General features: G+C 50.7%; 1 protein-coding gene across 3 annotated transcripts; it reads left to right on the forward strand.

The window, feature by feature from the left end:
* The first annotated feature begins 10606 nt into the window (after window positions 1-10606).
* JDP2 (Jun dimerization protein 2) lies at window positions 10607-52115 on the forward strand. 3 transcript variants are annotated; one of them, XM_043556659.1, is made up of 4 exons: window positions 11668-11782; window positions 20678-20901; window positions 41455-41559; window positions 47916-52115. In XM_043556659.1, the coding sequence occupies exons 2-4, from the start codon at window positions 20701-20703 to the stop codon at window positions 48099-48101; spliced, it is 492 nt and encodes a 163-aa protein (XP_043412594.1). In that variant the 5' UTR covers window positions 11668-11782; window positions 20678-20700; the 3' UTR covers window positions 48102-52115. The 3 variants fall into 3 exon arrangements, with proteins under 3 accessions (XP_043412595.1, XP_043412594.1, XP_043412596.1); XM_043556661.1 differs by lacking the exon at window positions 11668-11782 and adding an exon at window positions 12012-12128; XM_043556660.1 differs by lacking the exons at window positions 11668-11782; window positions 41455-41559 and adding an exon at window positions 10607-10684.
* The last annotated feature ends 18393 nt before the right edge of the window (window positions 52116-70508 follow it).

Below are 70508 nucleotides of genomic sequence, written 5' to 3' on the forward strand. Positions count from 1 at the left end.
TCGAGCCCCGCGTCAGGCTCTGGGCTGATGGCTCGGAGCCTGGAGCCTGTTTCTGATTCTGTGTCTCCCTCTCTCTCTGCCCCTCCCCCGTTCATGCTCTGTCTCTCTCTGTCCCAAAAATAAATAAAAAAACGTTGAAAAAAAAAATTAAAAAAAAAAAAAAAGTTCCAGCCTCTCCTCCCAGGCAAGCAGCAGCCTGAGACTCTGATCCAGGCTGGGTTCCAGGAGTCAAGACTGGATACCTTGTCAGGGGAGATCCAAACTCTAGCATTCAAGTGCTCTCTTCCTGAGTCCTTCCTTGTTTTAAGCACTGTTCCAAGAGCTTTCCCGGCAGTAACTCTTTGTATATTTATATATTTAAACCTTTATAATACCTTTATGAACTAGTCATTATTACATCCACCCTATTTTATTTATTTTATTTTATTTTTTATGTTTAATTTATTCTTGAGAGAGAGAGAGAGAGAGCATGAGCGAAGGAGGGGCAGAGAGAGAGAGGGGGACACAGAATCCGAAGCAGGCTCCAGGCTCTGAGCTGTCAGCACAGAGCCCGACGTGGGGCTCAAACCCACAAACAGCGAGAAACTGACCGGAGCCAAAGTCAGACACTCAAAAGACTGAGCCACCCAGGCGCCCCACATCCACCCTATTTTAATGATGATGAAATTGAACACAGAGAGGTTAAGTAACTTGCCCAAGGCTCCACAGCTAGTATGCTTCAAAGACAGGATGCAAACAGGGAGAGTCCGGTTCTGGACTCCACACTCTTTACCACTATGCTTTATTGCCTCGCATGATGCATTCAACTTTTTTTTTTAAGTTTATTTTACTTATTTTGAGACAGAGAGAGAGAGAGAATGAGAGTGCACAGGAGGGGCAGAGAGAGTGGGAAAGAGAAAGAATCCCAAGCAGGCTCCAAGTTGTCGGCACAGAGCCTGACGTGGGGCTTGAACTCAGGAACCATGAGACCATGACCTGAGCCAAAATCAAGAGTAGAACGCTTAACCAACTAAGGCACCCAGGCACCCCGCATGATTCGTTAACCTTCAAAGACAAGGTAAGTAGCTGAAAACCACACCTATGGCCGTGGATGACAAACTGAGACAGTAAGACAGTGAACGCGTCTGAGAGAGTTGGGGCTGGGCAGTGGAGTCTGAGGACATCCCCTGGAGCACTGAATCTTTGGCCTACGGGAAGAAGGAACAAGTCTCCAGGAAGGCTTTTTAAAGGACACTTGCCCCTGTGCCAGTGAGTGGGGCAGGCTGGGGCCACCAACCTGATTGGGATGAATTGTTGACAAGTTGAGGAAAGTTGGTTCTGATGTTTCTCTGTCTGTCTCCTAACGCCCCTTAATTCCCCCTTGCATACTTGCAATCATTTAGTTAATTATCTAATTATTCATTCACCAAAGAACTGGGCCAGTCTTGTGCATAATTGTATTGCTACGGCCCTGTAGGTATCGATAACCCAGTATTTGTTGAATGAATGAATGAACGAATGAATGAATGGGTGAGTAAAAGTCGGGCCGTATGGTCTGAGGTGTACTTTCAGCCAGAGCTCTTGGGGAAGGCTCTTGAAGGGGAGGGCACGAAACCAGCAAGCTGGCATTTTGAGGAAGTATTTGAAAGGAAAGGCAGGCTTTAAAAAAGAGGAAGGAGAAGATTAGGGAGGTGTATTTAAGAGATAGAGAAACACTGGTGGAGGCGAGGGGAGGGAAATGTGGGCATAAAACGTGAAAGGGAGCCTGTGAGCCTGGTCAGGGCTACCAAAGAAGCCCTTGTCCAGAGGCTTCCCTCTGCGGGGACACAGCTTGGCCTCCCTCAGAGCCTTGTCCTGAGGGCAGCCCAGAGATTTCTCCCGGTGCAGAAGTAAGTTCTCATTGGAAGCGTTTTATCCTGGATGGCCCAAGGCTGGCAGATTCCCCCCCTAGGTTCTCGGTGTGGGAAGCTTTTCTGGTCCCTGGTGAGCTTCTGTGATTCTGGCCTGGGGACTCCCCCAGCTCAGTACCTGGGCTGGGGGCTTGCTGCTCTCTGGAAAGCACTTTTGGGCTAACTCAGGGCCCTGTGCTTCGAAAGCAGGCGTCAAAACGTGGCCCGGATTACCTGGAGCTGGAAGAGCTTTCCTAGAAGTGAAAATCCCACCCCTCCCCCACTCGCTGGGCCCACACAACAGCCCAGTCATTGGGCCCCCTTGGCTCCTTCCCACACCTCTCTCCACCACACCACCAAATTGTTGAGTGTAAGAGGAAACACCACCTCCCACAGAAAACCTAGGGGACTTTTTTTTTTTTTTGCCTTTAATAAACATTTGCTAAAATAACTTTTTCTCGGTGGTTGTTTTAAAACACGTAGCATAAAAAGCGTCCTGAGAATTATTCCCACCATAACTTTTGTTCAGCTAAATCTGTGTCTTCAATGTGGGCCTCAGTTTCCTCACCCATAAAATATGGCTCCTCTGTCACTTTACTATTCTACCAGTGTGGGATGCACCAGGAGGGACTGGTCATTGAATTCTGCTCGGCAGGCACCTGTTCAATGACTTTTCTTTAAGGGCCAAGAGCCCTGACAACTTTTGACATTATTGGAGACACAAAAGAAATGATTTCCCAGCCCCTGCCCATCACTGAATGGAGTGCCAACCCATAAGCTCGGTATATGGTAGGTGCTACTGAAGTTTTAAAAACGTAAGGGACACCTGGGTGACTCAGTTGAGAGTCCGACTTTGGCTCGGGTCATGATCTCACTGTTCATGAGTTTGAGCCCCGCTTCGAGCCCCACATCGAGCCCCACATCGGGTTCCGTGCTGATGGTGCAGAGCCTGCTTGAAATTCTCTCTCTCCCTCTCTCTCTGCCCCTCCCCTGTTCATGTTCTCTCTCTCTCAAAAATAAATAAACTTTGGGGCGCCTGGGTGGCGCAGTCGGTTAAGCATCCGACTTCAGCCAGGTCACGATCTCGCGGTCCGTGAGTTCGAGCCCCGCGTCGGGCTCTGGGCTAATGGCTCAGAGCCTGGAGCCTGTTTCCGATTCTGTGTCTCCCTCTCTCTCTGCCCCTCCCCTGTTCATGCTCTGTCTCTCTCTGTCCCAAAAATAAATAAAACGTTGGAAAAAAAAATTAAAAAAAAAATAAATAAATAAACTTTAAAAAATGTTAGGTGTTGTCGCTAGCTGTAAGGTGACTTCGAGCCCATTGGAATGACAATACATGTATGAAATAGAATAACTTAAAATAGCATATGATTAACATTAGATGGGCAGGGAAGTGCTACTTAAGTTTCAAAGGCAGGGCTTGGGTTGGCTAAAACGTGATGGTGATGGTGATAATGGTGATGATGATGAATATAGGCACATTTATTAAACTCTTAGCATGTGGCCGGTATTGATATGGTGTTTTATAAGTATCACATTAAAAAAATTTTTTTAAATGTTTGTTTACTTTTGAGACAGAGAGTGAACAGGGGAGGGGCAGAGAGAGAGAGGGAGGCACAGAATCCGAAACAGGCTCCAGGATCTGAGCTGTCAGCACAGAGCCCGAGGCGGGGCTCGAACTCATAGACCGTGAGATCATGACCTGAGCCGAAGTCGGCAGCTTAACCGACTGAGCCACCCAGGCGCCCCTGTAAGTATCACATTTAATCTCACACCAACCCTCTGATGTAGGCGCCATTATGATCCCCACTTAACAGAGGAGGGAACTGAGGTCCAAATATTTTACTGAGGGTCTGACCAATCCATAGTAACACCTTCTGGGAGCAAAGGGGGCAGGGATTAAGAAGGAAGGAAGGAAAGAATGGAGAAGGGTCTTCAATCCTTTTCAAAGCAATATTATGTAGGTGCTAGGTGGAAACATCTTTGTAGCATGTTTCCATTTTCAGGTTAAACTCCCTCTTCTATTTTTTTAAATTTATTTATTTATTTTGAGAGAGATAGAGAGGCAGAGAGAGAACCCCAAGCAGTCTCCTCACTGTCCGTGCAGAGCCTGACGCGGGGCTCAAACCCACAAACCGTAAGATCATGATGTGAGCTGAAATCAAGAGTCAGATGCTTAGCCACCGAGTCACTGAGGTGCCCCGAAACTCCCCCTTTTATCTTATTTTTTAAAAAAAATTTTTAACGTTTACTTATTATTGAGAGACAGAGAGAGACACAGAGCATGAGCAGGGAAGGGGCCGAGAGATGGAGAGACACAGAATCCGAAGCAGGTTCCAGGCTCCGAGCTGTCAGCACAGAGTCCAACGTGGGGCTCGAACTCACAAACTGCGAGATCATCACCTGAGCTGAAGCCGAATTCTTAACCGACTGAGCCACCCAGGCACCCTGAAACTCCCCCTTTTAAAAATGGCTTGAAGCTTCTTGAATATAGATCTCTAAGGTTATAACGTACCTTTCAGATCTGAACAAATGCAACAGACTCATCTCAGATCTGATTTTTCTTTAAAAAAAAAGAATTAAAAAAAAAATTTTTTTTAAATTTGACCATACTGACAACCCATTTTGGCTTCCCTGGCAGTGGGAAGCCCACCCCTGTTGTTAATGGAGAGGGAATTTGAGGAACCTTGAGGTTTTGTGACTCTATGTCTGTGCCTTCCTTTCTTCTATCTTCCGCAGCACTGTTTGCTAACTTTTTTGCTTCCTCTTATTTCTCTAGTGTGTTCATTATTAGCATCTCCTAAGATGGAGTCATCGGCCAGCTTGTGTTTACTCATTCATTGACTCAAAATTTGTTAATCACCTGCCATTTGAAATTTAGTATTTTTAACAGTCATCTTTGATCTAAAGAAGTTTGGTGATTCCACCTACAGACGTGGTGTTAATTTCAGGGAGCACCTAGGTATGAATGACTTTCGCGTGACATCCCCCAGTTTGATCTTCCTGGGCCTCTAGCCTGTCATCCCTCTAGGCAGGGATGATACCTTCTTTTTGCTTTGCCTCCTCAAACAGAATGGCAAATGGTGTGTGGCTCATAGCAAACATTCAAACAAGGTTGTCTGACTAAATTATTTAAATGACTAACGGAACCCTGAGCTGTCAGAAGGCAGCTCAGTGCAGTTCTGTATTTAGTCTCAGACAGTTGAGTGGCATTTGATGGATGAGGCAGGAATAGTAAGCAGATAAAATTCCACAGTGTCAGTTCAGCTGTCCTTTACAAGCTTGACTTTGGCCTATTTTATTCACGTATTTTTCAGGTTTTTTTTTTTTTTTTTTTTTTTTTTTTTTTTTTTTTTTTAGTGGCAAGTGTCAGAAAGTCCAACTTAAACTATCTTAGCAAGCAAGAGAAAGGAGATGTATTGATTCCATCACTGCGCGGTCCAAAGACTAATTCAGCATGTTCTCATGGCATGTTAGGTTCAGGGACTCAAATGCTGATCTCATAGCTGTTTCTCTCTTTATATGTATTGGCTGTCTTTTCTTCTGTGTTGATTCTATTCTCAGTCAGGTTCTTCACCCATGACAGGAAAAATGGCCACCAATAGCCACAAACTACCTTCTCACACTGGTGTTTTAAAGGAAGGGAGTGCCCCCTTTTCCTTAACATTTGATATCAAATCTCAGGGAAGACTCTGATTGGCCCTGTTTGGATCATGTGCCCATCTCTGAACCAATCACCGTAGCTTTGAAAATGGACTACTCTAATTGGCCAACTCTGGTCACATACCCACACTTGGTGGGAGGGATGATAGGGCACCAGGATTGAGACCTTTCAAAGGGCCACAGGGAGAAGGACAGTAGTGGGTCTCATAAAAAAGGAATGCTGAAGAGAACAGCATACATCCACTACACTTTTCTCCCTAATTCTACCTGGCCCAGCATTTTAACCAGCATTTACTATCTCTTCATCTTCCAAAGACCTATTGTGTTAGATTCAAGAGAAAGTTTCCCCGGAGATGGCTGCATTTCTGTGGGTGCCAATTTATTATTAAACCTTTAGACGTATCTTTTGTTTCATAAAATTCTCATTGGTAGTTATTGGAAGGAAAGCCTTCTCATTCTCAACTCAAGTTTTCTTCTCAAGTATTTCAGCCTTAAAAAAAAAAAGGCAGGGGCACCTGGTTTAGTTGATTAAGCCTCCAGCTCTTGACTTTGGCGCAGGCCATGATCTCACAGGTTCATGATTTTGAGCCCCACATCAGGCTCTGCGCTGACAGCATGGAGCCTGCTTGGGATTCTCTCTCTCTCCCTCTCTCTCTGCCCCTTCCCTGCTCATGTGCTCTCTCTCTCTCTCTCTCTCTCAAAATAAGTAAATAAATTAAAAAAAATTTTTAAATACCTGAAAAAATATATATCACATTAAAAATGTCATATAGGGGCACCTGGGTGGCGCAGTCGGTTAAGCGTCCGACTTCAGCCAGGTCACGATCTCGCGGTCTGTGAGTTCGAGCCCCGCATTAGGCTCTGGGCTGATGGCTCGGAGCCTGGAGCCTGTTTCCGATTCTGTGTCTCCCTCTCTCTCTGCCCCTCCCCCGTTCATGCTCTGTCTCTCTCTGTCCCAAAAATAAATAAATGTTGAAAAAAAAAAGTTTTAAAAATGTCATATATATGATAATATATATTTTAATAATATATAGAAAATGTATATTTTCTATTTTATCATATGTCATATATTTTAATATATCATATGTATCTTTTAAAACTTTACTATTTTCTTAAGTTTATTTATTTATTTTGAGAGAGACAGAGACAGTGCAAGTAGGGGAGGGGCAGAGAGACAGGAAGACAGAGAGTCCTAAGCAGGCCCCATACTGTCAGCACAGAGCCTGATGCGGGGCTCGAACTCACAAAACCGTAGGATCAAAACCTGAGGTGAAATCAAGTCGCTTGACCAGGCTGAGCCACCCAGGTGCCCTTCTTTTAAAACTTTAAACCAAATCACTCCCCCAAATCACTACCATGTAATTTCTTCTCCAACCCTAGGAAGGGGAGTAAGAGGCTCATTCTTCCTGGTTTCTCCTGGTAGGTGTTTGATTAGACAAGGCAAGAGCAGTAGGAAAGAACCATCATAAATAGGTCTCTGTAATTTTCAGAATATACGAATTGTTTGATTTTATAATACCATCCTGCCCTTCACCTAAGAATTTTTGGTGGCATTTCTTTAAGATTAGCAAATTAAAAAAAAAAAAAAAAACTTTTTGAAAAAATTGTGATAATTCCATGGCTCACCAGGGACAAAGGAAGATTAATATTGAAATTGGCTTTGTCTATATCAGGAACTGCAAAATCAAATGCCCCTAGGAGCCCAGCAGGTCTTGTAAATGATCTGGCAGGCTGATTGGAGACTATGTCAAAGGAGGGTGTTTAAGTCCCATCTCAAAGGGGCAGCTTCCAGTGGGCTGCAACCCACGGTTGCCATTAAGGAGTGCACGTTGTGGCAGATGACAGATATTCACCAATTCATGGTTCCCTTCTCCATGGTACCTGGGAGGACTGAGCTTACTTACCTCTTTGAAATTAAAAATGGTCATGTGACTTGCTTTGACCAATGTAAGCTAAAGTGACCTATTTCACTCCAGGAGGAAAGGTTTAACCGCTGGTACATGGCCGGCCCTCTCTACCTCTCTCTCTCTTTCCCTGCCACTGTGGCCATGGATACACTTATTGATATGGCGGTGTAATACTGAGCCATTACCTATGGGACTTCTGCCCTGGACAGTCACCTTGATCCACAGGTGTCTTGGGTGGGTAAAAAAGAAGCCTTTCTTGTGTGAAGCCACTGAGTTTTGGGGGATGTTTGTTACTGCCGCCTAACCTATTTCATCTTTACTATTAAATGATACGTCACTGGGGCACCTGGGTGGCTCAGTCGGTTAAGCCTCCGACTTCGGCTCAGGTCACGATCTCGCGGTTCATGAGTTCGAGCCCCGCGTCGGGCTCTGTGCTGACAGCTCAGAGCCTGGATCCTGCTTCGGACTCTGTGTCTCCTTCTCTCTCTGCCCCTCCCCCACTTGTGCTCTGTCTCTGTCTATCAACAATAAGAAAATGTAAAAATAAATAAATGATGCCTAATTTTTTTTTCAAGAGAAGTTAAAAATCTAGATTTTTGTGTGAAATCTTTGATAGGTTTAAAAAAAAAAAAAGAATGTGTGGTTGAGGCAGCGAAACCAAATTCAGCCTGCCAGGTACTAGTTTGCAATTTTTGGCATGCACAGTTTGAATGGAACAATTAGCGGATGATTTTTCTGCGGAGCAGCGATCCTGTCGGAACTCCTACAGCGCTTACGGCCCTTGTCACATACTGGTCCTTTGTTACTCTCAGTCTTGCTGTTTGTTAGTGTTGAAGACCTTTCTCCTAACTAGGTAGGAGGTGGGGACAAATGAGGAATCACGTCTTAAACTCACTAGTATAAGGAGGCTAGTTGCTCGGTTGATTATTCAGAACTATCACATCCTTCTTTAATATTGGAGAAACCGGTCTGGGGAAATTCATGATTTTACCTTGCCAATTCACTTTTTCACGTTGGCAAAGAGCTTGGGAGTCATCCATGTCCATTAAGCTTTCAAATGTGGTTAACTAAGTAAGTCAGCGATGCAAAACTCAGGGTGTTAATCAGGATTTTTCTAGTTGCAACTACAGACCTTCGTTGACTTACAGTGGGCTTGCATCCCGAGAACGCCACCATAATTTGACAATATCAAAAGTTGAAAATGCATTTGACACCCCTAACTCACTGAACAGCATGGCTTAGCCTAGCCTAGCTTAAACGTGTTCAGATCACCTACAGTTGGGCAAAGTTATCTAACACAAAGCCTACCTAATAATGAAGTATTGGATAGCTCAGGTAATCTGTTGAACCCTGTACTGAGAGTGAAAACCAGAATGGTCGTGTGGGTACGACAATGGTTGTCGGTGTATTGGCTGCTTACCCTCGTGATCGCACGGCTGACTTGGAGCTGTTGTCACCTATCACTGCCCACCATCACGAAAGGGTATCGCATGCATATCCCTAGCCCCAGAAAAGATCAAAATTCAAACTGCGGATTCTACTGAATACATATATTTGCGCCATTGTTAACGCTGAAAAATCCTAAGTTGAACCACTGAAAGTTAAGGACCGTCGTAACAGGAAATGTAAATTCAAACTGCTTTAGGTAGGATGTAATTCACTGATTGCTACAGCTAAAAACTCCAGAGGGAGGGATGGCATCAGGCATGGCTGGGAATGCCGTCTGAGCTTGATAGGTCTCTCCCTCTCTTGCTTGGCTATACTCTACTCTTCTTTGCATTAGCTTCACTCTCAGTAGACCCCCCCCCCCCCCCACTCCGGCAGTTTCAAGTCAAGCTTCTGGAAGCTTTTCTTCCCAGAAGGTCCTCAAAATTCCTAGCCTCATCAGACTCACTTAAGATATGTGGCAATCTCAGTCAGCCTGTGTGCCAGGGCTGGGTGTATCAATCAGGCCTTTCTTAGTTGCAAGGGATAGGAAAGCTAAATTCAAACTCAAAATTCTGAGGCTGGGTCTCTTATCTGTCCCTAAGAGCCAATGGCAGGGCAGGGAGAAGCAGGCCAATGTCTCCATAAATGAGCCAGTCTGTGGCCTCTGCCTCTAGCTCCTTCCAGAGGCAATGACTATGTAGACAGACCGGGGAGGGGGCAATGTGCTGGAAAGGAGGGCTTGAAGCTGTGCTTACATGGCATTCTATATACAGTTGAAAAACTCCAGATAATAATGGAGAGAACCTAATGGATGCTAACGGGAGTTGGAGAGGGGCGAAAGACCCCCCTCAGTGCCACCCCTGTAGTATATTTAATTTGTGGGGGGAAGCAAAAGCCCAGCAGGACTGCCGGTGGCCTAGCCATGTCCAAAGCAGGCCCTGGAGAGGACTTGCTCTTACCACACACACTAATTATTAGTCCCCACTCATAGATCAGTTTAGGATTTTCCAAGTCCCAGGCGAAGACGCGTAAAGAAACATTGCCCCTGTTCAATGTTTTCTTCCATATAAACGTCCAGACCTCAGTCTCATGGGGGAAACATCATAAGGCAGTTTCATAGTACCCAGCTTTGATCTTTATGCCCTAGTAAAGGTGTAGTTGGCCTTACTGGGGCTCAGAGTCATGTTCTTCCACAAGACTATCAGATTACTGCTCGTTTTCCGTTGTGTGTTCTTTTAGGACCTTACTTTGTTTTTACTTGTTAACTTCAACGTTTTGAGGGAGGGAGCCGATGGTGGAGGTGAAAACTGAAAACGGTCAGCCAATGTCCTGGGCGCTTGATCCGCTTGATCCGTCTTTCCCTCTCACCCAGAAAGATTTCGCTGCACTGGGAAGTAAGGAGAATAAAATCTGACTGTACTCCTACTGAAGAGACTCGCTCATTGGGTTTTGCTCCTCTGCTCCCATCTGTCTCGAGTCTTGTTGTTTCTTTCACTCTGAGCATCTCCGCTCCAAGAAGGCATGAACTTTTTCTTTCACTTCCTTTCTTCTCTGGGTGATGGCCTGACATCACTCTGGGAAGGAGGCTGAAGGTTACTGAATATAAACACTGTCACTCCTATCTGGCTTAGGCAGAAAGGTAGGCTGGGCACCCAGGGGGTCTGGAGGTAGGAGATGCCAACCATGGTGCCAAGGCCTCAGGAGCCACACGTGCGCACGAGGGCTCTGTGTCTCTGTGCCTTTACATACTGGAGGGCACCGTGGAGGACGCATTTCCTCTGGAGTCGCCATTAACCATCTACCACTCTAGGAGGATGAAAGGTGGGAGTAAGTTGGTAGTGGAAGTCGTTATGGGGGAGAGGCCATCTGGGGTCGGCCGAGGGCTGGGTCTGCTCACGGGAGTGGCCCTGAGCCGAAAGAAGCCCGCTGGAGTGGGCCGGAAAGCCCAGGGGTCAGCCGGTGCAGCCACAGAGAAAGCGGTGGGCTTTCAGCCCCAGAGGAGGGCAGCCTCCCGCAGCGAGCCACCGGGGGGGGGGGGGGGGGGGGGGGGGGGGGGGAGGGCGCCTGCGGTGGTGGCCCGGTGGGCTAGTAGGTGGGGACGATCCTCTGCCCATCCTTCACCGCAAAATAAAAGCGGCTCGCGAGATCCTTCCCTCACGCCCCCCAGTCGTGCAGTGTCCAAGGATGAAAACGTGCTGAGACCCCCCCCGTGGGTCTGGGGAAAAGCGCTGAGGACCGAGGAAGATGGTTCCACGCAGGCTGCGGGTGCCTCCAGGAGCTTGGGGGCCGGTCCCGCCGCGGCGCCTTCTCGCTTCCCTCTCCCGAGCGGCGGCGTGGGTCGCGGGGTGGAAGCGGCTGTGCACGGGGATGCTCTTACATAACCGCCCGCCGCGTCCTGCTTCCCCGCGGGGTGGGCGCCGGGGGACGCGCGGGAGCCCGGGCCGCCGCTGCCCCCGCGGGGAGAGGAGCGCGAGGAGCGGCGGGAGGAGGGCGCCCGGGGCGGCGGGGGAGGTGAAGGTCAGTGGGTGTGAGGCGCCGGATCCACACCCCCTCCTCCCTGTCCCCTCCTTCCCTTCCTCTCCGTCCCCCTCTGACGTCTGGAGCTGGCAGCTCGGCGGGTTCCGCATTCCCGACCCCTCCCCGCCGCCCAGGGGCCGCTATATAGCCGGGGCTGATGCAACCCGTCCCGCCGCCCGCCACAGCCTGCGGGAGGGACGCTCGGCGGCCGCGACGGGGGGCGCTGGCGGCGGCGGACGCTGCAGCGGCGGCGGGGCTGGCGCCGCGGCGGCTCCCGGGCCGGGACGGGCCTGGGCACCGGGCGGAGCTCGGCGGCCGGGCGGCAGCGGCGCTGCGTGGGCACGGCGCCTGCAGCCGGGCCCCGGCCCCGGGGGCGCCGCCTCCGCCCGCGGCTAGTGCACGGTGGGTGCGAGGGCGCGCGCCGGGGGCGCCGGGCCGGGCGGGGCGGGGCGGGGCGGGAGGGGCGCGCCGGCCGCGGGCACCTGGGACGGCCGCCCCCACGCGCGGGCCGGGGAGGGGAGGCTCCCGCGGCCCCGGGCCCGCCAGCGGTCCCGGCGGGGGGCGCTGCAGCACGGGCCCCTCCCGCCCGGCGCCGGGGAGCCGGCGGCCGCCTTGTTGGTTCCCGCCCTGGGACGGGAGGCTCCGTCCGCTCCCGGGACAGCCTGGGCGCTGCCTCCGCCTCCCTCCCGCGCGCTCCTTCCCGGTGCGTTTGCCGGGAGGTGCTCCCCTCGGGCGGCGGGGAACGCGGGTGAGTGGGGAGAGAAGTGCCCGGGGGAGACGGGAGGTGGGGGTGCAGATGGAGGCCGAAAGGCCAGGGAGGTGCAGGGTGCTGGTGGTGGAGGGATGACAGGGACCTGCTGGCAAGTCGTGCCGGCCCCCACCCCGCTCCCTGGGGGGAAGCGCGGCTCTCTGAGGGCCTGGACAGGGGCTGGGGCTCTCGATCCAATGAAGAGGGTTCTTTCGGGGCCACTGCTCCCGGGTTCTGGGTGGGGAGCGAGACTGGGGGAGGCCCGGGGCCCCTTTGGGCTGCCCCTGGCTCCCAAGCCAGGTTACATAAGGAGGCAAGTCTGCTAGGTAACCTGCCCCTCCTCTCCTGCCCAGCCCAGAAGACTCTCTTCTGCCCCGCCCCTCAAAGGAGGTTGAGGGATTGGGCCACAGGGCCTGGATCCCCGGACCCCGGGGTGGAGAGACCCGGGCTTAGTGGGAGGGGCTGGGAAGGTGGGAGTCCTTGGCTTTTCTGCAGGGATGGATGGGCCATCCTAGCGACTGGAGATAGAGGTTGGTGGAAGAGGAACTCAACTGACCCCTTGGGTCAGCTCCCGTTACAAAGTTGCCTGACCCTTGCTCAGTGTAAGGCTCTCCCGACTGGCGTCCGGGGCTTGGTTCTATGACCTGAGCACATGTGCTCAGGGCAGATGTGCTCAGGTCTCTCCAAAAAGGGCTTGCAGACCGTGTGGGTGTGTGTACTCATGTCTAAATCTTGGTGGTCTGTCCTCAGGGTCTTAGGTTGAGGAGCATCCGACCTGGAGCGTTAAAGCATGATTGGATGCCTGCTTGTCCTTTAAGCCCTTGCTCTGAACTGTGTTCCCAAATCATCTCCCTCCCTGCCCCCCCCACCTCCCTCCCCTGAGGGTTTTTTAAAACACCTCCCATTGCTTTCATCTTTCCAGCAAATCTGGCTGCAGCTTGGATGGATGCCTTATCTTCCTTTGCAGGTTTCTAGGGGAGAGTTTAACCAGGTATCAGGTGTGAGTGAGCATGGCTCTGCCTTTTTATAAACCTGAGGACCGGGGAAGAGAAGCAAGATCTATTCTCGTGCCTCTGGCTGGTGAAGGTTTTGCCTTGTTTAAAACAGGGAGGACAGATTTCTGAAAGACTCTTCTGTTCCTCTTCTTCTTTGGCCTTGGTTCAGAGCTACCAGCAGCTCCAGAATCTTCCTGAAGAGCTGGGTGCTGTGAGATTTGAAGGGCTGTTGGAAGGCACGGGCGTTGGGGCCTCTGACTTTCCTCCTAGGTTGGTGGCAGCCACCTCCAAGGAGATGTGTTGATAAGTGCTAACAGGGTCCCCTAAGGCAGGATTTGGACAAGGATCTCTCTACTCACTCAATGCCTCGCAGCCCAGGGTCTGTTGTCTGCCCCACCTGTTTGCAAGACCTGTGGGCATCTTTTCCAACCTGCAGAATCCTTGCCAGGGTTCGAAGGGCTGGGCTCTCTGGGGCTCGTTTGTTTGTCGTGGGGCTGCTGGTGTTGCAGTGGGCTGCCTCTCTCCCCCGTGTCTCTGTTTCCAGCTCGGCCCTGGAAGAGAGGGGCCGGTGCCATTCCAGGTTGGCCTGCTCAGTATTCATTCTGCCCCAGCTCAACTTGAGCAGCCAGAGCCAGGGCTGAGGGCAAGCTACATTCTTTTCTGCTTTTCTGCTGCAGGATGCAGTTTGCTTTTTTCCATGTGAATGAATTATGTTTGAAACCGAAATGAGAGGAAGAGAAAAATAGAGTGAGTGTGTACGGGTATGTGTGTGTGCATACCTATATAGGCAGGGGGAGAGCAGCAGGCACATTATTTTTCCATTTTCCTTTAATTAAGGCTCTGTGGAGGTGTGTTTGAAAACAGAGGGTCTCCTATGCCTTTGAGGAGGGTGAGAACACTGTTTTGGCTGCGTCCCGGGCCATATGCAGCGTATGGTGGCCAATGAAACTGGGCCTGGCTCGTTCTGTTGCTTGTCTTGGCAGTCGGTTCCGTGGCTTGTGTTACCAGCTCTGGAACTTACGGGCTGCCAAGCTCTGTGTGCCTGTGTGTGTGTGTGTGTGTGTGTGTGTGTGTGTGCGTGTGTGCACCCTTGTGTGTGTGTGTGTGTGTGTGGTTTGGCCTCTCGAAGCTCCGCGGAGACAAATGCCTTAGCGACCCAAGGTTGGAATTTTCAGTCTGTGTTTCTTTACACTCATTTGCCGGCTGTGGGAGGCCCAGCGAGAGCCCCCCATTCTGGGTTTTTGTTGTTGTTGGTTTTTTTTGTTTTTGTCTGTTTTCTTGCTGCAGCCCATAGGATTCCATTTGTGGAGCTCCATTTCCAAAACTTTAGTTGGCCAGTGGCATTTTTTTTAAGGGCCAAGAATTTGTCACCCGCCATGTGCGTGTCTGTGTTACGTATCATACTATGAACTACCGACACCAATGAACGCACATGGGGTGAGGCGGGAAGAGAGGATAGAAGGCTTGTCCAGTGGTAGTACCTTCCCAGCTCTTTGCTGTTTGGGATAAGGATCTTGGCAGAAATGCCTTACCGTGTATTTATTGAGCACCTACATTAGGCAGGGGAGAAAGCTGTGTTAACAGGCGGGGCCTCGTCGGAAGCATTTCTCTGGTCTCCAGGGAAGAACCTTTCCTGCGGGGAGAGGTTCCGGTTTCCTCTATGGGCCCGGATGGCCTTGCGAGGATCGCTCATGCTAGTGTGTGCCTTGCCGCTGGCTTCCTCTGATCACTGCCTCCCCTCATTCTCTTCTTGTGAGGATCTAAGGTCTGTCCCTTTCTAAGCAGCGTAGGGATACCACAGCTTGAAGGACACAGAAGATGCTGGCCCTCTGCTTCTGGGGGGAGCACACTGGTGGTGCCTTGCCAGCGAGCTAGGCAGCTGTGTTCTGGCCTCCGGAGGAAACTTTAGGAGAAGCCAAGGCAGAGAGACATGTATTCTGCCTCATCTCTACCCCTCTGTACCCAGCATTGATCTGCCCTCCTCTGTTTCTCTGTTGCAGTAACGGCCTGGATGCAGGATGGTCTTGCCCCTTGGAGTTTACAGCTGGAAAGTGGGACAGCAGAGAATCCTCTGGGGAAGAATCTTTTTCACAGCCCTAGGAAAGGGAGATCAGTGCTAGGTGGGAAATGTGCGGAAGGGATGTCGACGGGTCACCCAACACTAGGGTTCCTCCAGGAAGGAAGGCCTTCATGGCTACGCTGACTTCACGCTCACTAGGTGCAGGCGTTGTTCCAGGTACTTTCCAAGTATTAACTAATTTAATCCTCTCCTCCGCCTTACAGGCCAAATAGCGTTACTTGTTATTCCCACTTTACAGCTGAGGAAAGCGAGATGTGGGTTAGGGAACTCTCCCAGGGTCACACAGCTAGTAAGGGGCAGACCTGGGATTCGCTCTCACATGTGCTCCCAAGTTCCTCTTCCGAACGTGCCTCGCTCTCCTGCCTGCAGAGCTGAGACAGTTGTGCGGAGACACTTGTGCGGCCGCCCCATTCTTAGTCTTAGAGATTTCTCCATCCTTTCGTTCCTTGCCTTCTGGATCGGCTTATCTTTTGGAAGCTGATTTACCCACCTCGTTTCAGATTCCAGGAGACAGATCATTCCAGATGATTCCTTAGCTCCCAGCACAGGTCTGGTATTTAACTCTCCGAGATTCACGATAGTTAGTACTACGTTTTGTGACCACTGGCCTGGAACCTTTCCGTCTGCAACCCCCCTCCCCTTCCTGGCCGTGGACTTCTGACCTCCACATTTTCCTCCTGGGAATCTTCCCAGGCTCTGGCTCCCGAGACCTCTCACCCCCTCTTGCTGATTCTCAGGTGCTGGCTACCTGCTGTTGACTTCTAACCCCACTGGGGTTCCTGGGACCTGACCCCTGAGCTCCCTTGCTCCTTGGCCTGCCACCACTCATCTCTACTTTCTCTCGGTGCTGAGCCTTGCAGCCTCGGGTCCTCTGCACTCATTGTGTGCCCATCCTGGGCTCCCGATGCCAGCCCAGGCCAGCTGTTTGCCTGGAGGGGGGCTGCCCTTCTCAAAGAGGCCCAGGGACTTTAGAGCCTCCCTTAAACTTTTATTTCTGTGGACAGAGAGTCCACGGTGCAGATCCTAACTTTCTCTTAACTTACCCCCTACCGCCTTTCATCTGTCTTTGCCATTCTGGACGAAGATGATGACAATTGGACACTTTTCAACAAGAATAGCCCATTATGAGCATGACCCTTCAAAGCAAGACTATTATTTACTTGTAGATGGTTCCATTAAATCAATGATATCTTACACATTTACATATAGGAAACAAGAGAAGAAGACAAGAGAGGAAAACTTAGGTTACCTCTGCTTTTCGTTCTTTTGGCCAAAATGACCCTCCATGTTAGCATCTTCCAACAGGGCCCATTTTCTGGAATTGAAGTGTGTTGTGGCTTTTCTTGGGTTTGTACAAGGCAGCGCCCCACCCTGTGCTCCTACAAGACCCTGAGTAAGTCAGAACAGGGGGGTACAGCCGTCAGATCTTTGCTTTAGGTTCTTGCCTCTTGGACCCATCGGGTCCCTATTTCTTCCAAGCCCGCTTTTAAGGGAGCTGCCTCACACCTCCCCAGATCTTAGGCTCCGTAGCAGCTTAGGGTCTACTGTGACTTCCTGGACACGTTCTGTCTTATTCATGCCGCCCTTGCCAGTCTCATCCCCGATCTGTGCATTACCCAGCTTTTCTTTATTGGCTAGTTTCCAAGTTGTTCCTGGTCAATGTCCCAAATTGCCAAAATCATTTGGGATTCTAGGCCCTGTCTTTTGAGGTCAAGCCCCATTTTCCCGTTTTGGTCTTCTGCAGACAAGTAGAGCCTGCTCTTTATTTATGCATCCCAGTTACTAACAGAGACTTGGAGGGTGTTTATCTTCCTTTCCGACCTCTGGGGCCCTGAAGGGAAAAAAACTCTGGGTTCTTCCCCCAAAGCTTTGAGTGCATAGTTCTCTTTTTCCTCCTAAATTGTTTCCGTATGGAACAAGCAGTTTGGGAGATGATTTCACCTCTTGTCATCTTTCCTATGTCTTCCTTGAAGTGGGTAAATTCCTCCTGGCTGTTGCTGGTTCCTTGCCACTGCCCCCCCCCCCATTTTTATAGATCCCTAAATCACATCGAATTGTTTTATTTTTCAAATCGCCAAAGCTGCCTTTCAACCTTGGATCGTCAGCCGGCTCTTTCCAGTTAGTGAAGACTCGATTCTGAAAGGGAGCCCCTCCTGCTCCTGCGCCCCCCCACCCCCACCCCCAGAGCCCTGTAGGATGATTTCGTGCTGGTGAATGTCAGCTGTTGTGATTGTCTCCTAGGAATGGCATGTGTTAAGGACTTTGTGGTTTGTATCTGAGCATTTAGGGGCGCCCTTGTGGAGGGGGAGGTGAAAGACGGGGGATGTTTGCTTCTGCAGAGGAAAGCCTGGTGTCTGAGCCTCAGAGTGAGGCTTGTCACTGGGATGGGTTCACAGGGGAGCAGGAATGGCAAGAATTTATGGGGCTGCTGCTCCCAGGGGGTGGTTGCCCCTCCGAGGGGGTTCCACAGTAGCAAAGAATCCATTATATTTTGGGATCATTTGTTAGTGTCTCATTTATACCATCTGTATGAAAATAAACAGAAGCTGCAAGCAGAGACTATCATTCCCGGAATAGAGTGGGGTCTGGCTTGCGTCTCTTCCCGAGATGGCTTAGGCAGGGAAACATACAGAAACCTCTGGAGTATTTTTCTTGGGGTCTACTGTGGGAACAAATAATCTGGAGGTGGATAACGAACATCTCAACTCCCAGAGACAGATCCTTACCCCACTCACGGAAGTTTGCCCCACCGTGAATTTTTTTTTTAATCATTTGTTCATTCATTCATTTTCATTTATTTATTAATTCAGTAAGTATTTGTTGATTAGCCTTTCTGTAATCAAGCATCCTTTTAGGAGCCACTGACTCCTTGTGGCATCAGTTCAGGTCTGCCAGAGGGGATTTTGTAAGGTCTGCTCCTCTCCTGAAAAGGAGATGTGAGTTTCTTTTGTCAGGCCGGCTCCGGTGGCCTGAAATCACTCCCCTCTGCCTGTGAGGTGTCCACATGGCTGGGCCCAGGCATCATTTTTGCCGCATAGGAATGAGTCCTTACGTTGGCCCCTTTCGTATTTTCCCTGGAGGAGGCCCCGGGAGACAGGCAAGCTGATCCACTCCACCCCAGAGCTGCCTCCTGGGGTAGGAAGCTGCCACCTTCTCTGCATTGCAGACCTGCCTCCGGGGGCGGGGGCGAGGGTGACTTCAGTCCGGCTCAGGTTTAGGGAAGGTCACAGTACACTGACACACCACAAGCAAGATGTCTGAGGGGCCATGTCCATGTCTGGGCTCTCACCCAGGAGGGTGTTCAGGGAGCTTCCTAAACCTGGATCTGCACTGAAAAAGGCAGAATAGAGGGTCTTCTGTGCAAGAGAGCAATCCTCCACTAGGGGCTAGTGTCTCAAAACCCACCATTAAAATGTCATTCCTTCTGCATTAATCTCTCTTGAATGCCAGGAGGGGAAACAGAAAGGACGGGGTGAGAAAGCTTTGGTTCTAAAACCCAGGGACCAGGAGTCCAGCCCTGGCTTTTCCCCTGTGTGACCTTGGGCAAGTTGTTTAACTTCTCTGAGCCTTAATTTCCTCATCTGCAAAATGAGGATGTGGTTTAGATAAGCACAGGGCCTCTTCCAGCTCTAAGACTATAACTTGATGCGAATGAGTCTCAGATCCTTTTCTGAGACGGCCTGGGGGACCCTAGGTGCTAAGGAGGGCAGAAAGGTGTGGGATGGGAAGGCAGGGCTGAGGGCCCCCCGGTGTGGGAGGGTGTGGGAGGCAGAGCGGGTGGAACACAGATGTAGGGCCTGGGGCACCAAATGTGAACTTGGGTGCTAGGCAGAGAACTCCGTACAATCGGCCTTATAGGCAGATGTGGCTGGTGTGCCGAGGCCAAAATGGTAGGTCCCCTGTCCACTTTAAAGAAAGTGATGTCCAGTGAAAGCCTTTGTGGTTAGAGGGTACAAATCCCTCACATGCTTTTCCCCTTCAGAGTGCAGAACCTATTGAGAAAGAGACACGGGGTTGGGTAGGGAACCAAATTTCACCTTGAAAGCGAAACGGAGATGGAGAACGTGTGGCCGAAAGGGGCTCCCTGGTGAGCCCCTCTCCCACAGTTTAGACCTGGCAACCTGAACGGGAACAAGGGATCATGGATTACCCCAAGGGCCACTCTTGCGGGAGGCAGAGAGCCCAAGGCAGCGTGGCCACGTGAGAATTGTGGCCAACAGAGAAGTGCGTGCAGTGGATCTCACATCTCCCCTGTCTCGAGAAATACCTCCTTCTTCATGGGAAGAGACTGATGGAGATGGAAAGATAGGTCAAAGCTCCCCCAGGATTTCCAGGACAGTCGAGGTTTTGATTTTACAGCCCTATGCAGAGGTTGGGAAGGGGGAGAGGTTCTTCCTGGAGTCTAGGAGCAGATTTGTGATTTATAAGGCTGTGCACATTTGATCTGCATATTCTCAGTGCCTCCTGGCTCCTAGGTGGTCAACAATTGGATGGATGGGTGGATGGATGGATGGATGGATGGATGGATGGATACGAGCCCTATGGGGGACCAGATGAGTCTGACTTTCTTGGCAGACATGCTTTCTTCACTGCCATCCACACCCTGAAGTGACCGTTTCTTACTCACAAACTTCTCCCAGCAGAGAGAAGGAAGAAATAAGAATTCCCTTGGTATTGACCTAAGTTATGTCTTTCTTTCATGCCTGAATCTTTCTTCCCTTGCACACCTTCTGGGCCTGGCAGAGCCACAGTATGTGTTTGCTTTGAGAACGAAGAGACCAGGGAGGACTTTTCTGGTCCCGGGTGCCACTGGGAAAGCACACGCTAATGAATTTCATCTCTTTGCCTCAGTATCTTCCTCATAGATGCCACATGCACACACTCACACACACACTTACCTCTAGCTCTGATTTGCTTCATTTCATATTCAGGGTGTCTTAACAAGTATGCAGAATGGGATGTGTGATTTGAGGGGAGGCACCGTGCCAGACCAAAAATAGCTCCCTCTCAAACAGGTGCGAAGGTGCTTGAAATCTCACCGTTATAATCCATTTTCCTTGGAGGCAGCATGCTGCAGTTTAAATCCCAGCTACCCCAGTTTTAACTGTGTACGGTCTTGAGCAAGTTATCTTTCTCAGCCTTGGCTTCTGCCTCTGCGTAATGGGTCTGACTGTGTCTCATGGGATTACCGCAGTGCCGAGCACATAGCACATACTGAATCAGTGTGACCTATGTCTGGGTTAAGCATTGCCTTCAGTGCCAAAAATAATGTTGCTGGGAGTTAACTGATCAGCGTTTCCCTCTGTGACAGAATGAACTTAAGGGCAGGAGGAATGACTGGGTGGGGAAGGGGTTTAGAGGAACATTAGTGAAAGAAAGGAAGAGGGCCTGGCAAGGCATGGGGGCTTAAGCCCCTCATGGGACCTCTCACCTGGCTGACAGCACGTGTCCTGATCTTCTCGAACCCACTCCAGGCTGGGCTGCCACTCCTCCTGCTATGATGCCTGGGCAGATTCCAGACCCTTCCGTGACTGCAGGCTCTCTGCCAGGGCTCGGCCCCCTGACCGGACTCCCCAGCTCGGCCCTGACAGCGGAGGAGCTGAAGTACGCCGACATCCGCAACATTGGGGCCATGATCGCCCCTTTGCACTTTCTGGAGGTGAAACTGGGCAAGAGGCCCCAACCCGTGAAAAGTGAGGTGAGCGAGCCTTGTAATCCCCCAGGCAGAATCCAAGGGTAGGGTGCCTGGGCCAGAGCCCCAGGTCTAGCCCCAACATTCGCTGAGTGACCGAAGCATTGCTGTTCGGTGTGGGCTCTGAGGACCAGTATGTCCTATGTCCCCCTGCAGCTTGTTAGAGATGCAGCATCTCAGGCCCCACTCCAGAACTGCTACATCAGAATCTGTGTTTTAACAAGCTTCCTGCCCCCGCCCCGGAGGATTCACGGACATGTTAAAATTTGGGAAGCTCTGGGCCAAGGCAGGATGCCGAACCTGCGTCTGTTTGTTGCAGGGGCAAAGGAAGGGCGATTAATAACAATAATAAATAATAATATATTGGCAATCTCTCTGGGATGTTGGGAGGGTCAGGGGAGATCGTGGAAACATGCACATGCTTTGAAAAGGATACACGAGAATGCCAATCGTGGATTAGCTTGAAAAATTATTGTTGTCGGTCACATCATTGTCTCTACTCCTCTTGGCCCTAGGCTGGAGTTGAACATAGGCACTTGGGGAAGGGTGGTGTGGCGGCCCTTCCCAAAGCAGCTGCCAGAGATGGGCATGGCCTCGGTCACTCAGCATCATGCGCCTTAAATGGTGTTTGCGGAGGACCCGCGTGTGAAGCACTCCCTCCCCAGGTCCCTTGAGGCTGCAGCTCCCATGAGCCTTTCCTTGCAGAAGAGCAGCGTTTCCCTGGGGACTGGTGAGAAGCAGAAGTCCCCAGCGTGGGTGAGCATCAGTGCTGTGCACGGCCCCAGCCACTTCCCCAGGGCTGGCAGTTTGTCCGAAGACCTGCCCCAGTGAGGTCCCCAGCCTGTGCCATTTCTGCAGAGAAATTGGACAGAATGGCTGCCAAGCTGGAAGCGAGAAAGAGCGGGTGGCAGGAGGTGGAGAGGGGGTAGGGGCAGGGTGGGGCGGGCACGGAAGCTGCTAAGCATAGGTGCTCATTCCTAAGCAGAGGGGCGCCTGGATGTGGTTCCATCCTGTAGCCTGGAGCTGAGGGCTGGCCTTTCCGGAGAGGGGGATTCTTGAGTGGGGAAAGGTGTCCGGGTACTGCCTTGGGTTTCTTATACAGCTACTGCTCTGCTTCCCCCGCCATCCCCACGAGTACCATAAAAATTGCAAAGAGGGGCTGCTGGGGGCTTGGTCAGCGGGGGCAAACTGGCCATTTGCGGGCTGTATCTGGCTCTCGGAGGTGTTTTATTTGGCCCGTGCAGTGTTTTAAAAGAAACTTGAACCAACATTTCACTTGAAAATTTGGATTTTAATCTTTGATTAAAAAATGGGGAGATCTGGTCACACTGTACCCCGTTCTGGCATGGCAACAGCTACATGGAATGGAAAGCCCCACCTCACCCCTCCCGTCCCCTCCCCTCCCCTCTCCTCCCCTCCGTTTGCCACAGACCCCCACACCTCCCTATTGTTCTTGATTTTGTTTACACTGTTGGTTTTGCTTTTGTTACCACCAGCTGCCTTCATTTACCTTAACTGCTTGGCCCCCCGCTGTAGACATTTGCACCGGAGACACCTGCATTCGGTGCATTGTAGGTGCCCATTAAAGACTGTTAAGTACCAGATGAAAGTTGACGGTAATTATATTCTTCTGAGTCGATTTTGTAAATCAGCAGTGCTGTTAATAGCACTTCCTGGCTTATTTAGGTTCTGTTTTCTTTATGGGGGGCCCTTGTCTTTGGTCTTTTGCTATTCACTTTCCCAGGCTCATAACTTGAAAGCATCCGTTTCTGGGTCGTTCCACAGTATAAGTGCCATTTAAAACCAGCAGCTGAGCCGTTTCACTGGGGCGCTGAGGCCGGGGGACCAATGAAGAGCCAGGTGGCTTGGTTCAGGGGCTGGCCCAGCGGGGATTTGCCCCAAGGCCGAGTTACCGCCCCTTCCCTTTCTGCAAAGGGCTCTGGAGGAACTTTTTCCTTTTCCTTTGGAAAAGGGCTTTATTTGGGTTGGGTATTTTTACATTTCACAGCCTCCCCCAGATTGGTGGCATATGCCCCGTACCTGACAGTGACGTGCGGTCTTCACAGGCATCACAGGCATCCACAAACGCGCACCACCCCGGCCGTGAAAATAACAAGCCGTTTTTAGGGCGTATTTGCATGTCCCCTCCCCCGCTGTCAGACTGCAGCATCGTGGGGGCGAAGAGGCAGATGGAACAGAGCAGACTGAGCTGGCGCGGAGCGAGGTCAGCCCTGCACTGGGAACTGACCTCCAAACGCTTCCTAGGTCAGACCGAAGGTTGGGGGAGGGCCATTCTTAGAGCAACTAGAGAACAAAGCAGGTGGGGAGAGAAAGTCGCAGCTGGAGAACCTTTGGTCCCGCAGATTTATTTGCATATGGCAAACTGTCTTTGGTGGATTCTCACATTGGCATTTTAGACTGGTAGAAGTTTCTTGGCTAATAATAAGATACTAGCTCACCATTATTAAGCATTTAAGATGCACCAGGCCCTGTGCTAAGTGCTGAACATACACGATCTTGTTTATTCCTCCTTACCCGATCCCGACCACGGGGTTAAAGAAGGAGAATTTGAGGTGCGGGAGGTGGGGGTGGGGGGGAGGTCAAGTCATTCAGGGTCACATGGTTATGTGGTAGTGACACTGCTGCTGACAGGGCACCGTCCTGGTTGCACTGAGATGTGCACCAGGCACAGTTCTGGGCGCTTTTTGCGAAGTATCTCGTCGAACCTGCACAAGAACCCTTTGAAGTAATTACTGTTAATTTCGTGGTTTATGCCCGAAATATGGATGAGGTTGGCGAGACTCAGTGAGGTCCAAGGTCATGCATGCAGCTGGGAAATCAGCCCCAGCAGTCTGATGTTAGAGCCAGAGCTGTGTTGCCCCCCACCAGCTCTCTTCCTTACACACTTCTAATCAGCACTCTGTCGGGCTGGGGAGGCCGGATGAACCTGGCCCCGGAACACTCGATCATTTTGATGACATGGCCCAGTTATTGCTGAGCCCCGCACTTCTGCAGCCGCATCGTCTCCCAGGCCCCGGGGGGGAGAGGGCTGGCCTACCTGCTCTGTGCAGGTGATTCTGTCCGAGCTGGCTCTCAGGCAATCCACCTTGCAGAGGCCGCGTTCTCTTGGCCATGGCCAAACACACGAAGCAGTTTGGTAAAAGAAAATTGGAGGAATTAAGTTAAAGGACAGGTTTTGTAAATGATAAAGTGCTTTGTGCCGAGGTTGTTATTATTATGTGGTTGAGACTTAAAAGTTAAACTGTTTCGGTGCCAAGGGCTTGGCTGCAGTCCATTTGTTGAGCAGATATTTGCTAAGCAACTACTATGTGCCAGGCACTAGGAACTGAACCATAAACAAAGCCCCTTCTCTTGGAGCTGTATAGCATAGTGGGGGGCATCCGGAAATGCACATAAGCAAAGTCATATATAATACAAAAGGTCAGGTAGTGGTGAGTATTGTGAAGAGAAACTCAGCGAAGCAAGCAGATGGAGAGTGGCCAGAGGGCTCATTCTGATGTCTGGCTGGGGGATCTGGGGACGTCGCCTTCTGGGTTATGGGATGTTTAGAACCGATGCTTCTTCCTCGCCTTTCCTTTCCTATGTTCCTTTTCAAGACAGTGTGCTCTCTAGCTTTCTCCAGAGTTTTCCTTCTTTTACTTTCCGTTCTGTAGCCCCTCCCAGCCAAACTCTTCAACCCACCAGACCCTACTGGCCTGAAGATCTTGGCCCGTCCCAGGGCATCTCTGAGTGCGCTGCTGTGGCCACACCCTGCCTCTGCACCTGGAATGCATTTTTAGTAGGGAAGGCAGGGAGGCCAGAAACCCCACCCTTGTGCACGCGTGGGGTGCACACACACACACACACACACACACACACACACACACCAAGCACTCACTTAACCACCTGCTAGATGGGATCCCTTACCCTCTTTGCCACTCTGCAGGGCTCTAGAGAGGACTCAAGTTCAAGGGAGGTTGGATTGGATAACCTTTTAGGAAAGAGTCTGCAAAGTGTCATTCCATGGGCAGGAGTCAGCCTACCGATGAATCTCGTTTGGCCCCTAACAGTGCGGTTTTCTTTCTGGCTTTTTTTTTTTTTTTTTTGAATTGAATGAGTTGCTATATTTAAAAGCCAGGAAATGTGGACTTTCTGGCTCCTTTAAAAAAACCAGAATATCTGGCCACTCTAGGCCCACACCCTTATATGCACCGAGAAGCTGGAGCTGAGTAGCAAGTGCTCACTGTATTTGCACATAGCCTTTAGCTTGCTGCAGTCCCCACCACTCCCTGTTGCCTCACACACAGCCTGCTTTTGCGTGCGTGTCCTGTGTTTAGGTCCCAAAGACAGAGATGACATCTTATGTTTCCTTTTATTTCCACCAGACTGTGCAGTATGCCTTGCACAGATTGTATGGTTTTTTTAAATTTTTTTTAATGTTTATTCACTATTTTTGAGAGAGAGAGAGAGAGAGAGAGAGAGAGAGCGCAAGTGGGGGAGGGGCACAGAGAGAGGGAGACCCAGAATCCAAAGCAGGCTCCAGGCTCTGAGCTGTCAGCACAGAGCCCGACGCGGGGCTCAAACTCCCAAACCGTGAGGTCATGACCTGAGCCGAAGTCAGACGTTTAACCGACGGAGCCACCCAGGTGCCCCCAGACTGTATGTTTGATACATGCTTGTTGGTTTAAACACTAATCAGCTATGCCAACTTTGCAAGTCACTTAAACTTTCTGTCCCTGGATTTCTGCATCTCCTAATTCTTATCTCTGAGTGTCGTCCATTTGTTTTTCTATTTCTGAACTCAAGCAACTTGAGGCAGAAAAGAAAAAAACACAATGAACATCAAACCAACTATTCCCCAAACTTGGCTAATCATCAAAACCACTTGGAAAACTTTTTATAAATACAGATTTCTAGACCCCACCCCCGGGGCCCATGCACTCAGAAACTGTGAGGGCGGAGTCCAGGAAATCTGTGTATTTCATAGGCTCTGAGATTCCTGGGCTGCATTTGGGAACCTGATTTTCACTGTTTAATACCTCTCCTCAAGCTCTGCCAATCCTTTTCAGGGAGCATTCCGAGGGCTTCACCTGGAGGAAGTAGTGTGCATATCCCGTCACGGACTGCCTTTCCAGCACAGATTCCATGCTGACTGGGTCTGTGTCCTTGTCATCTTCAGAGCAGGAGAGGCTTAGGCATTTGTGACTTTCACACTGGTCATTTTCCAGCTTCTCCGGGGGCCCTAAAGAACATTTAGGGTTTTTCACCTTTGATGAACTGTGTTAAAAAAAATGTTTTTTTACATTTATTTATTGTTGAGAGACAGAGTGAGACAAAGTGAGAGCAGGGGAGGGGCAGAGAGAGAGAGAGAGACACAGGATCGAAGCAGTCTCCAGGCTCTGAGCTGTCAGCACCTCACCTGACGCGGGGCTCGAACCCACAGACCTTGAGATCATGACCTGAGCTGAAGTCGGACACTCAACCGACTGAGCCACCCAGGAGCCCCTTCCTTTGATGAACTGTGAATTGGAGTCCGTGGACTGTAGGGTGGTCGTGGAAGGTGTGCTCATTCTCAGCCACGGGTGGTCGCCCCAGAGTTTGTTCACCAAAACGTTCGCCCATGTTTAGCCTGAGCATACAAAGTTGCCCCAAATCATCTGATGTGCTGGGTAAATGTTGGCGTAAGCATGCTTGTGTTTTTAGTGATTTAAAACATAAAGGCAGCCCACTGACATTTTTTAGCAAGCTTTGCATAATTGGTTTTTAATTTGTGACTCTTTGAAATAGCATTGGCCTTCTTCCCCCTGACTCAGACACTTTTTCTGTCTCATACTTGTTTGGCAGAGAGATCCAATCTGTCCCTTCTTGGAACAGAATCTCCCAGCTCATCTTTGAAACACTGAGTTTCCACTTTAGTTCCGTCACTTTCTTAGCATTTTCAAAAGCTGTTAGCTTTTTTAAATTTCCTTTAATAGTTTAATTTGAGGGAGAGGGAGTGATCACTAAAGGCAGCTCTAGGTGTATTTAACCTTGGCCCCCGTGTTACTGAGTCTTACTTGATGTGGTACCCCCAAGCCTTCACAAGCCTTGTGACACTCTTATTTAACATCATAGGCTGGTCACATCCACTGTTGTTCGAGGACAGGGCCCCTTAGAGACATGGTGGTGGGGACGTGGCTGGATCTGTGTGTTCTTGGAAATCAGACGCCTCTACAAAGTTCAGGGAGTCCTGTGCTGCTTTCTTAGATTCTCTGTCTTAAGATGGGGATAATATTCGTACCTCTTAGGGCTGATGGGATGGTTAAATGAACTAATGCAGGTAAAAGGTCTGGCATAATGCCTGGCACTCAATGAGATACACAACAAATGTGAGACATGAATGTGGTTCACTTTTCCAACGTGACAGTTATTGAAGTTAGTTTTTACAGTTGATTCCAACACCGCTCCTTGGGCTTTCATTCCCTTGAGGGTATTTTGCCCGTGGAGGCAGTGAGTGGCCTGAATGTCTAGAGACCCCAGGTGTCAGGGGTGCAGGGCATCAACCTAGCTTCCTAACCAGAGGGGGTATGTCTGGGGCCTGGGAAGAGCTCTGGACTGGGGTTCAAGCTTCTGGGTTCAAAATCTGGGTTCTTCTTCGCTCACTCCCACCATGACCTTGGACAAGTAAGTCAGCTATCTTTCTGAGCGTCAGTTTCCTCATCTATCAAAGGAGGAAACTGACACTCATCGAGTTGCATCATGAAGATTAAGTGAGGCACTGTGTAAAAAGATGACCTTGACTCCAGCATGATATGATGGTAAATTGCCTTTTCTAGGGGCTGAGTTTGTGTGTTGTGAATCACACTGCAAATTCTGACAGCATTGGCCTTTCCAGTGTGTTGTGCCTTTGATCCGGGTTTCAGGGAAGCCAGCAGACCTGTTTCTGGTTGTGCGTGCAGCCAAATTTTAGTTACCATTGCCCTTCAACCCTCTGTTGTCCCCTAAGCTGCTTTGTGTGACCCCTTATCTTGTTTCCTGTGGTGTTAAGGTCATTGCTAGATTCCTGTGAACCATCAGTTTTTTAGCAGCCATACAAAGTGGCCTCTTCTGTCAATGCTGGCCATCTCCCTTTGGTGTCCCCAGGTCCCCGGCATGGACTCAGAGTTGGGAAACTGGGTCATCTCACTGGTGAGCTCCGCTGGCTGAGCCCCTCTGGCACCAGCCAAGCCTCTCTCCTTTCTGTGCCCCAAGGCAGAAGACAACTTGACCTGATGTTGGAGCTCTGAGACCTGGGGCTTACAGGCAGATTCTGGCCAGCTGTAGAGGTGCTGGGAGTCAAGTTGCGGGCCTCGTCTGGGTTTAGCGACCCCTTGAGGCTGGGGCCCGTTGTGCTTTGCTCCATGGCTGTGGCTGCGGGGTTCCCCTTTGCTAAGCACAGTGCCTGTGCATGTTCTGGGTGGGAAGCTCCCGCAGAGTTTACTTCCATGGCCTCCTTCCTGTCCCTCCCCCAGCCAATAAAATACGTGGGCTCTTTGGAAGCATGTGGCAAAGCAGGAGTGCTGCATTGGAACACTTTGGCTCTGAAGAGTTTACTAGACATTTAAGCTTCTGTCTCCTCCCTTGTGAAAATGAGGGAGACAGACCCCCTATCTCACACCATATACAAAAATTAACTCAAAATGGATCCAAAACTTGATATAAGAGCCAATATTAGAAAACTCTTAGAAGAAAGCAGCTGATAATCTTCACGAGCAATGATTTCTTAGATAGGACACTAAAACCACAAGCCACAAAATAAAAAGTAGATAAATTTGACATCATCAAAATTAAAAACTTCTGTGCTTCAAAGGACACAAAGTCAAACAAAACACAGCCCACAGAACGACAGCAAATTTTTGCACATTATAGATCTGATAAGGGACTCATAGAATATATAAAGAGCTATTACAAGTCAATAATAAAAATGGGCAATGCACATTTCTCCAGAGAAGATCTATGAATGGCTAAAAAGCATATGGAAAGATGCTCAACATCAGTAGCCATCAAAGAAACGCAAATCAAAACCACTGAGATACCCACTAGGATGACTGTTATAGAAAAGAAAAATAAGTATTGGTGACAATGTGGAGAAGTTGTAATCCTCATACACTCCTGGTGGAAATCTAAAATGGTGCAACCAGTTTAGAAAACAGTCCTCCAAAGGCTAATTCCACTCCCAGACATATACCCAATAGAAAGGAGCACATGTCCATGCAAAAACTTGTACACGAATGCTCACAGCAGTATTATTCATAATATCTCAAAAGTGGAAACAACCCAAATGTCTATCGATTGATGAATGGGTAAGTGAAATATGATATATGTATACAGTGGAATATTATTTGGCCACAAAAAGGAATGAAATGCTGATACTTGGCTACAACATGGATGAACCTCGAAAACATGTTTCATGAAAGAAGCCATTTACAAAGGAGGACATACTGCAGGATTCCATTGATGTGAAATATCTAGAAAAGGCAAATTCATAGAGACGGGAAGGAGAACCACTTCCCTGGTGACTGGGGCTAGGGCAGATGGGAGAGGTGGAGGGGTCCACTAAGGGGCGTGGGCTTTCTTTTGGAGGTAGTGAAAATGCTCTAAAATTTATTGTGGTGATAGTCGCACAACTTTGTGAATATACTAAAAGCCACTGAGTTGTGTACTTTAAGAGGGAGCATTGCCTGGTATGTGTGAATTTTATCTCAATAAAGCTGTTTTTAAAATGGGGAAGAATAATATCTACATCACATAAGTGTGGGGAGGATTCAAAGGCATAATCATGTAAATCACCCGGCATGTATCAGGGCTCCAGAATTAGTAGCTATAGTGATTAAAACCCCCTTTTAAGCCAGCGGTAATGAAAAAGTCGGGATCTGGTTAGGGACATTTTCTCCTCTTTCCTTTTTATTGCTAGTGGCCATCCAGAAGCAATGAGAGCAATCTGGCAGGATTTTGTATGGAACTCAGGAGGAAATATGGAGTAATCCTGGCTACTCATTAGAGTCCTCTGGAGAGTGTTTAAAAAAATATTGATGTGGAGCCCAGAGATTCTGATTCAGCTGGTCTGGGTGGGGCCAGCAGGTGTTTCTAGCTTTCAGCCATTGGTTGAAACCTTTGGTACCGTCTAAACTGGCCCAGGTCTTTGAAGGACTGAGGGCATCTGGGTTCAGGATAGAAGACTCATGCGAGCAATGCACTTCATAGTTTGCAAACTGTGTTTGTAGACATTATCTCTTGATCTGTTTAATAACCATACAGGAAGGTGTTATGAATGCTACTAGTTGTGAGACAACTGAGGCTCAGAGAGGCTAAGTCATGTTTCAAGTATAATTTTATTCTGTGTTTTTTTTTAAAGCAAGATCTACACACATGCTCCTACCTATTAGTTATCAAATCTAACACCTTGGGGAGCACTTCCAGGGTGATGCCTATGGCCAGGTCAATCTATTTTGGGTAGACTTCAGAACAAAGCCTTTTCTGCTACTTTTCTTTAAGTGATAGACATCCTGAGAGTGCAGGGCAAGCTGATAAAATGTTATAGACATATGTACACACACACACACACACACACACACACACACACACACACCATTTGTAACTACTGTGTATGAGGAAAACACGAGATGGGAATAATTTGGATCCTGAGGCTGTCAGAAACTGTTCTCTATAACCTCTGAGTTAAAGGTTTAAACCAATCACAGCACGCCTATGGCTCTAATAAGGCTGTGATACCATGGGAGCCCCTTAATAACGTACCACCTTTATCTGTTTAGTATATTGTGGTATCATTTGAACAATAGACTCCTGCTGCTGAAACCGATCTGAAATCCACTGGTTTACTTTGGTGTATACCAAAGCGGGGTCTGCAGAGCAGTGGCAGCAGCATGTGAGAGCACCTTAGAAGTGCAAGGTCTTGGGTGTCACCCTGAGACTACTGAAGCGGATGCTCTAGAGGGCGGAGTCCAGAAATCTGGGATGTAACAAGCCCTCCAGGGTATTCCGATGCTCTCTGCAAGTCTGGATGATCTGCAAAGTCCCTTCCAGCCCTGACTGGCAATGATTCTCTCTGAGAATACCTATGAGGGGTCTAAAACCACGTTTTTTCCCAAACCTATCTCAAACTTTCTGGAGGGAGCTGCATGCCATCAGCTATTAAGTAATGTGTGTGGTACTTGACTCTGTGTAAGGCAAGGTTGCAATCTGAGTCAGCAAACATTTCCAAACCAGTTATTTCCAGGTATTGAGATCCTCCTGGCTGCCAGCATTCACACCCTAAGGGACTTCCCAATTAATTAAGCTGCGGAGCTTGTCAATAGGCCGGTTCCTTTATAGTTTTTGAAGGGAGAATCAGATAAGCTATTCATCACAGTAGCTGGCTGGAGTTCTCAGCCGCCCTGGTCTGAGAACTTGGGTGGGGGGGAGCTCTCCACCTCCACCCCACCCCCACCCCCACCTCCACCTGCCTGGGAGTTGCGAAGCCTTCCCTTCCCCATCTCTCAAATTTTATTGCTTCCATTTCATTACATAAATCACTCATGGTGAAAACCTTCCGTCCTCCAGGCCAGGTATCCCTGGCTGTGAATTCATCTGGCCGTGTCACCTGGGTGGGATTTTTATTAGTGGGAGTTCAGTACCCACGAAATAGAGGTCGGCGTTCTGCTCAGCGATTTGTCTGTTATCTGTGCCTCATGCCTGAAAGAAATTGGCTGAAATCTGTGTTTTAGCTGCACACCCGGCATACAGATTAAACTGAACTGCACTGGTGGAGAATAATTAAGCCAAAGACCTTGTTTTTCACCTTCGTGATGAAAGACAAATGACTTTCAAGGCTTTAATAGGATGATGGCACTTGAAATGTTCTTCTACTTTGGCCAACTCGGGACTTAGAACAGCCCTGTACATGAATATTCTTTGCAACAACTGCATTTTCATTTAATTGTAGATAGTCATTTTGCAGGATCTCTTGTTTCTGTCTTTTGGTGTTTTGTTTTGATTTTTTTTTTTCTTTTGCCCCAGTGTAATCAAGGCATATTACACTGCTATTGTTAAAGAATTATTAACTCTTTTTGAGAAAATTGATTTCCCTTCCCAGATATCTTCTGCTTCTTACCAGTCTTTTAGAGGTGGGGAGAGCCTTGTGGGGGCCACTATTCCTCTCCCTTTCTCATCTTTTGAATCAAATGTCAATTGGGCAAGAAAATTGACTGATTGCCTAGTGGGAAACTAAACCTCACCAAACCATAAATATGAAACAGGCCTGAAATAGACATATTTCAACAAAAGCCATCATTCTTCAAATAGCTCTTCTCCAGCAAAAGGATTTCCCGGCAATCATCAGCCCTTTTCTCTTCAACGTTAGACTTTCCGTCCTGGCCAAGGTGCTTTTTCCTACGTCTCCTGGCCTCGCTTTCGCAGTAACAGTGTTCACTCCTTCCTTAGCAGGACCATACAGAAATGGGTGTCACCCTGCCCAGCCGGCTTTTTCAGGCTTTGTTCCAAACACAATGCTGTCTTTTCTTAGCAGTGGAAACGGCTGTTCTCCACTGCTTTCTGAGAGAATGGCCCTTCCCTATTCTGCTCATATAAACCAGCCCTATGCCTCAGCAGCCTATTGTTTTATGGGTTCTCTTAACGCAGGAAAAGGTTCTTACTGAGGACAGGGGGGCTGGGAGGGCCAAGGTCACAGGAATGCTTTGTCTTGCTGAGATGTGTGGAGACAGAGAAGTTGGTTCAGATAGATTCCCGCCCTCCCCACCCCCCCCTCCACCCCCCCTCCCCACCACCCTCCACCCACCCCGGGAGGTTCTGATGCCCGGCAATGGCAACTGCATCAAGCTTTCAGTTCATAAAGAACATGTCCCCTGCTTCTAGAAGGTGTTCCAGGAAGCAGTGGTATTCGGATTGGTCCTGCCACCATCTGACCAGGGACCAAGGCCGACTTACTCCTCTTCTCTGAACTTGAGCTTCCTGGCCTGTGGATGCCGCAAGGTGCTGGGATCTCTACGTCTTCTCAGTTCCGGAACCTCAGGATGGGGCTTGGCTTACCGCCCTACCACTCCCCACCATTTCCTGTAGATGCTGAGTGCACTGAGCAATTGCCCACCCACCTGTGCCCCCAGTCACCAGAGCTGAGTGAATCATCTTGGCAGGTGAAGCCATTGCCTCTGGCAGCTGTTGTTCAGAGCCTTCACCCGGTGGTTGGCTGGGCTGGTGTGATGCTTTGAGTGAGCACAGCTTCCACTATGTGGGTTTGTTCATAGGGGAATGTGTTTGATCATACCCTGGCCATGGGGGGCATCTGGAGTGAAGTCAAAAGAGCACCAGGCTGGGAGTCAGGAGTCTTGCCCAGGTCACCAGCTCTGTGGATCAGGCCTCCCTTTAGCACACATTTATTGAGCACTCCGGGTGGCTGCAAACTCGGCAAAGGTACAGAACACACACAAAATCGCCAAGTCACAGGGGTGCCCGGGTGGCTCAGTTGGTTAAGTGTCCGACTTCAGCTCAGGTCATGATCTCATGGTTTGTGAGTTTGAGCCTGCATCAGGCTCTGGGCTGACAGCATGGAACCTGAAGCCTGCTTTGGATTCTGTCTCCCTCTCTCTCTGCCCTTATGGTGTCTCTCTCTCTCTCTCTCTCAAAAATAAATAAACATTAAAAACAATTAAAAAAATCAACAAGACACAGATTTCTGCTCTCATGGAACTCCCAGTTTAGTGGAGGGGGCAGAAACTGAGGACAGAATACAGCAATACAGCACAGTGGGGGCCAGGATAAGCTCAGAGTTCTATGGGAGCCCAGAGCAAAGGGACACCTCCCCAGCCTGGAAGCGATGAGAACCACGGAGGCCTTCCTGTAAGTGGTGATGCTTGAGCTGAATGCAGAGGGGGAGAGCAAGCCAAGGAAACAGCAGGGGCAAAGGCATGTGGCCAGGTAAGTGTGGGATATGAGAGGCTCAGGGTTGCAGGAACATGGAGTGTAGGGTTGGATGGACGGGAGCAAAGACCACAACACATGGGGCCAAGTCACAGGCACCCTCGCTTGACACATGGAGGAGCTTGAGCTCTCTCCTGAGGGTAATGAGGAGTAAGTAACTGGATCAGATTTGTGTTTTAGAAAGATCCCTTCGATGGCTGAGATAGAGGATGGTCATGTAGGGTCAGGAGGTAGAAAGAAGCCTGGAATGGGGATGGCGAGTGGGGAGCAGATAGGAGGAGGATTTAGGATGTAGAATTGGATGGCCTGAAGAGTCAAAATAAGAGATAAAGAGAAGGACAGGTTGGGGGAGGGCTGCGTGTCTAAGTCCAGTGAACGGGTGGTGCCAGCCTGGGGTGGAGAATAGACAGGAAGTAGCCAGTTGAGGATAAAGACTTTGAAGAGCTGAGGGACATCCAGACTGAACGTCCAGCTGGCAGCTGGATGTTTTGTCCTGATCATAAAGAACTGTTTGGCTTTCATATATAAATGGTAGTTGAAACCACATAGGTAGATGAAAATGATAAACCATAGGCAGTACCCATGGAGCGAGAAAAGCAGCAGGTCAAGGATAGGACCCCAGGAGACATTGGCCTGAAAGGGACAGGAAGAGGGTCCTGGGCAAGAGACAGAAAAGGAGAGGTCAGAGAAGTAGGAGGGGGACAGACGAGGTTAGTGCTGTTCATCCAGAGCATAGAAAATTCCAGAAAGAGGAAGTCAGGTGGAGCCCAAAGGCCCAGGGAGGCTGACTCAGCAGTGACCCAGGCCCTGCCCTCAAGTGTGAGCCTTGGAGCAATCCACTTCCTTCCCAGGACTCAGTTTCCTCATGTGTAAAATCCAGGAGTTGGCCTAGGGGCTTCTCCTTTCTGGCTCTCAGAGTCTGTGAAGTGACTTGACTATTTCTGAAACTCCTTAAAAGGGAAAAGATGTCCTTCCCACAACCCCCTCCCTCTCCCCTCAATCAAGCCAACATTGCTCTTGAAGGTTGGGTGAAAAGAAACCCAGGGATGTCAGAGCTAGACAGAACTTGGGGGAGAGTTTAGTCCAGCCCACTGTCGGAAGGCAGCATGATGTAATGGAGTCGAACCCCTGTCTGTTCTTGGCCTGGCGACTTCTGGCAGACACGTCACCTTGTTTCCTCAACTGTAAAATGAAGCCCACCTTGCAAGGGCATTTGAAGGTTAGGGAGAAGTAGGAGCGATTGTGTTTATCGAAGATGAGCCACAAGACGGGAGAGATGAATTGATTGGCCCACGGTCACAGAATAGGGCATCTAGGTGACTAGAACTAGGTGTCTGATGACCAACCCCGCCAGGCTCTGTCGCTTGCTGGGGTCATCAATCAGCCGCCCATGGGCTGGTGCAGCCCACAGATGTGTGGCCCACGAAGTGTCCTTTCCAAGATGGAATTTGTTGCCAACATTAAAAACTGGGAGATTTTACTTAAAACCCCGTATGTTCAGCTAGGCTTGAAAACTTGGAAGATTTGGCAATGCTGAGTCTGTGCTGCTCAAGTGAGGCCGGCCGGGGGGTCCCTTCTGCAGGCCACAGCCCCATCCAGCCCCCTTCCCTTGCTAACGTTACTTGCTTGGCCCCGGGAAGTGACTTGAGTTTGCAACTCGAGCCTTAGACTGACCATTTGGCTTGAATTTTGTCTTACAGCTCTGCCCGCTGCTCACTGAAACTGCCCCAGTATTTCACAGCTGAGGTCCAGGCCATGGTTGTTTAGAGAGGGGGGGCTTGCCGGAGAAGACAGGGCTAGAGGGGGAATGGCTGCCAACAGCTCAGCCCTAGGGAGATGCTGAGGGGGAAGGCCTGGCCCCTGCAGGGTGCATGGGGGCAGGAGGGGTGTTGGACAGAGGCCCCTGGGGTTTCCTCCTTCTTCCCCTTGGGGGTGTAGGCCTGGCCCGGCTGGCTTGTGGACGTCTCGCCCCTGGACTGCCCTACTTTGCTGATGCGTGGCTGGACAGGGGAGTGGTGTGGAACCGCAGCCCCGGGGCTCAGCGCAGCCGTGTTTATGTGGGGGAATGTCTGGTATGTTTGGTATTTGGGTGTTTACTTCCCAGGGTGCTCATGGGTCCCTGGTGTTGAAATGTGGCTCCTCCGTGCAGTGTGGCTCCTGGGGGGGGGTGGGGGGGGCCGGGGGGGGGGGGACCCTGGTGGGCCTGGCCAGGGCTAGATTTTGAGGCTGCCAGGCTGCTGTTGCTCCGGGCCTGCTCATTGACAACTCGTGTGCCTTGAGGCACCCCCAGCCTGCCCTCCGGCCCAGGTCTCCTGTGCCAGATTCTGCCCTTGGGGGAGGCTGGGCGTGCCCCAAGCTTGCTTTCTGCCTCACCTGGGAAGGCGGGCCCAGGATCTGGCGCTTACAGCACGCTTCCTATGTCCCAGGCTCGAGATTGGCACTTAGTCCTGTTAACAGCCTTGTGCGGCAGGGCTCGGTGCCTTCCCCACGCAGGTGGGGAACAGAGGCTCAGAGAGGCCAAGTGACTTGCCCAGGAGCACACAGTCGGTGCTCCTCTCAGACCACATAGGCCTCTTAGACCCCAAAGTGCGTGCTGACGACCCTGATGCCACGTGTCTCAGCTGAGCCTGGTTCTCTGCGTCCCTGCTGCGGTCCTTAGTGCAAGATAAGGCCTTTCAGACTTTCGCTGCTCTGGTGAGTGCCGGGGGTTTGTTCTGGGTCCCCTCCCCCAACCTCTGCTTGTCACCAGCTTTATTGCTCTTGCCTTTATATTGCTTTGTCCATGTAAGAGTGTCCGCAGTTTCAGTGCCTCAGGTTAGCAAGTATCATTAGTCTTTCTCATCTTATCTCTTTGTGGGTCCCACAAGATATCTTGTTGGAAATGCTTGTGAAATATCAGAATTCAGAATCAAATCTGGGAGGAGGTTGCCACCATGTGAAAGCCACGTGGCCTGCAGGAGAGGTGTGGAGGAGGCCCCTCCCGTAAACCAGTCAGCTTTTTTTTTTTTTAAGCGTTTATTTATTTTTGAGAAAGAGAGAGAGAGAGAGTACATACACATGATCAGGGGAGGGGCAGAGAGAGAGGGAGAGAGAGAATCCCAAGCAGGCTCCGCACTGTCAGCGCAGAGCCCGATGCAGGGCTCGATCCCACAAACCGTGAGATCGTGACCTGAGCCAAAACCAAGAGTCGGATGCTTAACCGACAGAGCCACCCAGGCGCCCCCTCCCCCGCCCCCGTAAACCAGTCAGCTTTAATGTTACACATTCAGTGTTACTTGAGCAATAAATTGTTTTTATTTTAAAAGACCCGAATAGGGAAAAACAACACGGTCATTGTCGTCAGAGTCAGAAGCTTCTGTTGCTACTTACAATCCCATCACCAGGCCAGAGCTGAAAGGACAGGGGGCGTATTACCATATGTGTGTGGGGCACACATAGACCAGCAGCCCTTCAAAGAGCAGGAAGCTCTTGGGCCCTGGGGCCAAAAGGCTCGGATTTCAAGCTGCCACTGACCTTCTGCGCAGCCTTGATATCTTTAGTTTTGTCATGTGTAAAAGTGGGGAGGGTGATAGGGCTGTCCTCGGCTCACTGAAGCCATTTAACCTGCTGAGACCCCTAGTCCAGAGGACTGGATACGTACCAAGACGAACCACCTCTGTTTGCTCAAGCTCTTTGTGAGACACGGGCATCTTTCAGTTGCAAGAGGCAGAAACCTTCTCAAACTCCCTCCAGGCCAGAGGAGGAATTTTTCAGGATAGACTCAGGGGTATGCATCGCGGACTCAAGGCGCAGGAATCCTAGGCCCCTCCAGTGGTGGAATCAGGAGGATTGAGACAGTTTCTTCCTCGGTGTGTGCTTTCAGTCTGTTCACTTGGCCTGTCTTAACCACTGACCGCTGTTCATGCCTCTGTGTGTTTCTCTTTCTAATGGCGCCGCCTCTATGTCTCTCTCCACCCATCTTTGTCTCTCTCTGCTCTCTCTTTCCTCTCTGTCTCCGCCTTCACCTTCTCAGCCTGGAGCTCCCCCTGTTTTTCAGGGCCTGGACCAGGGTGAGGTGAGCCAGACGCCCAGCACACAGCATTTAAGGAGGCAGTCGGTCTTGGGTGCCGACCCTGTCCCTGCGTGAGCTCTGGAGTGAGTGTCTCCTTAGGTGCGTGTCCTGGGCACCTCACTGGCGGCACCCTGGCCCAGGCCCTGCTTTTCTCTCTGTCTGCCATTCCTTCTTTTTGTCTCTCCGACTCCCCTCCGTAGCTGAGGGTTTGTTTCCTTCCTGCCACACCGTCTTTGGTTTCTTCTGCCCATCTGCAAGCATCGCAGCCTGATTGCTCTGCTTCTCTGGACACGTGGCTGAAGCCGCGGGTCCCTCAGTCCAGCGGTCCAAGTTCAGTGAATACAGCCCCTCTTGGTCAGCCGTTCGCACCTGCTCCAGTCAGCTGTGGCCGGGGGCTCACAAGCAGGGCCTTGGGAACGGGCCATCTGAGGGGGGACTGCTCGACTGGAGGCCCCCCTTGGCCGTGAGCCCCCTAGCCTGTCCCTCCAATGTGAAGTGTGGCACAGGGCTCCCCCTCACTCCTCACCCCAGTGCACGGCCAGCTTTGCCCCAGGGCTTCCTGGGAACTGGGGGAAAACGGAGCCAGAGCTATGTTTGAGAGCAGGCCTTCATCTCATGGGTCTTTAAATGTATTGGGCGTCAAGCAGCCTCCTCCTCAAACATTCTTGTTCTTCCAACTGCGTCTGCAGCAACAAATCATCATGCCCCATTTTGGGGTTCCGGTTTTAGACGTCCCCGCTGTGTGTGGCGACAACACTCTGCTGTCTCACCCCCTCATGGACAAATGTTTTAGAGACTCAGGAACGTCAAGGAGCGGGGGCAGCAGCCTTGGGACTGTGGTGAGAGAAGGAACTGGAGGAGGCTAGTGGTGGTGGGAGGCGGGGGGGGGCCGGGGGGGGGTCCCAGGCAGGGGACACAGAGCGCCCAGGCCTGGGCCACAGCTGGCCCGTGGGGATGAGAGGGCTGAGGGGCACTGCCCAGCCCCCCTCTTCTTTCTGGCGGGACTCCAGCAGCTGGTTTCCAGAACTCCTCAGGCGGCTCTTACGTGGCGGCGGGAGGATTTGGGGAACATGTAGCACAGTGTCAGTGGGGAAGGTGTGGTAATGGGGCTTTGGGGCCATTTCTTGCCTTATTGGGAGATGTCAGCTGAGGTGGAGCGTGGGGGCAGGAGAGGCCTGGGGACGGGCGTGGAAGCTGCTGGTGGCTGTGGAACTTTAGGGGGTGTTTAGGCTTCAGTGCACAGCCTGGAGTGTGTCCGTGCCTGTTCGGGATTCGTGCGGACCTGCCACAGCCACCGGGGGGGCCTGCCCCCAGCCGTGACTCTGTCTTTGGTCATTGTGCTTCTGGGGAAGACAGAATGCAACCCCCACGCTTTGCTGGGCTCCTGCAGACAGACAGAAGAGACCATCCCTGGCAGCAAAGGCCCCTTATTGGCACTGGGGAAAAGCTTATGCAGAGGCAAACATAGGCAATAGCTTGCTTTTATAATCAAAGAATCCAAGCCTGTGCCACCTTTCCCTGGAATCGTTTATTTCACTCATTCATGTGACTGACATTTGCTGAGCCCCTTATTAAGTGCTATCCAGGTGTTGGCGATGCTCGGGTCCCCCGTCCTTCAGCAGGGAACACAGATACCTGCATACACAGAGAACTATGATGGGATACGATAGAGACCCTGAAAGCAGGGGACTCAAAGTCCTGTAGCAGCACAGGAAAAGCAGCCGATTCTGTCTGGGGAGTCAAAAGTGCCTTCCTGGAGGAGGTGACATTTGCTCTCGAAGGTTGAATAAGAGTCTCCCAAGGAGGAGAGGAAGGTTATCTCAGGAGGGCCCAGCTGGCTCGGAGAAGGGGGAGATATGTGGGGAGAAGGCGATGGCTGGAGGGGACGGATAAGGCTGGACAGGGGGGCTGGAAAGCCCCCAGCGCGGCCATCGGCCTGGCCCAGTTGAGCCTCTTCGCATTCGCAGCCGGATGGCGCAGCTTCCGTTTGCCCGCGGCTTTGTGCAGGGCTGGGGCGGGGAGCTGGGTCTCGGAGGACAGAGGTGGCGTCTCCCAGGAAACGGCTGCTCTGCCAGAAGCCGGGGTTGCTCCGGGCCCCGTGAGCCCGGCAGTGCCCAGGTTGCACACATCACCTTGGCAGTTTGTGGGCAAACCCTCCTGGCCGAGGGGAGATTGCACTGCCGGCCACTTCCTCCAGTTCCTTCCCTCTGCCTGTCGTCACGGTTACCTCGGCCCTGGTGGGGGTGAGGTTGAGGTTGGGTGGAATCAATTTTGTCCAGGTTTCTATTTTCCCAGATACGGGTCAGCCAGAGGTGCTGTCACTTCTGGTTCTATTTCAAGGGAGGCCAAGGGGCCAGGAGGTGCTTGGGTGTGGCCGTGTTGACAAGCAGCCTCTCCAGCCAGCCTCCCAGGAGGGGTGGGGCGGGTCAGGGAGAAACTCAGAGGTGGTGGAGAAGGAGAAGGTTGTGTTACCAGGACCTGGTCTCCGGCCAGGCCCTCGGTCCTAAGCTCCTAGAGCATGCTGGGAGTGCACAGAGAGGGTGTTTATTTTCCTGGCCTGGAGCCCTCTCAGCTGAGACCTTGTTCCAGGCCTCAGGCTGCCAGATTCACCCCCACTGGCTCAAGAAGTGAGAGAGTTGGCAAGGCCAGGGCAATCCAGTGACTTCTCTAGTGGCCTCTGACTCCAGGCTGTCCCCTGCCCCAGTTGGTCCTGTGTGTCCTCCGGATTCTCCTGGTAGCTAACAGACAGCAAGAGGCACCACCGCAAAGTGATCCTGCTGGGGTCAGGGCTGGTGGGCAGTGAGTTTCTCCCTTCCCACTTAATGGGCCCTATTTTATGCGTGGTGAATTTTCTAATGTATCCTGGGGGAGAAGCAAGCAAACCCGGAGACTCGGGAGGCCCCTCTGCTTGTGTCCATGCAGGGCACTTAGGGGAGCCCTGGCACCCTGGGATACAGGGGGGGTATCGTGGGGGACAGCCTGCAGAAGCAGCGAAAAGGACCAAACCCGGGTGAGGAGAGATAGGGGGGCGGGGGGGGGGGGCTGTTTACTAGCACCAGGAGGTAGATCAGAGCGTCTGGAAGGACCAAGAGGCAGGGCGAAGGTACTCCGGGGAGGCGGAAGTGTGTGGGGGTAGAATGTGAAATCTATGTCCATGCCCAAGGCATTTTTTAAAGAAGTGCCTGGGAACCACTGGCCTGGAAAATAGTGCCCAGAAGGCTTGGGCTGGGCAAGAGAACAGGGCCGTCAGCACCCGCTGGGTGTCACCTCCATGTGAATAGACTTGCCGGGCTTGGTGCCTCCTGAACTCTGGCAGAACCCAGGCGGCCCTGCCCTCCTGGGACACCGACCCCTCCCAGGTTTGCCCACCTGCTCTAAGAGGATCCGTGGGCTGGCTGGGAAGCGTTTCCGACCCACCAGCAGGGAAGCCAGTGGGCTGGCAGACAGGGATGGCTCCCTCACTGCGGGGGACATTGTCCATCTGCCGTCTGTGTCAGGAGGGAAGCGGTGCTCCAGGCCCGCCTGGATGTCTAATCCGCGGCTCTGTGCCCTCACAGCTAGATGAAGAAGAGGAGCGAAGGAAAAGGCGCCGGGAGAAGAACAAAGTGGCGGCAGCCCGATGCCGGAACAAGAAGAAGGAGCGGACGGAGTTCCTGCAGCGGGTGAGCAGGGCAGCTGGCCAGGGCGGGGCACCTGTCTCGTCCTTCGGAGCGGACTTGTGCACTCATGGGCCAGGAGATGTGTGTCGTCACCAAAGCCCTCGGAATCAGTGTGTGCCTGCTGGCCGTCTGCCCAAGCAGCCGCAACCCCCTGTCTGGCCTGCCTTCCATCCGGTGCCCTTTCCCTGAACCAAGATAACCAAGGGCAGCGGGGAGCGGGTCCGGCCCACCCAGATCCCTGACTGCCAGAGAAGGTGGGAGGCGCCGGCTCCCCTCTACCAGGTCGGACGCTGGTGCTTATTGGCCCAGATGGCCCAGGACTGCGAAGTGGTCCCCGCTTCAAAGGCCTGGTGGCTGCCAAAGTTGTCTAGAGTGGATGCTAACGACGTAGGTGACGGCGCCATGCCCCGCGTGTGAGCGGTGGACAGAGGCTCTTCCAGCCCTGCATCCCATCTGGCTGGCCTCAGCCCCACTGAACACGACCCCCGAGCTGCTGCCTCCAGGGACCAGAGGTCAGCTCTGCACCCAAAGGCCAGCAGAGCCTACCCCCACCCCCACCCCCGCCCTCAGAGCACGTCCCCGACCTTCCATTTGGAAGGTGCCAAGCAGGGTGTTTGTTCTTTCTCCCCTGAGTCCCATCTCTTAGGCCTTTGCTGCTTCTCAAAAATGGTAGCTGGCAGTGAAGGGACATGACCAGAAAGCTAATCAGTCCAGGCTGGCAGTCTCCAGCCTCCGCATTCCGGATCACTTGTTCATTACTAAATAATAACTGTAACCATATATAACAATAATAATACGGGGGGGGGGGGGCCCATTCTGTTCTATAGCATGCAACAGTTAACGGCGTTGCTAACGTTTGTAAAGTTGGGCAGGGTGTGGAGTGCTGTGTGTTATCTCTGTGTCGGCACGGTAACTGTATGAGGTAGGTACCCTCATTATTTTCTTTCTACAGATGGGGAAACTAAGGCACGGTGAGGTTAAGTTACTCGCCCAGGTCCCTCAGCAACTAAGTGGCGGAGCTGAGATTCCAGCCCGAGGCTAACTTCAAAGCATTTGTTCTTAACACTGCGCTATGCTAGCTCCGGTTCATTTGTTCATTCAGTCATTCATTTGTTCATTCTTTCACTCACTCGTTGATTCGTTGACAAGCATTTTCATGCAGATACTAAATGCCCAGCACTGTGCTAGGAGCACTGGGGGACACACAGGAAGGAGCAGACACAGTCTCTCTGGTGGGAGCTGAAGACTAGCTAACTCGGCCCTGGTTTTCTCTGATGCTGGGGTATATACGGGTCTCTTCTCATGCTTGCAGCAAGCAGAGAGAAAATCTGGGGTCACAGGTGTAGACAGCGTGGGGCTGTGTGTCCACCTGGGGGCTCTGATCATCTAAGGCAGGGGGATGGCCATTCCAGGTGGGAGTCAGACTCCTAGAGCTGAGAGCCTCCTCGGAAGAGATGGTAGACCGACGCTGGGCTGTAAGTTTTCAAGAAGTTTCTAAGACACGGGTCTCACACGGGCATTTAAGATGGATGGCGTGTCCCACACCTCATTTCCAGCCCAGAGTGCCTGCAGAGCTGGGTGAGGCATGGCAGGGAACAGACAAGTTCCCTGCCTCCAAGGGATTGTCAGCCAGTTAGCAGGCAAGATATATGCCCAGCGAACACACACCGCGGCAGTGAAAGTGCCAGATGAATGGTGCTAGCTGCTCGTCACATTCCAGAAGCATTTGCTGAGCACCAACTGTATGCAGGATTGCCACATGCCTCATTTAATCTTATAACATTTCAGGGAGATACACATCGGCTAGCCCCATTTTATTTATTTTTTATTTTTTTAAACATTTCTTTATTATTGAGAGACACAGAGAGACAGAGCATGAGCATGGGAAGGGCAGAGAGAGAGGGAAACCCAGAATCCAAAGCAGGCTCCAGGCCCCGAGCTGTCAGCACAGAGCCCGACGCGGGGCTCGAACTCACGAACCGTGAGATCATGACCTGAGCCGAAGTCGGATGCTTAACCGACTGAGCCACCCGGGTGCCCCGTCTACCCCCATTTTAGAGACTGACCTATAGCTCGGAAGAGGTCAAGTTATTTGTCCAAGGTCACACTGCCAACAAGTAGTAGAGCTGGGATTTATTCATTCCTTTGACCATCCATCCGTCCGTCCATCCATCCGTCCATCCATCTGTCCATCCATCCATCCATCCCATAAGTGTTTAGTGAGTACCTGCTGCACAGCAGGCAGGAGGACAGCAGATAGAAAACGGGGAATGGTAATGCACCCTGTGCCTCATGTTGGGCAAGCCTGGTGTGAGAGCACACGGAGAGGCCCTATCCTAGTCTAGGCTGAGGGAAGACTGCTCATTGAGACAGAGGAGTAGGAGCTAACCAGATGGACAGGGTGGAGGGGTTAGCAGGAACAGGGCAAGCAAAGGCCAGAGGCCAGAGGTGTTTAAGGATGTGATTAAGGAATTGAAAAGAATGTCAGTGTGGCTGGAGTTTAGAGAACACAGGGGAGAATGGACAGGCAGGCAGACCCAGGTCCTAGCCATGTAAGCTGATCCTGATTGGGGCAGCGGGAAGACCAGTTACATGGCTGTCATGCTGTCCCTGGTGGCCTCGGGGTCTAGGAGGGGGGTTTAGGCAGCTCAGTCTGGGCTCAAGCCCAGTCTCCCTCTCCACCCGTGCTCCTCTCTTCCCCTCTGGCCTTGGTAACAGAGGTTTAGGACATGGATGCAGATGGCCGTGTTGATAGCCAGTGCCCACAGACGTGAAGGGCTCCCTTCTAATTTATTTTTGAACAGGTGAAATATTTATAAGGCTCAGAGGTACGAAGGGATGTGTGTGCGCACACACACACACGTATATATGATGTAAAAAGTCACTCTCCCATCCTTGACCCCTGGACATCTAGATGCACCCTGGGAGACTCTTAGAGCATCTCCGAGTTCACCTGCCTGGACCAGCCGAGTTCCTGAGGCAGCCAGGGCTACCTCAGCAGCTCCTCTGTCTGCAGTCAGGAGCAGCGTCCCTATGCTTCTCCCTTCTGTAACGCCGACCTCTGTACCTGCCGCACCTGCTGTACCTAACGCAGGTTCATTCTTCCTGCCTTTGGTAGCAGGAAGCCCATCTCACACTCCCATGGCACTCTGCACTCTTCATGGCCATTCCCTCCTGGATGGTCACAAGGAGATGGTGACCCTGGAGGGGAGGCGAAGCAGCCCCCACTCCCCTGACGAGGATTCTGAGACTCTGAGGGATGAACGTTTGCTCAAGATTCTGCAGCAGCTGAGGCAGGACTAGAACCCAGGGCTTCCTCTACCGCCCAGCACGCTGTTCAGGTTGCCCAGGCTCAGGGACATGGGGAATCTGGTTCACAGTGACATAGCTAAAGTGGCAGAGGTAGGATTTTAGTTCAGACAGGCCTTTTGGGCTCAGAAGAGGCCACCAGCCTTCTTCCCAATACTTACAAAAAACATTGGGAAATAGAACTCTATTTTAAGTGTATTAGGGTAACTTTTTTTTTTAATTGTTGAGAGAGAGAGAGAGAGAGAGAGAGAGAGCGAGCGCGCAAGTGAGCACAGCGGGGGGAGGGGCAGAGAGAGAAGGAGACACACAATCTGAAGCAGGCTCCAAGCTCCCAGCTGTCAGCAGAGCCTGACGCGGGGCTCGAACTCACAAACCACACGATCATGACTTGAGCCGAAGTCGGACACTTAACCGACTGAGCCACCCAGGCGCCCCTAGGGTAACTTTTTTAAAGATAAAATCAGAGAATCTTTTTTTTTTTTTTTTTATGTTTTTATTTTATTTTTGAAAGAGAGAGACAGAGTGTGAGTGGGGGACCCGTAGAGAGAGAGGGAGACAGAACCTGAAGTAGACTCCAGGCTTTGAGCTGTCAGTGCAAAGCCTGACGTGGGGCTTGAACTCACAGACTGCGAGATCATGACCTGAGCCAAAGGGATGCCCAACCGACTGAGCCCCCCAGGCACCCTAAAATCAGAGAATCTTAATGCTTAAAGTCCTCTAGGCCAATCATATTCTCTGGGAGGAGACTGAGGCCCTGAGAAAGGAATTGACTTGGCCAAGGTCACACAGCCAGGATGAAATACCAGGACACCCAGCCCCTCACCCGGTATTTTTTCTCCTGCCTTTGGTGAGCCTAGTGGAAGAGACAGAATGTTCACTCGCTTGCAATCTATTGTGAAACAACAAATGGTTTCATTTTCTCTAGGGCAATAAATATCTACCAGAAGGCAAAACTATAAACAAAAATGCAAGCAGAGTTATTTACTTCATAATTAACATGTGAAGATCCTAGCCCACATTTCTCAATTAATTAGCAAAACAGATCAGGTAACTGCTGTTATAAAACCACAGGCAACTTCTATAATCATGGTTCTTCTGAACTCAACTTCTACTTACACGATAAATAAACATGTAGCACCACCCAATAAAACAGAAGGAAATAAAACTAGAAAGCAGTCACTTACCTTCTGACAGCCAGCCGGTCCGCGTGCAGGATATTCCATGATATACTTCAACATTTTAATAACTTTTTAAATAACATTTTTATTTTAATGTTTTAAATAACATTTTTAAAATGTCTATCATTTTGAGGGGGGGGGGGCGGCGGCACGAGCAGGGGAGGGGCAGAGAGAGAGGGAGAGAAAGAATCCCAGGCAAGCTCCGCCCTGTCAGAGCAGAGCCCAACGCGGGGCTTGAACTCCTGACCTGTGAGACCCGTGACCTGAGCTGAAATCGAGTCAGGTGCTTAACTGACTGAGCCACCCATTCCTATGATGAATGAGTGTGAATCCACACACCTCCTTGGGTCCAAACCACCATAGCTGCTTTTTAATGTTTTCCCCCAGAGCGCTTTTTTCCTTTTTTTGGGGCCGTCCTCATTCAGTGAGGAGTCTGGTCCCAAGGACCAGTGTCTGGTCCCGAGGACTGCCCATCTTAGCAGTTCTGAGCTCCCCAGGCGCTCGTGCTGTTACCCCCGAGACAGACCAAGTGGCAGTTCAGTCGGGCCAGCCACTATGAGGAGGACGGCGGCCTGGGGTGCCTCCCCGCAGGAGGCTGCCCAGCCTGGCCCCGCCGGCGGAGGGGCAAGCCCACAGACCCAAGCCAGTGTCACCCAGCTCCTTTGTCACATGCGCGGTTGCAACCGCAGCTTGTTCTTGGCCTGGTACGGGTTGTCCAACCGCGGCCCTGTTGACATTTTGTCTAGAGAGTTCTTGTTGCGGGGCCACCGTGGGCATTGCAAGACGTTCAGAAGCATACCTAGCCTCTACCCACTGGACACCGTAGCACCCCACCCTCCCCAGGGTGGGAGACAACCAAAATTGTCTCCGAACGTTGTCAAATGTCTCCTGGCAGGCGAAATCGCTCTGAGTCGAGAGCCACTGGGTCCGAAACTTTGCTGGCCCTTGAGTAAATTCCAACTCTCGACCGGGTTGTAAGTTCTCAGACACAGTCCGGCGAAGCCTTCCTGTCTTACCGCTTTGACCCCTAAGCCCTGAATTGGTCTGCTCGTCGCCTATCCATCCACACTCTGAACCCACAACCCCGCCCCCCCCCACCGCCCTCCCCAAGAGCGAATCACCAGCATTCGTTCCTTCTTTTCCCTGGAGGCTCTCCAACTGAGCTGGAAGTTCATTGGGAATCTCACTTGAGGTCTATTGGAAACTTTCTTTTGGATCCAGAAGGGTGACAGTTGATCGCCTCCCAGTGGGCAAACTTCTAGATAACAGGGGATAACGAAGAGGCTGTTTCAATGATTATGGACTGATAGGAAGTACTCGTTTGGGGAGGAATGACATGAGCACACTGGGCTTAGTGATCCCGCAGGCCAGCATAGCCCCAATGTACATTTACACATCACACATCAAAGCACTTTGCCGCGGCACTGCCAGCCGCGGGCCCCCTCCCACCCCCTGTGGACCCTGCGTGCACCTGCTCTAGTTCCACTGGGTCCCTATTCCTCTTCCACCCTTTGTTTCCTGGGCAAGAGCCCGGAGGCAGGAGAGTGTTGGCATATTTGAGCGACTACAAGGAAGTCGCTGTGGCTGGAGTGGATTGAGTGAGAGGAGGGAGGTGGGACATGAGCCAGGCTGGCCCCAGAATATAACCTGGGTCCTTCCCGCTTTGACACAGGCCAGTGTCACAGGGGTGACGGCCACTGCTGCAGAAAGTCAGGGACCCTGGGGGCTCAATAGCAGGTCCTGTGCCTCTTCCAGTGGGAAGCTGGCAGGCAGAAAACAGGCAAATGCCAGCTGGGAGTGCCTTGTACCTCCCCAGAGGCAGTGCCGGTCCCCAGTGAGAGCTTACAGCCCTGTCCCTGTTTTTGTGCACAGGAATCTGAGCGGCTGGAACTCATGAATGCAGAGCTGAAGACCCAGATCGAGGAGCTGAAGCAGGAGCGACAGCAGCTCATTCTGATGCTGAACCGGCATCGCCCCACCTGCATCGTCCGGACGGACAGCGTCAAGACCCCCGAATCAGAAGGAAACCCGCTGTTGGAGCAGCTAGAGAAGAAGTGACCATGGGCTGGGAGAAGGAAGAGGAGGAAGAGGAGGAGGAGGAGGAGGAGGATTTGGGAAGAGGGGGGAGGACGAGGGGTCCCAGAGGGCCCTTCCTTGCTGCATGACAAACTTTACAATGAGGCTCAGCACAGCCAGCGCTGGCCGGGCTTTTTTGTGAAACTCACATCAGCCACACAAGGGGAAGAACGGGCTGACGAAACCTAGAAGGACCAAGCGCTGAGACCAAAGTAGACCCACGGTGGGGCTGTCCTGCCTGGGGCCCAGCTGGAAGGAGGCAGGACAGAGGCCCCCGGCCAGAGAGACACCCAACCAAATGGCCTCTCCACCAGGGCACCCACCGAGGGACCTCGGAGCAGCCAGGAAAAGCCATGAGTTGCAAACAAACATGCGGCTGGGGATGGAACTGAGTGGGACCACAGCCTGCCTGCCCCCAGCCCTGCCCCCCCTGACCCTGATGCCAGGCTAGAGCGGGCGCCACGTGGGGCCCAGCCGTACCTGCCCCCGTGGGTCCAGCGCGGCCTTGCCCGGGAGCGGCAGCCGGGGCGCGCCCTCAACGGCCCCGCTGGAGTCTGCTGTGGGCACGAGGCGCGGGCGCCCTTCCAAAGCACATACTCACTGAATGTTTACAGACTGGCTGTCCTGGCAGGGCTTTTCAACTGCACATGTTTTTTTATACTTTCTTTTTTTTTTTTTTTTTTTTTTAATATTTTTTACAAAAAAAAAAAGATTTTATACAAGCAATATATATATGGATTTCTATAATCACTCGATGTGATATAGTATAAATATGCTATGGTTTGTTTGTTACGAACAGATATCCAGCAGTTATCGCCGTCGTGTGTAACTCCTAAGTACTGTAGTAGTCTCTGGGTGTCGGGGTGGCAGGGGCGGGCATGGGGTGCGTTTCCATCCTGGTAAATCCTTCACAGTACTCAGTCCTGTATCGCTCAGTAAACGTTACTCTTACTTACCCAGCCGCCTCTTGTGGTGTCTGCCCAGGGAAGGGGGTGCGAGGCCCGCTCGGCGGGCCCCCCCGCTGTGCGGTGTCCGAGGATGTTTCGCGCATCGGCTGGCCGCTCTTGGTTCTCACGACAGCCCTCCCAGGTGAGTGTTTATATGCCCATTTTACAGATGAGGAAGTTCAGGCTCGGAGGGGCTCAAGAAGTCCGCGGTACTCCCTTCGTTCACTCACTCACTCCCCAAGTGGATTGAGTGCCCGTCCCGCATGGGCCAGGCGCTCTACAAGGCGCCGAGTGGTCACCAGGCATAAAACAAATCTAGGTAGGCCCTGTGCTCGTGGAGCTAACAGTCATGTGCTAAATCCTTGCAGCCCCCATTCGTTGACCTCCTATGCGACAAGCACATATAGTTTCATTCACTCTTGACAGCGTGAAGTAGGCGTCTTTGCCCCCATCGTATAAACGACTTAACTGAGGCTCAGAGAGGGTAAGTGGCTTGTCCAAGATTACCCAGCTAGGGAGGGGCAGAGCTGGCGTTTAAACTTGGCCTCCAAGAGCCATGACTCTCCACCCGTCGCCAGCTTGCTGTGTGATTGTTGATTATCGGCTGGGGTTGGATGTCTCATCTGATTAGAGGAGGGAGCCTGTGGGGCCATGGGTAACATTTTGTTCTAGGGGGGCCTGGCTAGAGTCCCAGGCTGTGTTGTGATCCCGTAGCAGACCAGTGATCCCGGCAGATGCGGGCTTGACCCAGCAGAGAGGGTGTGGCTAACTCGACTTGCCCTCACCTGCACGGCTGAGCACCGAACCCACGCAGCAGGAACAGCTCAGTGTGATACACCGTAACTGCCATTTACGTGGCACACAGCATGTCCCAGGTCCTTTGGTGCACGCCGTCTCACTTGGTATTACAGCTCTGTGAGGTGGATGGGGCAGGTGTCCTTAGCTCCACCGCAGAGCCGTGCAAGCCGAGGCTTCTAAAGATTCAAGTTCACCTAGCAAAACAGAGGCGCAACTAGGAACTGAACGCTGCTGTTCTGCCTTCTAATCGTGTGTCCTCTGTCCCATCACTGGGGCTAAATCACTAGTTGTCGATGCTGAGACTTCGGGTCAAGGACAGCAGTGACCTTGGGTTGCTTCCCAAACCGTGGACGAGGACTGCTGAAGCAGACAGAAATGAGAACAGCTCACGGACACGACTTTGGCCCCTTACCTACCCATCTCAGGTCCCCTCCACCCGACACGCTTGGTGTGGACCCCCTGAGCTCTGCCTCAGAAGCAGGGATGGTCGGCTCATAGGCAGCCATGGCAGCACACGGTAAACCCTCGGGCCATAATCCTTTGATATTTTTCAAGCCAAGAGAAAACAGAGACGTGGGCTTCCAAGGGCCCCTCAAATGACCCCGCAGCCTCCCTGCAGGACAACCACATGCCGCTGGCCACGGTGCCTTTGGTCCCGTGCTTGGGTGCCGCGAGCCCGTACCTCCAGAAGAGTCCTCCTTAGCCTCTGCGGATGGGCTGTCTCCCAGAATCAGTGACTTGTGCTGTGCTGAGCCTGCCCTTGGAGTTTCTTCTTCGGGACCACTGCTACCTCCTGTGGGCAGCAAGAAGTCACCATCACAGCCTTCCTCGTGACAGCTAACGTTTGCATGTTTTCTTTGTGCCTGCCACTTCAGACGTGTGGCTGCGGCCAGTCCATATGACCTTGCCCGGAGGTAGGTGCCACCATCCCCATGGTATAGACAAGAAAACTGAGGCACCAAGAAGATGTAACTTGCCCAAGGCCACAGTCCAGTAGGGTGTCAGGGCCAAGATGTTGGCTGGGCCTCCCCCTGAGGGGAAATGCTCCGTGTTTGTGGTGTGGCCTCAGTCGCCAGAACTCGTGCAGGGGCTGGACGAGACGGCACACAATGAGTATCCCTAACCCCCAGACACCCGGCTCCAAGTGTACGTACAGAAGACATAAAAGGCAAATAGGTTCAGGATTCAATCTTCTACTGCCTAGCCAGGAGCCGGTTTGCGTTCTGGCCTTGTATTCAGTTCCCATAGGGGCGAATGCTGGAATCCGAGATTCCTAGGTTCGTTAGGCTCCTACATGGCCACAGTCATCTGTGTTGGGTTCAGCATCCCCTCCCTGGGGCTCCCTATGCCTTTCTGCCAGGGGGTCACAAGGAAGGCCTGCGCCACCTCTGCCCCAGGGTGGCTATGAGCATCCGCTGTGCAACCTACAAGAAGAACAAGACCCATTTGCAATCAGATGGGCAGAAACTAGTACGCGTTGGTCAGGACACGAATTAAAGGGAACTTGCATTTGCCACTAGGGGGAAATCAGCGTGACTCCTGTGTAAAGCAATTTGGCAATTACCGGTGATTCTAAGGCTGAACACATGCTTGGACCCAGCAGTTTCCCTCCTAAGTATACACCTTGGAGGGACTCTTGCACACGGGCCCGAAGAAATGGACCAGAATGTTCACTGCATCTCTGTTGGGAATAAAGAGAAACTGGAAACAACCTAAATACTTATGACCAGAAAAGCAGATGAACAGAAATGTATGTTTAGGAAATCAAATATTATTCAGCAGCTTCAAAGAATGAACCAGGGCTACAGGTACTGCTGTGGATAAATCTCAGGAACGCGGTGCTGAGCTGGAGGAGAGGAGGGCAAGTTGCAGAAGGATATATGCAGTGTACCATTTATAGAATCTTTCTTGATATGTGAGCTGATATTTTAGTGTTTACGGGTATGCACAGAATTGGATAATAGAGGTATCAAAGCCTGCACAGGACTGCTATCAAAATCAAATATCAAAATCAGTAATGGGGAAAGCTCCTGGGGATGGGGGGGGGTGGGAAGGGGGTCGAAGGCAGCATCTGCAAGGCTAAGAAGGACATTGGGTTTCAACTGTATGTGTAACATTTCGTTTCCTTTTAAAAATCCGAAGCCAGTGTGGAAGAACGATGTTGCAATTTGCCAGAGGTGGGTGATACTCCTCACGCTCTTCTGTATGTTTGTTATATTTCATAATAAAAAAGAACAAGCCACAGCACAAATAAGTTTTCTTTTTTCATTCTTTCCTTAGCAAACTCGGGAAATAGGAACAAAATCTGAAATTGCAATGGAGTTACAGCATATGCTTTTTGAACTGGTGCAAATTTAATTAAATGCCTAGAGGGAGGGAAAGAGACAATTCAAAGGGTGTGATTTGTTTAGCTGGCCCTTGTGATCAGTAGGCCCAAGCCCTGGGGTGAGGGCGCCTGAGGGTGAGGGCACCTTGGGGAACGTTGATCGGCTCTTTTCAGTGGGTCCTGGCCCCTTCTCTCCACAAAATGAGCAATTACAGGCATTTTCAAGGTTAATATGGACTCCATATTTTCTCCTTAAATGCTGACTTCACAAGCCAACCCCTACGTCAAATGCAATCCACTGCACCTTTAAGCTAAGATTAGAAGCAAAGCAAAGGGGGAGCATTTGAAAGACACGAATGCAATTTTCCCAGGCATATTCATTTCCTGTTGTTACCGTAACAAATTACCATAGATTTAGTGGCTTAAAGCAACACAAATTTTGATATCTTGAAGTTCTAGAGATCAGAAGTCCGAAATGGGTCTCGCTGGGTTAAATAGAGGTGTCGGCAGGCTCTGATAGGGGAAAATCTATTTTCTAGCCCTAAGTTATGAAGGCTGCCCACATTCCTTGGTTCGTGGCTCCTTCCATCTTTAAAGCCAGCAGTGGCTGCTTGAGTCTTTCTCACATCACATCACATCACTCTGACACCAACTCTTCTGCCTCCTCCCTTTCATTTTTTAAGGACCCTTGTGATTATATTGGGCCCACCGGGCTAAGAAGGATAATCTTATTTTAAGGTCAGCCGATTAGCAACTTAAATTCCATACGCAAGCTCAATTCCCCCTTGCATGTGACATAATATATTCACAGGTTCCATCTTTGGGAGGCCATTACTCCACCTACTTCAAGAGGAGTTTAAGAGTTGGAGGTTCTTGTGGCTTCCTCCCTCCCTAGCCAGGTCGGCTGTTTTCCACGGAAGCGTCGCGAGGACAGAGTCTCCGCTCGGGGCATTCTCTGTGGTCGGCACAGAGCAGATGGTCAACACGCGCAACACACACACACACGCATACACACACGCACAAAGTCACAGATATACTCACAGATATGTGATACAACATAGACACGGACAAACACAACGACACACACAGCACACAGATACACACGAAGATACACAGACACACACACGTATGCGTATAAGGTGGGACTAAGCCTGAAGTCATGAGATCGATGCCGGTCCTACTCCTTTATGCTACATTTCTGTAATTTTGGCAAGAGCTTCTTCTCCGTACTGGCAAATCGTCTTTCTTGGGAGCAGCTAAATCATGGTTAATGACAATGTTCATTAAGCTGGGCATACTGTTTTGGCTTAAAAGTTTAAATATGTAAGACGCTGAGTTTCTTTCGTTCTTTCTTTCTTTCTTTCTTTCTTCTTTCTTTCTTCTTTTAAGTAGGCTCTATGCCAATGTGGGCTTGAACTCATGACCCTGAGAGGAAGAGTCACGTGCTCTACCAACTATGCCAGTTCTATCACATGACCAGGACTGAACAGGTGTGAACAACCTCACACAGGTACAAACCGACGCTTCCCCCTCTCCCCGACAGTCACATCCTATATCTTCCCACTTCCTGTCCTGGGAGACATCCTTGGTGATCCCCTCGGCACTCACATATGCAACGTGGAAACTTAGGGGAGTCGATGCCTGTAGGGTCTCCATTGACTAGTTGGGGGGAGGGGACAATGGATAGATACTTTCTCCTCTCATCCTTCAGGTGGAGAGTTCTAGGATGTGTTTCCTGAGGCTCCTCAAAAGGTCTTGCAGGATGAAGCAAGACCTGTAGAAGTGACCTGCAGACGGGTGCCTGGGTGGCTCAGTTGGCTAAGTGTCCTGCTGTTGATTTCGGCTCAGGTCATGATCTTATGGTTCCTGAGGTCAAGCCCCGCCCGAGTCGGGCTCTGCGTTCACAGTGCAGAGCCTTCTTGTGAAGGCTCCGCCCCTCCCACGCTCTCTCTCTGTCTCAAAATAAATAAATAAACTTAAGAAAATAAAATAAAGTCAGGGGCGCCCGGGTGGCTCAGTCGGTTAAGCGTCCGACTTTGGCTTAGGTCATGATCTCGTGGTTCACAAGTGTGAGCCCCGCGTCGGGCTCTGTGCTGACAGCTCGGAGCCTGGAGCCTGCTTCGGATCCTATGTCTCCCTCTCTCTCTCTGCCCTTCCCCCACTCTCACACCCTGTCTGTCTCTCTGTCTCTCTCTCTCTCAAAATAAATAAGCATTAAATTTAAAAAATAAATAAATAATAAAAAACAAAGTCAGTGTCCTAAAGGGAAGAAGGATCTGGAATGGGCGCATTTGGGTACACGAGACCCTTGAAGCCCCTCCTAGAGTGGAGCAGCCTCCCTGTGCTTGGAGACCCTGTGAGGTTGCACCCGATGCAGGGACCCTGTAGCACGATGTTTAGCGTCAGGATCCCCCTCTGCCACAGTCGATACCACCAGGCAGAGAGACAGGATCCCGTATCAGGCCAGTCTGAGTAGGAGAACTAGTCACTGCTCTGCAAAGAAATTACTTATTTGCGGAAGGAACTACAGGACCTGGCTGATAATGGATTCACAGGCACCAGCGGAGGCGTGTGGGAATGATTGCGCCCTGAGGGTGGTGGACCAACCCTGGGTGTAGGTCTGGAAAGGGGAGCATTGTCCGGGGGAGCACTTGCTTGTGACTCCGGGCTCAAAGCCATGACACCGACACCCGGAGTTTTCCTTAGGACACTGCCGGTCATGCTCTTTGAAGCTTCCTCACGGCCTGAACCCGCAGTAAGCAAGGTAGAGATGCTGAAATGGCCTTGGCAGAGAGTTAAGGAAGGGCTCGGAAGGGCTCAGAAGATCCGGGGAGGAAGCCATGTTCAAATGGGTTTGTTAGGTGAGGCTGGAGGCCCCATCACCTGACCATGCTCCTCAAGAGGGCCAGAGGAATGTTCACCTGAGCCACGAGGCCACTAACATCCTGGAGAAGCTCTGAATGGGTCAGGGTTGACGGGATGAGATCCTGCCATAGAACCGGGGCTCCCTAGTATCCGTGGGGATTATGGAGTTCCAGAATGGTAGAAGCCAGAAGGCTAGTCACTGGCATGATGGACGGCAAGGCCCCTCACCCACTTTCTAGATCTCAGTCAGTTCACAGAGCTGGAATCCATCGACTGAAGGGCAGGTGTGTTTCCTTGTGGAGAAACCTGCATCACCATAACCCATACTCAGTAAAACATTCGGGAACCCTCCTAAAGGGTAACGAGTCAGTAGGGAAAGGGGAATTCTCACGTCTTTCGAGGCCCATTGCATCCAATATCCCCATTAGAACTCCGGGTATGCGGTGACAGTGATGCTGGAGCATCTGCAATGCTAGATGCTCCTCTGGCTAGAGATGGGCTCAGTCAGGCCAGGAGATCGAAGGTATTCTGGCCAGGGTCTGCCTGTCAGTGGGTTCAGTGGGCCCACAGACCTTCCCTGTAGCTCTTTACCCAGCGTCTGATGGATAAGAGCATTTTGATAGGAAAAGCTGAGTGAAAGTGCCTGAAACTGTCCCACCACCCCCCCCCCCAAGTTAGTGAATCAGAAATGACACTATGTCCTAGGAGCCACTGCAGGGAATCGCGCCATCTTTGAAGACGTAAAGGGCGAAAGGTGGTGGCCGAGGCCCCTAGCCTATTCCTGTGGGATTTACTCATTTCTCTGGTCCCTGTGAAGACCAGACAGATTGTGTGGGACAGTGGGGGGCTACTGCAAGCTTAACTGATACTCCGTGCCACGTTTGATGTGTTAGCGTTGTTAGAGTAGATGACACAGCCCCCTGACGTTTGGTAAGCAGCTATTGACTGGTAGATGCATTCTTCTGAATTCCCATCACTAAGGAGAATGAAAAGCAGCTCGCTTTTACCACGAGGGAGGCAGAGAGAGCATTCGCTGTCTGGCCAGGGGGCGTATCAACTCTCCAACTCCCCATCAGAAGATGATCTTCAAGAGCTTTGATCTTTCTGCCTCCCCATAGGACCCAACTGCTCGCATGATACTGATGGCGTGAGGCTCATAAGACCTGCCGGGCAGGAAGTGGCCCGAGCTCTGGATGCCCTAGGGAGGCGCATGAGCACCAGAAAAACACCATGAGGGTTCAGGTGCCTGCCGCATGGGTGGAGTTTGTAGGGGTCCTGTGCTCTGGGGCATTCCAAAGCAGCCCCTTCCAGACAAAGGACAGGTAATTGCACCTTGCACCCCACCACTGAGAAAGAGGCCCCGGACCTAGGGAACCTCTTTGGATCTTGGAGGAAACCTCTATATCTCACCTAGGAATATTTGCTCCAACGCATTTCTCAGTGACTCGGAAAGCTGCCAGTCTCGAGTGGGTACGGACGCGGCACAACCTGGTCTGCCTCTAGAACCGGGTCAACATATGCTCTGCCATCATATCACCCGGTGGAGCTAGAGGTTTCCACGGTGCGTAAGGTGTTGGCTGTTTTGTGGTGGTTGTTTTTCATGTTTATTTGTTTTTGAAAGAGAGACAGACAGAGCGCCAGCTGGGGAGGGGCAGAGAGAGAGGGAGACACAGAATCTGAAGCAGGCTCCAGGCTCCGAGCCGTCAGCCCGACGTGGGGCTCGAACCCATGAACAGTGAGATCATGACCTGAGCCGAAGTCGGACGCTCAGCCACCCAGGAGCCCGGGTGCTGGTTATTTTGAATGCACAGCCCATGTGCATTTAATAAATTAAAGTATAATTTTAGGTGTTATCTCCCACGGTCCCTGTGAAATGTAACCCAGTGAGGATCACCTTGACTTGCCTTCTGGCAGACCTGTGACCCTTCTGTTCCCTCTCTGGTAAGAGATGGCCCTGTGTCCTTCTAAGTCTCCATCTGTTAATTAGGAGGTCCAGTCTAAGATAAAACCAAAACCCCGAAGTTTCGATGTTCACATCTTCTCCCGTCGCCAGCACAGGCCTGCTACAGGCTGACAGCCTGCAGCCAGAGGGAGAACTGGGTGTCTCTTCTCTCTTCCTCTACCCTGAGCTGACTGGCCAGTCTCTGGCCCCTCCTGGGGATGAAACAGGAGGTTAGGAGCAGTGCTGAAGGGGGTAGGAATGGCCTAATGCCCTTGGACCATTAGAGTTCTAAGCTGGCTTTGGGCATGCCAGTCCTAGCAAATTTTAAAGCTGATTCTTACGTTAGTTCTTTTCTGGGTCCTTCTGAGGTGTCTGTCTCCAGGGACCTCTCCCCCGCATGACCATCCACCTGGATAGATGTTTCTGTAGGAAGCACTCTCCTCAGGCCCAGAAGACTGTCTTACTTCTAGCTTCTTTCTGGTACATCCCAGCGTTTTCTAGATGGCCTTACCTGGCAGACCCAGGCAAGCTACACCAGCCCACACCGGTCTTGGGAAGCTCCCGGTCATGCCCTGCCCCAGAGACGCTCAGGGTATATAGACCTGGCCTAACACGGCTCCTTCTTCATGGGGTCCCATGGCGGCTTCCCCTCACTTGGTTCTAGGGAACGGGGCAGCGTCCCCTCCTTCCTGCCTGGCAGAGGGCGAGGAACTTCACACCCCAACACCTCTAGCCAAAGAAATGGTGCCGTAAATGCTCTCCCCAGCTCTCCACATCTGGAACCCTTTTCATGCCCTCCAGCTGGAGAAGGGTCCAGTCATCACGGAACCCACTCTTGAAAACTTCTAAAGCCTGCACTTGCTGATGTGGCTTCACATCTCTTGTGCTTTGGTGTTTCAGTCAAAACTTTGATTTTCATATCCCGGTACAGTTTTTTTTGTTTGTTTGTTTTTTGTTTTTTTTTTTTAGTTAAAGCTCAGGTAATGATTATAAAGGCTCACAGACTCATGTGACTTAGCTGTAGAAAAGACATTGCTGGGATGCCTGGGTAGCTCAGTTGGTTGAGTGTCCGACTCCTGATTTCAGCTCAGGTGATGATCCCAGGGTCGTGGGATCGAGTCCTGCGTCAGGCTCCACGCTGAGTGTGGAACCTGCTTAAGATTCTCTCTCCTTCTCCCTCTGCCCCCTTGCCCTCCATGCTCTCTCTCTCAAAAAAAAAGATAAAAATAAATAAATAAATAGACAGCTCTCCACCCTTGTAGCAGATGGCATGGCTCACCAATGGACGAAAGGAGAGATACTAACGTATCTACCACGTGCTCTCATGGGTGTTAACAGCTTTAAGTCCCGTTTTATTGATGAGGAAACTGAGGCAATTAGCACCACGGGGTTCAATCCGCGTAACATTTACCGAGCCAGGCTGGAAGACAAATATAGACCTCACACAAAAGCCCGGCCTGTAAAGAGGCCCAGTTCGTTGGGGAGACAGAATAACAGGTCGAGAGAGTCCATCTCAGTCTGGATGACCCTCGGGCTGCGCCCTTTCCTCCTGAGGGAAAATAAAACCCCATTTTGGCTGGGCATACACCAAGGTTCAATGGCCGTCTTATCATTTTCCTCCCCCAAAGTAGCTCTCAGGTCAGTATTTTGATCTCTGACAGCTACCCTGACCCTCAAGCTGAGGGTCCATGAGCACTTTCTTCTCAGCCATCTTTTTTTTTTTAATTTTTTTTAAATGTTTTATTCTTTCTTAAATTTTTTATTGTTTATTTATTTTTGAGAGAGAGAGAGAGAGACAGAGAGACAGAGCACGAGCAGCACAGGGGCAGAGAGTGAAGCAGGCTCCAGGCTCCGAGCTGTCAGCACAGAGCCTGACTCAGAGATCAAACTCATGAACCCTGAGATCATGACCTGAGCGGAAGTCTGACGCTTAACTGACTGAGCCACCCAGGCAGCCTTCTTCTCAGCCATCTTGTCATTGCCTCTCTTAGGTGGCCAACGGGCTGCCCTGCGGTGGTGGCTGTGTCCTCGGAGGCTTTTCTAATTGGTGCCCATTAAGTGCACTCAATTCCAGCTTCCATGGTTCTTCCCGTGAGAAGAAACCCCGACGAACCCTGACAAATACAGCAGATTCAAGCTCCCTGCAGGCCCTACATCCTTCCCTTCCAGCCTTATTACTGTGGTATTTATAGCCCAAATATGAAGGGTATTATTATTCTCCTTCCTCTGCCTTTCTTTGCTTGAAATAAAGACTCAGTCCACCCTTCCATTAAGCCGGATTTGCATAACACCGCCCAGGAAGAAGCCTCCTCAGGGCCCAGGGACCAGAGCTTCTGAAAGCTCTGCTCCTCTTTGAAGGCACAGGAGAGACATCCCTCAAACGCATTCCCTTCAAGTAGCTGAACCTTTGCATTTCTGAAGCAGCTCCTGGCCCGTGCTCTAGAGACTTCCCTTCCCTCATTAGAAAGGGAAGGGGGGAGGGGGTGAGTCCAAGGTCACCGCTGTGGGTCTCATGAAATAAGGTCTCGTAAAACGTTCACTTTCTGGGGGCACAGATCTGCGGCGCCGGTCAGGTACCCCACTCTGCATCAGGTAGATGGGGGTCCCGCAGCCCCCTGCGGTTGGCCTCCATCATGACTGGGCTCCCCACAGAGGAGCAGATGGCCCACGCGGGTCCCCTGGAGCCCTGGAGCAGTTTCTACCCCTGCTCCATACTGGACTGCTGTCCTTTCACTAGGCCTTACAAAAATGGGGTTTTCTTTCATCATAAACTATAAACGATTCATGGGATTTAATAATTGAGTTACATTGGTACGAAAACTGTTTACAAGTACGGCGAGACCTTGGATTATGAGTCACTTGTTCTGTGAGTGCTCCGCAAGACGAGGAAACATTTCTAACAAATTTCAACTTGAGAAACGAGTGACGTCTTGCGATGCGAGTAGTATATGATGCCGAATGTCACATGATCACAACTGAGCCAATGGTTCTTCTCTCTCCCTCTCTCTCTCTTTCTCTCTCTCTCTCTCTGAGAGATTGTGGGTGATGGCCTCCCATGCTCGGATGCTCGGTCTCAGGCCATGGTGTTTGGCAGAAATCAGTGACTTTTCAGAACGTTGGAACTGGCACTCGTGTATTTTTGGTCACTTCAAAGCACCCAGGGACAGTCCTTTGCTTTTCCATACAAGAGTGAGCTTAGGAAGGCCCTGCTTCATTCTAGGTCAAGTTGCTTGCAGATCTAGACCCTTTGCTGCCTCACTGCCAGTTACATCGAATACAGTATACAAGAGTTTATTTATACTGTACTGTAATCACTATCCGTGTGAGCGTAAAAATGGTCCCATGCAGGGGCACCTGGGTGGCTCAGTTGGCTAAGTGTCCGACTTCGGCTCAGGTCATGATCTCGCGGTCCAAGAGTTCAAGCCCCGCATCGGGTTCTGTGCGGACAGCTCAGAGCCTGGAGCCTGTTTCAGATTCTGTGTCTCCCTCTCTCTCTCTGCCTCTCCCCCGCTCACGCCCTGTCTCTCTGTCTCTGAGAAATGAATAAACCTTAAAAAAAATTTTTTTTTAAATGGTCCCATGCAGAAGATTCTGTTGAGCCAATAGATAGCAGTGATTCTGTTAGGGATAGTGAAAGTCGTCCTACACAAAAACCCTCCTCTCTCGTCTCCCTCACACCAGCCACTTACCTTACTTCAAAGGTAAGTGCAGGTTAATGTATATTTTGTATTTCCTTGATTATTTTGTATTATATCACAGTATTATAATCATTTTTATGTGAATGTTTTGGGGTTTTGGAATGAATCATCTGAGTTTCCATTATTTCCTATGGGGAAATTTGCTTTGATATACAAGTGCTTTGGATTACAAGCATGCTTCCGGAACGAATTATGCTCGCACACCAAGCATTACTGTATAATACATAGGTGTGGATTTCACTTTGTGGCCAATTCCTCCTCTCTAGGAATTAGTACTAGAACTCCTAGAACTCCAGGGGGCCAAAGTCATTCCCGTTCACCTTCATCTTCTTTACTTAAACATTTACTTGGAAAACACACAAAAAAGTGTTTAAAGAATCTATAATTGAAGAGAACAAAAAGACAAGCCACAAACTGGGAGAAAATATTTGCAAAACGCATATCTGAAAAAGGACTTGTATCCAAAATGTACAAAGAACGCTCAAAACTCAACTGTAACACACGTACACAAAAAACTATTTAAAAATGGACAAGGGGCACCTGGGTGGCTCAGTCGGTTGAGCGTCCGACTTCGGCTCAGGTCATGATCTCCCTGCTTGTGAGTTCAAGCCCCACGTCGGGCTCTGTGCTGACAGCTCGGAGCCTGGAGCCTGTTTCGGATTCTGTGTCTCCCTCTCTTGCTCTGCCTTTCCCCTGCTCATGCCCTCTCTCTCTCTCTCTCTCTCTCTCTCTCTCTCTCAAGGATAAATAAAACATTAAAAAAAATTTTTTTAAATGGACAAAAGATTTGAACTGACACCTCGTCCAAGAAGATATACAGATAGCAAACAACCATAGAAGATGCCAACATCGTATGTCACTAGGGAATCCCAGTTTAAAACACTGAGATACCACTACACGTCTATTAGATGCCAAAATCCAAAATACAGATCCCACCAAATCCTGACGGGGATATGGAGCAAGAACTGTCATTCACTGCTGGTGGGAGTGAAGACCGGTGAGTCTCTGGAACAGAGTTTGACGGTTTCTTACAAAGCTGAACATACCCCACAACCCAGCAACTGCACTCCTTAATATCTACCCAAACGAGTTGAAAACTTATGTCCACCCCAAAGTTTATAGCGGCTTTATTCACGACTGCCAAAAATGGAAAGTAACCAAGATGTCCTTCAACGGGTAAGTGGATAAGCAAATTGTGGTCCATCCGGCTGATGGGATATTTTTTCACAACACAAAGCAATGAGCTGTGAAGCCATGAAAAGACCTGGAGGAACTTTGAATGCATGTCACTGAGTGAAAGAAGCCAGTGTGCAAGGGCTGCGTCGCATATTGTTTCAGTCATATGACATTCTGGAAAAGGCAAAAGTATAGGAAAAGTAAAAAATTAGTGGTTGCCTGGGTGGGGGGAGGGGAGGGGGGAGGGAGGGATGAAGAGGTGGGGGCACAGGGGGTTATGAGGGTGGGGAACTATCCTCATGATGCTGAAATGGTGGAAAATGGTGCATAGATAACACTGCACATTTGTCAAAACCCATAGCTCTGTATAACACAGGGCGAACTCTCATGTAAGTGACAGACCTTAATTAATAATAAGGCTGGTTTATCAATTGTAATAGATGCACTAAACTAATGCGAGCGATTAATAATGGCGGAAACTGTTGGGGAGGAGGTATGGCGTGGGGGGAAGAGGGAATATAGTCTGTACCTTCTGCTCAACTTTTCTGCATACTTGAAAGTTTTTTTTTAAAGGTCTATTAATTTTAAAAAATGTATAATTCTACCTTTAAAGAAAATCACATAACGTAAGAAGTAGACATTACAGCTCATTTCATTCCCCCACTCTACACATCCCCAATAAGGAACCATTGTTTAATAAATTAATGTATTATTTTAGAGAGAGAGAGAGAGAGAGGGACAGTGTGAGCAGGGGAGAGGAGCAGAGGGAGAGAGAGAGAGAATTTCACGCAGGCTCCATATTCAGCATGGAGCCCGACGCAGGGCTCGATCCCATGACCCTGGGATCATGACCTGAGCTGAAACCAAGAGTCAGACGCTCAACCAACGGAGCCACCCAGGTGCCCAGCCATTGTTTATTATCTGGTGCGCATGCTTCCTGATTTTCCCCCCTCAATTTCTATGTGTTTTGGTATCTAGCTAGCTACAACATCATACATTAAAAAAATAAAAATGAAGTCACGTTTTACATCCTATATTAGTTTGCAACTTGCTTATTTCACTTTACGTTACGGGCCTCTCTCCAGGCCGTAGATCTAGCCCTTTCTTGGAAACCGTGGCTGTTGACCGTCACGTCCTATGGGCACTACCAGTGACCCTCGGGTAGAGTTTGATTGCAAAGAAGATTCACAAGAACCCAACTGACGATGCTTGCAAATCAGCAGTTTATTGCGGGAAAATCCTTGCAAGCAGTAAAGCAAAACCGCAGGGGTCCCCCGACAGGCCAGGTATGCGCGTCAATTGCCCTCCCCTGTAACAGCCACACGGATGCTCCTTCTCTTTTGGGTCACAGATGTGTCACAGAACACCTTAGAACTAGGAAGCCCCACCTGGCCTTTCCACACGGGCTTCTCATTCTCTGCCAGCCGTACGGACATATTTCTTTCTGTGTTACCAGCCCCAGCTGCAGAGACCTCCAGGGGTCTCTCCGACACCAGGTACTGATCATTGATTTCACCGTTATCAGTAAATGATGCCGGAAAAAGTAAAAATAGAAACAAGCACAGCTGACAAGCTGACAAAAACCATCCCGAAACTCCTCGGGCCCATAGTAGTAAAATCACACTATTGATCAGCGCCCGTAATGCCTTGGCCAGGGGTCTGCACTACGTATGAACATCTTTTCTTCCGGTAAATCAGCTCGTGCCAAATCCAGGCCTGCTAGAATGAGCCCGCACAACGCACCATGGTACGTACTCTCTTCAGCCATTCCCCTACTGATGGGTATTTAAGTCCCCCGCCCCCCTACCGCCGTCCCTCACCTGCTATTATAAACCTGGCCACAGTGAACAACCTCATATATACGTGCCTTTGTGTATTCGTGTATTTATTTCCATAGCATACGTTCTCTCAAATGAGGATGTGGACAAATCACTTCCCTTTGCTCTTGATCTGTCTCTCCTGCCTTCTTTTTCATGTATTTTAGGAGGATGGGGACGTGCTCCGTGGTAACGCTGTGCTCAGACACTCACATTCCTATTAGGGTTTCGCTGTACTCACTGCAGACCTCCTCAAGTGTCTTTCTCTTCATTTCTCTGCACCTGCTCTGGTACCCGACTGTTCTTTTTTTTTTTTTTTTTTTCAAAGTTTTTATTTATTTTTGGGACAGAGAGAGACAGAGCATGAATGGGGGAGGGGCAGAGAGAGAGGGAGACACAGAATCGGAAACAGGCTCCAGGCTCTGAGCCATCAGCCCAGAGCCTGACGCGGGGCTCGAACTCACGGGCCGCGAGATCGTGACCTGGCTGAAGTCGGACGCTTAACCGACTGCACCACCCAGGCGCCCCGGTACCCGACTGTTCTCTGGGTTTCTGTGCCTTGGGTCTCTTACCGTCTCTCTCCAAGCCACAAAGGATGCGATTACTACTCTCTGGGATCAGGGCTCTCTGCACAGTGAAAGGGATCATTTCTCCAAGGTGATTCTATTTTTTTGAAAGAAGACCGTTACCTCGTTGAACATACACCTACAGGCAAAGCCTAAGGAAACGAAACAAATCTCCTCCGTTAGGTGCTACTTAGGTGCTCAAACAGATTATGTCCACATCTCAAAGGCTAAATTTAGGAAGAGTTCAATTTTCCTCTTTCATATTTTTTTTTAATGTTTATTTATTTGTTTTGGGAGAGAGAGAACGCTAGTGGGACAGGGGCAGAGAGAGAGAGAGAGGGAGAGAGAGAGAGAATCCCAAGCAGGCTCCACACCGTCAGTGCAGAGCCTGCTGCAGGGCTCAAACCCACAAGCTGTGAGATCATGGCCTGAGCTGAAGTCGGACGCTTAACCGACTGAGCCACCCGGGCGTCCCCAGTTCTCCTCTTTTAAAACCCTAGTGGCCGCAGAGTCTGGAGCTCTCCTCTGTGTCCTCACTTAGGGATCCAGGTCCCTTCTTTTTTTGTGGCCCTCTCCTCCTCTAGGATTTTAGAGTCCTTCCCATTCAGCCAGCAGATGGGCAAAGAGAGAGAGAGGGGAGCACCGCACAGGGGTTTTGATGCCACAAGTGATGTGTAGCAGATTATGGTGGTTTTGAGAGATACCCACAGATTCTTTGGTATCAATATGTACAGCCTTGGGGCGCCAGGGTGGCTCAGTCGGTTGAGCGTCCCCCTTTGGCTCAGGATCATGATCTCACAGTTCTTGGGTTCAAGCCCCACATCAGGCTCTGTGCTGACAGCTCAGAGCCTGGAGCCTGCTTCAGATGCTGTGTCTTCCTCTCTCTGCCCACTCCCCCCCCCCAAAAAAGTAGAGCCTAATTCTCTTCCTTTTGAGCGTGGGCTGGACTTGGTTACTCACTTCTGACAAATAGAATGTAGAAGTGATGGGCAGATTCACCATTCGGTTGTAAAAAGTCTACACAGCTTCCGTGTAGGTCTCTAGACCTACACTCTAGACAGCACAGAGAGGTGCTGTCTCTCTCTCTCTGTGTCTCTCTGTCTCTCTGATCCTTCAGTCTGAGGGAAGCCATGTTGTCAGCAGGCCTGTGAAGGAGCCCAAGTGGTGACCAACCAGAGCACCCTGCCAGCAGTCACTGGAGAATCTCCAGGTCAGTCAGATCTTCAGGGACGGTAGCCCCAGCAATAGACTGCAACCTTGTAAGAGAGAGACCCTGAGCCGGAACCGTCTAGGGAAGCCCCTCCTGGGTTCCTGACTCTCAGAAGCTGAGTGAGATAATAATTGTTCATGGTTTTAAATTGTTACCGTTTGGGATCATTTGTTACACAGCAATAGATACTTAATACACCTTTCCACCTGCATTTCATTGGCCAGAATTCGGTCACGTGGTCACACTAATCATGGAGAGGCTGGGAAATAGAGTCGAGTTATGGCAGCAGAAGGAAAGGGAAAAGGGTGTGCTGAGCAGCTAACTTGTGTCTGCTACACCATGGAACTTCTGGGATTCTCCTCGCACGTGGCAGCAACAAAGATCAAGTCTGTAAATTCCTGAGACACAATAAGAGCCAAAGGTCTCACTTTGGACAACCTGTTGCCTGTTTCATGTGCACGACGACAGCCGTGGATATCTAGAAGGAAGTAAGGAATGCTAACCCCAAATTTACGTTTTATTTCACATGTTTTAATTATAGTAACAATAGTTGTAATTATTTTATTGATTATTTTTCTTAAAGCTTTTACCAAAATGTTTACAAAACATGCATTATATGTGATATCAATATTGCAGGGGGAAATACGCATTCATATGCAATGAAAAAAAGACCAGGAAGAAATATATCGAAATATTTTTTTAATGTTTATTTTTTTTAATTTTTTTTAACGTTTATTTATTTTTGAGACAGAGAGAGACAGAGCATGAACAGGGGAGGGTCAGAGAGAGGGAGACACAGAATCTGAAACAGGCTCCAGGCTCTGAGCTGTCAGCACAGAGCCCGACGCGGGGCTTGAACTCACGGACCGTGAGATCATGACCTGAGCCGAGGTCGGCCACTTAACCGACTGAGCCACCCAGGCGCCCCTAATGTTTATTTATTTTGAGAGAAAGAGAGAGAGAGTGTGAGTGCAAGAGGGTCAGAGAGAGAGAGAGAGAGAGAGAGAGGAGAGAGAATCCCAATCAGTCTCCACATTGTCCGCACAGAGCCCAACATGGGGCTCGATCTCACGAACTGTGAGATCGTGACCTGAGCCAAAACCAAGAGTCAGACGCTTGGCCGACTGAGCCACCCAGATGCTCCAAATAGGTCGAAATATGAAACAAGATTATTCCTGTGTTGTGAGGTGATCAGTGCCTCTCACTTATTTTGTGTGCCTATGAATTAGAATTTTCCAATTTTTCTGAGATGAAGATATGTTTTTTATTTTGTCATCAGAAAAGATAAATATTATAAAAATAAAAGTAATCATTATGAGGATAATATAAACATTGTTATAAAAACCCGATTCCTCTGTATGCGTGAGAGCTGCACAGAGCAAGCAGGCGGGGAGTTGAGAAGCGTCTGTTCCATTCGGCAAGAGGCTGGACAAAGCTTGAACTCTGGGGAACCCGCTCTGGGCTTGTTATTTTCCCTACTTTAGAGAGAACGGAGCTGACTTGACCGGACTTCCCAGGGTGACTGAGCCTTTGATCAGTTGTGGGGGAGAATCACTGTTGTGCTTGATGTGGTCAGATTATCCACCTCAACGTTCCCCCCTTCACGAATGGGAAATGTTTGTCTGCTGGGAAGGCTTCTCCCTAATGACCCTCACCTCCTCAATTTCACAGCCACCTACTCAGACATAAATCTTCATTTCGGTTTATCAGAACCACAGTGAAGGGCGTCTTCCTCGGGGCCTGGTGTACAAATCCTGACACCTCCCCCCACAACATACGCACACACTTCCTACTGTGTGATTTGGGGTCACTCAACCGCTTTGCCTTAGTTTCTTCATCTGTGAAATGGGGCTAACACCCTTCACACCCTTCATAACTGATGTCGCACACTGAAAGCATTTAGAACAACGGAGGGCACACAGTTAAAACATCGTAGAGGTTATGTGTGGGAACCTCGAAGTTAGACACAATTCCTGCCCTTGTGGAACGGACAGCTTAGTGGGAAAAGACAGGCAGGGGCGCCTGGGTGGCGCAGTTGGTTAAGCGTCCGACTTCAGCCAGGTCACGATCTCGCGGTCTGTGAGTTCGAGCCCCGCGTCGGGCTCTGGGCTGATGACTCAGAGCCTGGAGCCTGTTTCCGATTCTGTGTCTCCCTCTCTCTCTGCCCCTCCCCCGTTCATGCTCTCTCTCTGTCCCCAAAATAAATAAACGTTGAAAAGACAGGCATTGAATACCTAATTAGAGATGTAGTGAGTGATTAAAAACAGGGAGGGGAGGGTGGAATTCAATGACCTAGGAGGTAGGATTTATCAGATAGCCCTTTCTTCAGATGGAGAAGTCAGGCTCAGGGAAATGAAGTACCTTTCTCTAGGCCAAGATCTTAGCCGAGTGGTGCAGTCGAAACTCACACCAGATCTGCCTCACTTCCAGCCCCTGTGCTCAGGGCCGTGTGGAGACTCAGCAGGGCCCGAAGCATTTTGCCTTTGTGGTTCCTTCTCCCATTACAAATATAGATTCAAAATTTAGGGGCGCCTGGGTGGCTCAGTCAGTTAAGCATCCAACTTCAGCTCAGGTCATGATCTCACGGTTCACGAGTTCAAGTCCCAAGTCGGGCTCTGTGCTGACAGCTCGGAGCCTGGAGCCTGCTTCCGATTCTGTGTGTCCCTCTCTCTCTGTTCCTCTCCTGCTTGTGCTCAGTCTCTCTCTCTCTCTCTCTCTCAAAAATAAATAAAGATTAAAAAAATTTTTTAAATTATATTTTTACAAGTGTATTGATATAAAGACAACTATAACCCAGGCTGGGTTATGTTCAGTTTTTCCTTCGGATCTTTAAAGAAATTAAAATACTTTCATGTCCTCCAAAAAGTATCATGAACCCCAGGCACTGTCCATGTGCTTATCATAGGATGTGGAATATGATAAGAGTTCTGGTCCCCTAAGGAATCCAGTGGAAGAGATATAAAGGGAAACAATTATTATTAGTAACAGTAATTCGAGCTTAGCTGTAGGAAGTGCTTGTTTATCTCATTTAAGTCTCTTAATGAACTAAGGATTAGTAAATAAGATTATTTTCACTTCCAGGCAAGGCCACTGAGACCCAGAATGTTGACATCGCTTGCCCACTGTGATGAACTGGCTGGGGACGGGGGCAGGATTCAGTCTGCAACCCACATGTCGTGCGTGCTGTCTCCCAACTGTAGCACGGAAGCCAGATGGACCATCCACTGCGGCAGAGGCGTGAGCAAAACGCTCCAGCTCAGTGGTCAACGTGGACCGAGCAGGTGAGTGTCCGGGTGCACTGAGGTCGGGGGAGATTTGGCCTCTGACCACTGTCTCCCTACTCAGCACTGGGATGTCCCCACCTTCCGGGACGAAGGCCATCTTTCCTTTCCTCCTACTGGTCTATCTTCTGCACCCCACCCCAGCGTGGCTGTTCTTAGGCGCGCCAGAAAGAGGTTAAGAAACACCTTTGAGGGGCACCTGGGTGGCTCAGTGGTTAAGCGTCCAACTTGGGCTCAGGTCACGATCTCCCGGTTTGTGGGTTCAAGCCTCGCGTCGGGCTCTGTTCGGACAGCTCGGAGCCTGGAGCTGGCTTCTCATTCTGTGTCTCCCTCTCTCTCTCTGCCCCTCCCCTGCTCACGCTCTGTCTCTGTCTCTCAAAAATAAACGCTAAAAAGAAAAAATTAAAAAAAAAGAAACACCCTTTGAGCTGCGAGTGTGACCACAGTGGAGCTGAGAGGGGGGAACACACTGGGAGTGCTGCTTGGGCACGACCAGGATGAAGAGGCATGTGGGAAACCCTCCAGGCTGCACCTGAGAGCCCTTCACGGTCAGCGAGATACAAGAGAACGATGCCAGTGACGTACACTTCCAGTTGACAAAGACTTCACTCAAATTCATTTTGTCGCTTTTTACCATCACCCTTGTGAGATCGGTTACAACGGATCGTATGTCATAGCATTGCATGATTTAACCCTTACTTAATCCTGGTGCGGCATTCGAGGCTCCCTCCTTGAAGCCAGGCCTCCGGGTCCCCTCGGGCTCTGCCGGCTCGTCCTACACGCCGGCCAGGCTGAACGGTGGCGCTTCCTCCGGCAACGGGCCCAACGCTACCACCTTGACCGTACCCTAGAATAACCAGGGTCTGTGACTTGCTCAAGGACACACAAGTAGGAAGTGATGAAGCCGATTCAAAACTAGATTTGTCTCACTCCAGAGCACATGCCAAGAGAATTCCCTCAGGGGATCAGTGGTGTCCCATCTAGCGCTGTGAATTATGAAAGCGTGGCTTATAAATCCAGCTGGTGCAGTTTCCGCCCCCCCCCCCCCCCCCGCCCGCTTCACCTGGGGAACACCTGTGTCTTCCTTAAGACTCAATTCAAGCACCACTGCACTTTCAGTGGGTTTCTCAGGTGTGAAGCCGGTTTAACAACGATCAAGGGGGTTGCAGAGCAAGGAGGCGATGATTTTCTTCGGAGAGAGTGACCACACCCGAAGACAAAGAAAATGGTGTAGAGGCTTTGCATGCGGAGGGAACAGACATGTCCCTGGCTCCTGCCTGGACTCCCACCACCACGGTGTCTCCGTCTGGGGCAAGTGATGAAGCACGGTGTGGAAGCAGGAAGCGATAGCTCCTTAAACCTTACTCCTTCACACCTTCAGTGTGACTCATTTTGATGAAATTCAACGAACTCTGAGCACCTGCTCCCTGAACGGAGGCTTTTTTAGCTAGAAAACTCCACAACTCCCTCCCCCCAAGATTGCAGGGCTGTGAAAGACCTAGCAGACGGGCCGGTGGACCTCAGAGGATACTGCTCCTGCCCAGCCAGCCCTCACTGGGCCCATCCCCTGACCCCTGTGTAGGTGCAGGGGAACTGGCCTTGGAGCGAGTGAGAGACGCTGGGCGAAAGAATGCCATACATCTATGGCCACGCATATGTTTGCTGCTGTTGTTGAATTTTTTTTAAAGGGCCGCCAATTTGTATATACTGACTGCTATCAATTTCATGAAGTCAAAAAATATGTAAATCTGGGCGCCTGGGTG

This window comes from Prionailurus bengalensis, chromosome B3, assembly GCF_016509475.1.
Source record: "Prionailurus bengalensis isolate Pbe53 chromosome B3, Fcat_Pben_1.1_paternal_pri, whole genome shotgun sequence".
NCBI lineage: Eukaryota > Metazoa > Chordata > Mammalia > Carnivora > Felidae > Prionailurus > Prionailurus bengalensis.

Excerpts from the sequence above, each read along its gene's own strand:
- JDP2 (XM_043556659.1), top strand. The coding sequence starts at position 20,701 with ATGATGCCTGGGCAGATTCCAGACCCTTCCGTGACTGCAGGCTCTCTG. Across the intron at positions 20,902-41,454 it reads CCCAACCCGTGAAAAGTGAG|CTAGATGAAGAAGAGGAGCG; the intron begins GTGAGCGAGCCT and ends GTGCCCTCACAG. Across the intron at positions 41,560-47,915 it reads GGACGGAGTTCCTGCAGCGG|GAATCTGAGCGGCTGGAACT; the intron begins GTGAGCAGGGCA and ends TTTTGTGCACAG.